The 68,015-nt window shown below is 48.4% G+C and overlaps 4 protein-coding genes across 6 annotated transcripts in view; 2 read left to right on the forward strand and 2 right to left on the reverse strand.

The window, feature by feature from the left end:
• Nucleotides 1-741: 741 nt before the first annotated feature.
• GSTZ1 (glutathione S-transferase zeta 1) lies at nt 742-10,059 on the reverse strand. Its single transcript, XM_065635283.1, has 9 exons — nt 9,908-10,059; nt 6,768-6,819; nt 6,029-6,096; nt 5,121-5,201; nt 4,523-4,648; nt 3,909-3,984; nt 3,036-3,088; nt 1,784-1,833; nt 742-1,142 (listed from the first exon to the last, which is right to left on the reverse strand). The coding sequence occupies exons 1-9, from the start codon at nt 9,926-9,928 to the stop codon at nt 1,016-1,018; spliced, it is 654 nt and encodes a 217-aa protein (XP_065491355.1). The 5' UTR covers nt 9,929-10,059; the 3' UTR covers nt 742-1,015.
• POMT2 (protein O-mannosyltransferase 2) lies at nt 10,050-39,307 on the forward strand. Of its 3 annotated transcripts, none has more exons than XM_065635275.1 (21): nt 10,050-10,306; nt 10,919-11,003; nt 11,822-11,926; nt 13,070-13,178; nt 14,031-14,139; nt 15,209-15,368; nt 17,971-18,077; nt 19,045-19,127; nt 20,230-20,339; nt 22,394-22,460; nt 23,332-23,404; nt 25,135-25,213; nt 26,057-26,208; nt 27,854-27,945; nt 29,012-29,088; nt 30,273-30,344; nt 30,559-30,618; nt 30,825-30,930; nt 32,821-32,961; nt 33,586-33,700; nt 34,284-39,307. In XM_065635275.1, exons 1-21 carry the CDS (start codon nt 10,092-10,094, stop codon nt 34,387-34,389), a joined length of 2,223 nt encoding a protein of 740 aa, XP_065491347.1. In that variant the 5' UTR covers nt 10,050-10,091; the 3' UTR covers nt 34,390-39,307. The 3 variants fall into 3 exon arrangements, with proteins under 3 accessions (XP_065491347.1, XP_065491348.1, XP_065491349.1); XM_065635276.1 differs by having other exon boundaries at nt 23,335-23,404; XM_065635277.1 differs by lacking the exon at nt 10,050-10,306 and adding an exon at nt 10,733-10,784.
• An 8,381-nt stretch (nt 39,308-47,688) lies between these two features.
• NGB (neuroglobin) lies at nt 47,689-52,290 on the forward strand. The gene is made up of 4 exons (XM_065636835.1): nt 47,689-47,795; nt 49,217-49,328; nt 50,884-51,003; nt 52,144-52,290. The coding sequence occupies exons 1-4, from the start codon at nt 47,689-47,691 to the stop codon at nt 52,288-52,290; spliced, it is 486 nt and encodes a 161-aa protein (XP_065492907.1).
• Nucleotides 52,291-56,842: 4,552 nt separating this feature from the next.
• Nucleotides 56,843-68,015, reverse strand: part of TMEM63C (transmembrane protein 63C) — a 13,389-nt gene continuing 2,216 nt past the window's right edge. Inside the window, exons 5-23 of the mRNA XM_065635653.1 lie at nt 66,185-66,222; nt 65,611-65,753; nt 65,251-65,302; nt 64,719-64,827; nt 64,210-64,283; nt 64,024-64,104; nt 63,772-63,892; nt 63,508-63,641; nt 63,156-63,278; nt 62,488-62,641; nt 61,818-61,924; nt 60,910-60,996; nt 60,337-60,402; nt 60,056-60,218; nt 59,737-59,842; nt 59,360-59,527; nt 58,970-59,085; nt 58,733-58,804; nt 56,843-58,652 (exon numbers count right to left, since the gene is read on the reverse strand). Of these exons, the coding sequence (XP_065491725.1) occupies nt 58,440-58,652; nt 58,733-58,804; nt 58,970-59,085; nt 59,360-59,527; nt 59,737-59,842; nt 60,056-60,218; nt 60,337-60,402; nt 60,910-60,996; nt 61,818-61,924; nt 62,488-62,641; nt 63,156-63,278; nt 63,508-63,641; nt 63,772-63,892; nt 64,024-64,104; nt 64,210-64,283; nt 64,719-64,827; nt 65,251-65,302; nt 65,611-65,753; nt 66,185-66,222 (2,127 nt within the window). The 3' untranslated portion in view covers nt 56,843-58,439. The remainder of the gene's footprint in view (nt 58,653-58,732; nt 58,805-58,969; nt 59,086-59,359; nt 59,528-59,736; nt 59,843-60,055; nt 60,219-60,336; nt 60,403-60,909; nt 60,997-61,817; nt 61,925-62,487; nt 62,642-63,155; nt 63,279-63,507; nt 63,642-63,771; nt 63,893-64,023; nt 64,105-64,209; nt 64,284-64,718; nt 64,828-65,250; nt 65,303-65,610; nt 65,754-66,184; nt 66,223-68,015) is intronic.

The raw sequence follows: 68,015 nt of genomic DNA on the forward strand, positions 1-68,015 counted from the left end.
TGCTCTACAGGTTTCTGGGCTGGAATTCCCAGGGTGCTTTCAGCTCTGAAGGTGACTCGGTTGTTGGGTTTCATTTGGGATGAGTGGAATGGGATTTACTCCTGCTGCTTGCAGGGTCCTCACAGTGAAAGTACAGGTGTCGTTCTGGTTTGGAAGGAATCTGGGGTGGGATCCTCTTGGGAAATAGTCTGCAGCTGAGGACTAGGAAAACACCTAGAGTGGTGACTGAAGATGGGAAAAGGAAGATAAACTGTTGTTTTCAGCATATGGGAGTAGGCTGCTTGTGTCTTGCTGACTCTGGTGCAACCACCTAGCTTTGCTTTAGAGAGACCTTTATTATAAATTCTGCAAGACTGCTGCTAGACATAAAGAAGAGGTACAACTCAGGTGTCCCAGGTAGTAATTCACTTGTCATTGCAAGGGATGGCAGAGTTGCTGACTGTTGGCTCTTGCAAAACCCATGAGACCAAACAAGGTTTGGGATAAAGCTGTCTTCTGTGAGAGACCAGCTCTCACTGTTTATATCCATGGCACTGATGATTACGCCATAGCTCTGAGGCAGCTACAAGGACAAGCAGGCCTGCCAGGTGAGTAACGCACTGTGTACACTGGTTCCCTGATGCTCTTTCTGTAGGTTGTAGAAAGAAGCAGCCCCTGTGTGGAGTCTAGAATTGGCTCAACGCCTCACAGTTGTTTGTGGCCACATTCCCCAACCCAAAGCCATACAAAGGGGACTTCTGATAATTATGGATGCTTCTGCTTTAATCTGCTTCATGGAGATACATCAGATAGAAAAAAAAAAAACAAAACAGAGTCAGAAGTAGCCGCAAGCTTTCCAGTGCAGGCATAGCTCCTCTAAGTCATCAAGGCTACTTCCAGGTCTTCTGTCCTTCTTCCCATCCAGATGACAGTGAGACATTACTAGGGCTTCCTGCTGGCACTGAGATCCTACTCAAGCTGTAGCTGTTGTCCTCTTTGACACTCTGTCTTACTCGATTTAATAAGTAGAAGGGCTTCAAGCTCGCAGCTCTGCGGGAGTATCTGGCTGCCGGGATGGGTGGCTTACTTTAAATGCCTCTAGCTCCAGGAGAGCTTTGTTTATTCTGGTTATTGTGGGATATGGACCCATGTCCACTTTGTATCTGCAAAAGGAAAATAATTTGTGAGGTACTCTTGAGTCAGCCAGCCAGTGCAGCAGTGAGGAGAAGGGCAGAGCAATGTGCTGTGTCTGCCCAGCATTGGAGAAACTCAGAGTCTGGGGTACTTCTGCATTAAGAGAAAAGGTTCATCCTTGTAGGTTTAAAAACAAATGCTAGAGGAAGGTTAGTTAGTTCTGTCTTCACTAGGCTTCCACATAGTGTGCAGCACAGGGTAAGAAGGCACTATGTTTTTTCCTGGGAATCCTCAGCCACTATTTGCATAAGCTTAAGGCTTTCAACAAATACAGTCAGATTAATCTTCACCCCAGTGTGCAGTGTAAATACATGGCAAACAGGGAGAGAGGATGTGGAGTATGGGCAGTCTTAGCTTTTCTAATGGCATAGATGAGGTTTCCTCCAGGGGCCTCTAAGAAGAAAGCCCAGCTCCTTATTTCCAAGAGCTTCCAAAAGAGACAGTATTTATGACGCAAGAAAATTCCTGCAGAGAAGAATCCATAACTGGATAGGGCAGGCAGGGTGGATGCTTTCCTAGCAGGCAGAAGGAGCAGCAGAAGGTAAACTCTGACAGCCCAGCATGAGGAGTAGGTGCCCTTAAGGAGCACCTCAAGCTTAGCTTTAATTACCTTTCAGCATTGGCAACTTGAGGCACCAAGCACAGATCAGCCATGGAAACCTGCAAATGTAGGAGAGAAAAGAGGTCAGAGCAACTTGGAGCCTGTTCCATCACGCTTCACTGTGGTGGCAGCCTTTGACAGTAGGACAGAAATTATTTTATCAGCCAGTACAGAGGAGTTGTCACAACAATCCCATTCTTTAATCCAGCATAAATAATATGACGACATTACAAGGAAATGAATTTAACAGGAGTCACTAGTAGAAGCCGTCAGCCTTTAGAGAGCTTCATATTTACCAGCTGAGCATCATGACCTCAAGGACATAGTGCTTCTATGGCAACTGCCTCTGAGCAAACAAAACTGCTGGCAAGCTGCAGAGGGAGGCAAAGGAGGGAGGGGGGGAGTTCGCATGGCTGGGAAAAGATGAGTAAATTTTGCTTGTTTGCATTGCAGGAGTATCAAGCCAATGTCAAGACCTGATTCGTGACAGGGCCTTTGCACATAGGCTCAGGGACAATGCAGCCAGCTGCCTATCTGCACAGAGGCAGCTGCCGCCACCCCACTCCTCAGGTCACAAAGCTCTGTGTGCCTTTCAGAGCACATGTTATTCTCCAGCATAAGATCTCGTAGCTAGCCTTTATGCACCCAGGGCTCCAGTTCCATTAGACAACCCTCAGCACCACAGGTTATTGCAGGAGCCTTCCTTTTTTGCCAGGCTTTTATAGGAGAGATCCAATTGCCTGCCAAAGAGGGCTACTAAATGCAAGAGGCCTGAGTGGCCTCTAGCTTGGGGTCAGAACAGCTTGTATGCAAGCTCTTTGAAATCTGTCCATGTTAAAATTGCATGAACAGAGCAGAAAAATACAATACAACTTGGTTAAGGGTTCTGCAGAGCTAGGAACTGAACCTGTGTCCTATGACAGGTTACTTTGAATGCCAAATCTCTTAAAAATGAAGTATATGTAATTGGTTTCCACATCCTCTAGTAACAGCCAGATCTTAGATACAGCTGCAGAATCTGGCCATCAGCAGCTCACAGGCAGGGACAAGTGAACATCTCCATAACTATTTGCAAGTCAGTAATGGCCTAAGTAGGATCCATGCAGCTGTTTTACTTATGGTGAAAGCACCGCATGTAACTCCAAGCACCAGATTGGGGTTGCGCTGTGTCTCCATAACTGATTTCCCTTCCTATAATATGTTATGAATTATACTGGGGTTTTCAGTTCTCCAGTGGTATACAACACTCTCAGATACTTACTTCATCCCCCACACAGTAGCGCCCAGCAGTGTGCTGCAGAATCTGCTCCAGTGCTGCCAAGAGAGGTGGTACACTGGAGTGAGGCATTGGAAACACATTTGAAAGGGACACCCAAGACCTTTTAGACTCGGAATTATGAACAAAGGCATTTTAACACTAAGCTGAGTATGAAAAAGGAGCATTTTGGGACAGAACCTAAGAAGGAACAGATATCTCACAACAGCACAGTTATAGGAGTCTTTAGGGTCCTTCAGCCTTTTGGGACCCAGGGTGACTTCAGCTGCTCCAGGCAATGCACTTGAAATATTAAGAGGACAACGTAGAGATATGCGTGAGTGGGAAGGGAAAAATGCAAGGGTTCAGTCAGTTTGTGTCTGTGCAGAAGTGAAGATGGGCCTGCCATTCCAGTGCATGGGGGAAAGGGTTTTGAAGAAACAAAAAGCACCTTATTTCTCCTAGGGAGGAAAAATACTCTGCTCCTTGCTAGAATCTGTGGGAGTTTTCCATCAGATATATTTTTGTCTGATGACAAAAGCATATCAATATAGACTGATAGAACTTTAAAGCAAAAGGCACTAGTTTGGCAGCAGCTGGGTGGGAAGGAGAAGTGCTGTCAGCCCTCATGCATGAGGATCCATCAGCTGCTGCAGTGTATGGGATGGCCTCAGGCTTTCCCTCTTCCATGCACAGCAGTGGAAGCACACTGGACAGTATCTTTCCTCTGAGACCCTGGAGTGCTACCAGCAGGGCAGGACCCCAAAACACCGGCCTAGGGAGATCTGTTGTTCTGCTTGAGGAGGAAAGTAGGACCCTAGCAGCGCAGAGTTTTGAAGGGTTATCTGAAGTGCTGATCATTTTGGATGTGGGACGCACCTTGGAAGCCAGACGCGATGCAGTTCTGAGCCCATTCCATTTTTTTCTCCCCTATTTTATTCAGGATGCTCAGGTTCTGTGAAGGCAAGTGCACTCCAAGTTAGACTGACTGCCGCTGGCTGGACCTTACACACTACCTCATCCAGTGGAGGAGAGGGGAGATGGGGAGGTGGCAAACCTGAACCCCAAGCTTAAGATCAGCCTGCTGGGTCAGCCCTTGACTTCGCCCTTGCCGAACCATGCACCCCGCTGTATCTCTCTCCTGGGGCTGTTCTCTACCAGCTGCCAGGGTATCCCTTTGCCTCTGCCTTTTGGGTTGCTCAGTTGTTGTCTTTCTAAAACATACTAGACCCTGCAGTGAAACTGCATGGGTTTGGCTGTTTTTGGAAAGAACCCTGGGGTGCGATAGGATTTTTTTTGTAGGAAATACTGTCTTGTTGCCATTGGCAGATCAGGAAGAGCCTAAGCAGAGATTTCATCTGCTAACACACAGGTCTTAAGGTTCGCCACTCTATTGGCTGGCAGCAATTTAAAGAGACAGAACTTTTCAGAGATAGAGACTCCTGGAAACCCATTCTGCTTTTCTCATTTGTATGAATATGATAAAGCAATACCTGGATTGGCTGTATGCCGGCAGCAATGTGATCCGCAATCATTCTGACTTGGGCTCTCTTCTTTGGATCTTGTGGCAGGAGCCGGGGGTTAGGACGGGTATCTTCGAGGTAATGAATTATAGCTAGCTGTAATGAACAAAGAGATATGGGGAAGTTATTGGAGGGCCAAGGAAAAGTTCACATCTGGAACACATGGGAAAGGGGAGCTGATACAAGAGAACATAACAGCTTTTACAGGAAGTTTGTTGCCAATCCAAGCAGCAGAATATTCCCCTCGATGTCTGCTTGGGATCTTCTTGTCATTTAGCCCAGCTGTAATTTCAGGTAAACCCTGGCACAGCCATCTAAATCAGACTACAAAGTTCTCAGTGAAAGGTGGAGTTACAAACCAAAGCTGAATTGAGCTTAAATCCTTGATAGCGGTTTCCCAGCAGAGGCTGTGTGCTATATCTGCCCCAAGTGGGATTGTTTATCAGAAATGCCATCTCTTTTCCAATGCACAGATGAGAGCTTGAGGCAAGAGATGAAGCAAAGCCATCCCTGCAGACTGGCAGTGAGATGGAGTGAATGGTTAACAGGGATGTGGCTAGTTACTCACCGACTGAGAAAGGGTGATGCCATCGATTTTCAAGACTGGGACTTGCTGCATTGGATTTGCTGCCTTGAATTCAGCAGAAAACTATGGAAAGAAACTGAGATTACTGTCACAAGAAATCCTTCTCCCTTGTTTTCTTTCCCTAGAACCCAATTGCCAATTTATTTATTTTTTTACGTGGCTTTTCATTCTACCTCGGTACTAATATTTGCACCAAGTTATGCTGTACTATTAGCCTACAGAAAGATATCAATAGGGCTCAGGGGTCACCACATCCAAGGCCACGCTGTTGTACTTCTTGATAAACCATCAACACAAAGGCCAGGATGGCAGGATGCAGCGGTGTCACTATCACAGTTCTAGTTCTTCAACTCCACCTTAGTCCATACTGGCACATTGAGACAGTGGTACTACTGGGTGCATGACTCCCAGTTAAGGCCCCCTAAATAAATTCTCAGTGAAGATGTCTTCTGACAGCCCACCCATTCCTTTGGCAGGCCCTTTGCGGCCCCTTGCTGTATCATTTAGCATCTTTTGGATACGCCTTCCCCACCACATTTACTTTGTGGTGTTAACTGCATGAGGTCCAGTCTGTGTTTAAACTGCAGTGCAGCTTCTCTGAAGTCTGTGTGCCAGGTATGTTCAGTTGTATCATACTAAGCAGAAGCAGATCTTTTGCCTTATGAAATTCACTCACAGATGTTTAAGAGAGGAGAAGACCTTTAGTCTCCTGCAGCCATCTCCCCCCATCCTGCTTGCCAGGGAATACTGGTTTAAAGCAACTATTAATTACAGAGAAGCAGTGAGGAATTCAGTGACTTTGCCCGTGAACTTTCTAGTGCTGACCCAATTCTCCTAATGATCCCCAAGTTCGGTACCCCTGGAGAGAGCAATGGCAGCTGTACCCTTACCTGCTGTCCCCCATCCTTCAGGAGGTTCACGGGTACCACATCATAGGCAATCCCTTTCAGAGCCAGGGCTAGGGAGAACAGAGTGCACAGCTTCAGACAGGCACACTGAGACCAGCGTCATTGGTAATGGGCTCAGGGAAGTGTTACTATCTCCATTTGGAAAAAGAGTGGCTTTAAAAGCAAAAAAGACCCAATACCTGAAGAACAGGCAGCCTGAGTCCACCAAGAAGATAGTCCTGGCAAAACCACTGCATTACTCAAACTAAGCTTTGCCACTCTTTGCAGCACAGCTGCTCCTGACAGGGCTTGTACAGGGCAGGGGGGCCTGTGCTCACAGGCACATCCTTGCTTAAGGCTGTCTCAGTCCAAGTAGGGACCATTCCCAGTCCTGCTTAGCTCTCAAGACCTGGGCAGACCAGAGACTAAGGCAGATTCAGTGTGAAAACAGAGTGTAGGGCCCTTCTAGATAATGTGGAAGAAATAGTCATCTGCATCATGTTAGCTTTACAGAAGGAGTAAATCCCTCTGACTAGCGGCAGACTGAGCGAAGCCCTTCTGTCTGTTCCTCTCCCTTCCCCCTGCTCCAGATAGGCTGTGGTATTCCCTTCCTTCCCACTGCTCCTGGATCAGGTTTGCTTATCTCTCTCTCTTAATAAGTGACTGATTAACTGGGTTAGCAAAGGGGAGGATAATGCAATAAAACCAAGACAATAAAACAGACATCAATAGTGGATCTTACCGATTCTCACTCTCCAAGAGCAGGAACTTCGGAAATAGCTATAAAGTATCGGCTGAGAAGAGAAAGACAGATAAAGTGGTTATATAGTGAAAACGCCAGAGTATTGTAAGGCGAACAGTGCACAAAGAGAAGGCACTTCAGGCACTGCAAGACTGCAGAGCGAGGTCTGGGGGAGAGCTGCTCCTTTCTGAAAGCGATTGTTCCTGGTTTGGATGTACAGGTAGTGTCCTTTTCATGCTGGCCCTCTGAATATTGAGTTTCACCTGATGCTTTCAGCAACGCACCAGTGCCCTTAAAGTTATCTCCTACAAAGCTTCCCTCTTTGTCTCTGTGAGATGTTGCTTTTAGCCCCTCTTCAATTTTTTAACCAAATTGCCCACTGATTATGCCAAGCAGCTGCTCTGGGTATTTGCGTGGCATGAAATGGCTTTTCCAGCCACGCAGGGCAGGGCAAAGCCTCTTTCCAAATAAGAACAGCTACTGCTGTTCCAGATGAATGCTGAGACAGCTGAACTGCAGCACTGAGGCAGCTTTTACAGACCCTTCCACCCTGTCCAAGCTCTCACCTTTTCAGATGCCATGGTCAGCGTGTGTAGTCTACTCCAGGAAATAAAAACAACCTCTTTGCTTTCCCTTTTAACTCAGCTGGGATGGGGGTAGGCTTGTCTCCTAAAGCCAATAAGGAAAGGACTATGTCCCCAAATCTGTGCCCAGGGCATGAAAACCAGCCACTCAGATTCAATCCTGAGCAACTGTTGTCAGCTGCATCCGCATCCCCGTGCCATGCAGCCTCAGCTAGATATCGGAACCATTAACCAGCTTTGAGGTTGGAAGCACATTTAGGAACCAGCCTTATTTCCTGAGCTTTTTGTCCAGAAATAAATATCTAGAGAGCCTGCCAGGCTCTCCGCAGTTGCCAGTGCAGAAAGATAGGTGGGGGGAACAAAACAAGGAAACTGAAGCCATGTGCAGAATTTCTGTTTCACTAGGGACTGACTGTCAGCTCCCTGAACAGGGGCTGCCTTTGCGGGGAGTCCCTCAGGGCACCCCTGTAGTCCTCTTCTCATCAGTACCGGCAAGTGCTGAGGGTTTGCTATGTTGCATGCCTGGGAGAGGCTGCTGCTTTGATCCCAGGCCAACTTTGTGCAAAACATGAAGCTCACCTTTTTGTATGTTATGGTCTTTCCATGCAGGAAACTGGTATTCATGCATGTCTCTAAATAAACCTGTAATCATGTCTCTCCTTTCCTCCATAGAACCCATGGCATGCCAGGGTTCTCTCTGTGCCTCCACCCTCCCAAAATGCATAGAAATTATACCAGAGACTGACAGCAGGACAGAAAAAGAAGGGATTTGCTCACTGATACACAATCTGTCGCCAGAAAAACAGAGAGACCCTGAGGATTTCTGTGCTCCAGTCCTTTGTAAACTCAATGCTTCTCTTACAGTTCAGATTGGTTCAAATAACTTTAAATGAGGCATGCATTTGATTAAATTACTCTAGTCAGATTTTACTCGAGAAATGGTTTCTATGTGAGGAAGTGATGGCAGTATTGACAACACTTCTGTGGACAGAGTATTTACTAATTTTCTTAAATTCTCTGCTTCTGGAACCAGGGCACTAGAAATCTCAGCTATGCTTTTTTTTCAGATGTCTAGCCTGCTGGGTTCCAAGGAAAAAACATAAACTATGACTATGACTACAGCATTTGTTACATACTATTTTTACTTGTTTTTCCTGGGGACCTTGCTGATGATTTTTTGGCTCAGATATTCATGTCCTTCACCACATCTGTTTTGGACTCTGGCCTCTCAGCTGGCAGACACATTTCTCCTGATCTTCTCTACAGTTGTTGTTTTTGCAGCCTGTACTATCACTTGTAATAAATTGTGCTAAGTTAATTGCTTTGCTCTATGATTTCAAGGCCTCGGGGGATTTTATGAAAATGAGCATGGAAAACAACCCATCTCTCAGCTGGGAACTGTGTCTCCAGAGGCTGGGTCTGGAATGATCCCTTAAGTTCATGCTGTTTTGCTCCCAGCAGCAGGACAGATCCCAGGCAAAACAATCAGCTAAGTAAAGCCTGGAGTCAGCAGGGGTGTTTTGTTCTCAGTGGACAGGTCCCAGAGTGATGTTATAGCTAGCTTTCCTTGGACTAAAAGCTGAGCATGGGCCAGGGGAGCAGCGGGGAAGAACTGCCTGCACTTAAAATCCCCATAAGCTGCAGGTTAGACCAGCAGCAGCTGGGAGGATAGCAGGGGGTCATTTTCCTCATGTCTACTGAGATTTCTGGTTTGGTTCTGTTTTCATTTTCAGCATGAGTGCCGCAGTCCGGAAAGTTTGGTCTTAAATCCCCATCTAGACTAAAAATCTGGAATATGCATTTCACTGTTTAGGAAGATGGAAGAGACACCCCAAACTTCATGTGTTGAGCTCTGAGGTTTCCAAGCCTGTCCGCTTCAGTATGGTCTCCTCTGGATACCACCTCCTGCCAGGCGACATTCAGGATGCACCCGGAAAGGCAAAGTCTTTTCACCTCTCTCCTGAGAGCCATCGCTCGCAGCAGCCTGCACACACAGACTCTTGCACAGCACGCGCCCATGTGGGGCACGAGAGGAACGTGCTCCTTGGAGGCTTGTACGGGGGAAACCTCGGTGTCCGAAAGGCACCGCTTGTTTTCTGCTGGCTTGAAACGTAAAGATACGAGCAGAAGGAACAGGCTTGCTCCTCAATGCTCACTGTCTCTGTAGTAGGCACTGGTGTTAACAGCTCACATGAACAAACTACCTTAAGTAACCACCACCGCTGCTTTGAAAGGCCTTAGTTTTATTTAGCACGGGGGCAAATTCCTTGCTCTCCACTGAGGCAGACGGGGCGCAGGCCGGGCAGCGGAGCTCTGTGTATGCCATGCTGTGCACGGGGGTGCCGTCCTCTCGGAAACCACCACCCCGGCCTTGCCGGGGGGTCCGGGGCACCAGAAGCTGATTTAGGCCGCGATCCCGGGCAGCTGCCGAGGCTGTAGCGAGGAGCCGCCGCCCCAGACCCCGCTCCCTGCAGTCCCGGCGCCGCCACCGCCCGCGCCCCCCTCCCGCCCGGCGGGGACGCTCCGCAGGGAGCGCGGGAAGCCAGCACCGCGTACCTTGGCCGCGGCAGAGCTCATCCCGCGCCGCGACCCTCCGCGGGGACCGCGCTGTCAGCGCCGACCCGGCCTCGGGCCGTCCCCTGGCCTCAGGGCTCCGGGCACGTGTGACGGCCGCGGCCCCGGCGGGCCTACATCTCCCGGCACGCCCCGCGCCCGCCCGCCCCGGACTCCGTCTCCCAGCATGCGGCGCGCCCGTCCCGGCGCTGGAGCCTCGCGGATGCCGGCGGCGGGGGGCGGCCGGGCCGAGCCGGGCCCGCTGCGGCAGCGGGAGTCCCGCCAGCGGCCGGGGCGCCCCGCCGCCCCTCCCGCTGCGGCTCGCCCGGCGGCGCTGGCTCTCGTCACCATCCTCAGCTTCGCCTCCCGCTTCCACCGCCTGGCGGAGCCGTCGCACGTCTGGTACGGGCCGGGGCGGGGCCTGTGCCCCGGCGGCAGGGCAGTGTCCCGGGGACGCCGGGCCCGGCCGTGGGTGGGTCTCTGCCCCTCCCGGAGGCGCCCCCGAAACAGCCGGAGCTCGGTCTCCGCGCCCAAACCCTCGCCTTCCCCCGTTCTGCAGCCCCCGCCCGCCCCTGCCCGGCCCTGCCCGGGCGGGGTCCGTGCTCACCGGCAGGTGCTGGGGCGGGATCCCGGCGGCGGGGTCACAGGGGCGGGCTGCGCTGGGTGCCCGGCCCCGCTGCCACCGCGGCTCCCGGGACACCGTGCCGAGGCGGGGTCGGGGCTTCGGGAACCCGTGGGTTGCGGGCTGGTTTTTAAACAAATCTAAGCTGAGCCTGGAATGAGAAGAGCAGACCAGAGGATTCGGAGTGCTGATATCAAACTCTTTAGGAAGGACCTCGCTTAGAACGGCTGAAGTACTCGCCGTGGTTTTCCAGTGAATGTAATGCATTGTTTCATACGGAATATACAGCAGTAACCCTCTTTGTGATGAAAAACATGAGTAAAAAGACCTTCCTGGAATTTTTTACTGTCTTCATCATTTTAACAGATTGTTTGGTGCTTTTGTTTTTCCAGTTGGGATGAAACTCATTTTGGGAAGATGGGAAGTTACTACATTAATCGGACCTTCTTCTTTGATGTCCACCCCCCTTTGGGGAAGGTAAACTGCTCTTCTGTTACATGTGTTAGGAGCCACCAGAGCAGGCCAACAAATGTTTTCTCTATCCTTCTGGCTGAAGGATGTGATGAACACCAAACCCTTTCTCAGCTGTTGTTGGCATCGTGGTAATTTGCATTCTCTGTCCAGAGCCTTCACTTGCATCTTTCCTTCTTTATGAAAATGCTTTGAATATAGGAAAACAAAACAGTATTGCATATTGGGTATTAGAAAGGCTGGACATTAAAAAATGAACATGGCACTTATGTGCTTTGGGGGGGCTATTTAATAGAAGCCTATGGTTCAAAGGAACCGAACAGTTCCTGATAGCCTGTGTGTAAATGAGACTTCTGCCACAAAGGACCCTGAAAGCCTTGACTTGCTGTTCTGTAACCGAGTAACTTGTTCTAGCAACAGTGTGCAGTATTGATGAAGGTGCACTCCTCCTGCCTCAGAAAGATTATCTTCCTTTCAGGCTAAGTTGCCTTAAACTATAGGAATAGGGAGCTATGGGAGAATCTACAGAGATAGAATTCTCTCTGCTAAATCCCATACCTGGTGTTTCTCTTGAACCTGCAGTCGTCCTTATAGTCACCAGCCAAAGTCCTTTTGACTCCTTATAGTTTTGCTTTTAGACAAAGTGCAATATGTATGCATATGAATTCTGTACATAAACTCTTGTTTGGATGATGTGTCTGAATTAAGTAGTTGTCCTGTGGATCAGACTTGGCTTCTATAAAAATCTTACCTGCTGCTGGCTTGGATACTCCTTCCTCCAATGCGATTTCCCTGACCATTTTTTTTTCACTTTTCCTCTTCAGATGCTGATTGGGCTTGCTGGCTACCTTAGTGGATATAATGGTACATTTCCTTTCCAAAAGCCAGGGGATAGATATGAGCAGCACAACTACATGGGAATGAGAGGGGTAAGGCTCTACAGGCTAATATCAAGCTGGTTAGGTCTCCTGTGCTTTTCAGTACAAAGTGTTATGTTGTAAGAACAGCTCTCCTGGATCAAATCAGAGGTCTGCTTAGCCTTATGCCTTGTCTTTAAGCTCCTTAGAAAAGTCTTAGTGATTGTATGGTGAATAAGTCTTAATGTCTGTGTGTGAGAGGCCAGGTAAGAAGGTAAGGTGCTGCTAATTAGTGGGACTGCACTTCTGAGTGGGACAGGTATCTTGCCTGTTCTGCAAAGGGAGCATTGCTGGGCTTAGGCTTCTGCTCATTCTGTTGTGCCTGGCTGCTCTGCTGGAGAGCCAAGGATGTCAAAAAGCCAGAACCATCCTCTGCTGCCTGCAGTTTGCCACCACCAGTGACACTGAGCTCAGTAAGCTGATGGAGCTAGGGGGGAGAGGCTGAAATTACTATTCAGAGTGGTATTCTATCTGAAACCCTGGCTGTACTGCTATCTAGGAAGACCGAGAGCCATAAAACTGACAGCAGATAACATAAACCAAAAAAAACCAAAAGCTGTGGCCAATTGCTAGTGCCTAGAAAAAAGGGTGAAAACTGGGAAGGCATACTTTCTTAGTTTACTTTCCCTGTCTCCAGCAATATGTGGTTCTAGATTTCCCTGAGCCAAAGGTGGGAGAAGTGTTAGAACCAGACACTGAAGAAAACAAATTTTACTGTGATGCTGCTTTCTTTTGTTTTGATTTCTGTTCTTCCTCCTCCAACCATCCTCAGTCTCATTTGTGTAGGGGAGGTGATACTGGTCTGCTAAAGATGTAAGGCACAGGTGTATTTTGTTCTTAGATTTTGTTGAGTATGGTGAATGTGTAGTGCACCTACTTGCTATATCTTTTTATGAATATCTGATGTAGTCTAGCAAGAGAACGACCGACTGTTGTTATTGACACCTCTAGAGACAGAACAGAGTAGGCAGCTCTCCTCCTCTGAACAGAATCTTTGTTCATTTGGCTTTTGTCTGATGTTCTTAGTGAGTCAGTTCAGCTGCTGCAACGCCTCCTGTTGTTGGTAGATGTGGAAGATGAAGGAAGGGAAAAGGTGTGGGTGCATGCTCACCTTGATGAGGTTATAATTCATCTCGTGTTCTTCTTCTCCTGCAGTTCTGTGCATTCCTTGGCTCCTGCCTGGTTCCCTTTGCCTACCTCACAGTGTTGGAACTGTCAAAGTCACTGCCAGCAGCCTTACTCACAGCTTTCATCCTTATTTTTGGTAGGTGTCCCTGCTACAGAAAAGTTAGAGCAAGTTAATTGTTCAGAGAATTTAATTGCTGGGTTATCGTATGTTACCTAGCCAGGGGATATTGGGGTTACTGAGAGAGGTTCCCAAAAGCAAAGTAATTCTGCTTTAAAAATATGAGGCTTTTTAATCGTTGGTCCCCTTGAGAATTTTACAGTCTCGTTTAGTTCACAGATACTTCTGTTATGTGCATAAGCACAGCATTGGGCTATATTTCACCTAAATTTTAGGAGTTTTTATAAGATGAATGATCAGGAATGATTTTGCCCACTAGTGAAATATTGATGTCTCCCATATGAATTATAGAGGCATTGAATAGCTTACTGGAAGAGTTCACAGTAAGAAATTTTAAAAGTTCCTTGTTGAATTGAGCCAAGTGGAGAAATTAACATTGCAAATGGAGTTACCGAGATTGGGGTTCTGTAAGGACACACACAGACATTGAGGCATGAAGACTTAAAATATCCAAGTCATATGCATTTTTTGTAGGTAGCATCTGAAAGATGTCTTCTCCTGTAGCATCCTCTGGCACCATGCTGGTGCCTTAGTAGGAAGATCATTGCTGCTTGTAATGTTGTCCATCTGAATATGTCAGCAGCACCTCCAAATGGCGTTTCACAGATACTGTTGTACTGCCTGTTGTTTGTGATTTTTTTTTTTTTTAGTTTGTTATCCAAGTAGAAGTTGAAATATTCTCGTCTGCTCCTGTTTCTAAAATTTCCTGTGTTCCCCTTGTCTTGACTACACTGAGGAAACTGACTTCCTGCAATCTTAGATTCATGTTGGGACTGCAAGCCTTTGACATTGTTGTGTGTCTGTTTGTAGATACGGGCTGTATTACTTTGTCTCAGTATATTCTGCTGGACCCCATTCTGATGTTCTTCCTCATGGGAGCTGTTCTGAGTATGGTGAAATGTAACAGCTGTGCAGATAGGTAAGATAAAGGTGATAATTTTATTAAACTATAGGTACTCAGCTTTCACACAGATAAAATACTAAAACACGTCTGCCTCTTGGTAGTCTGGGTGAATGGTTGAGATGAGATTGTTTCAGGAAATTTGAAGGTGAAAGTGACTCATGACAGGGGAGAGAAATTTTTAGTATGAGGGTTTGTGAAACTAGGGAGACAATATCGTGGCTGGGGTAAACCAGGAGAGAGACTTAAATAGATTATTTTAGCATGAAAGGAAATTTCAGCAGAAATAGTATTTATGAAACTGCAAATCTTGAAAATGAAGGTTAAAGCTTTTTAAAACTGGACAGGAAAAAAGGTGGAGGGTGTTGTACATCAGAGAAGAAGGAATAAAGGACAGTTAGAACCTGTTCAAGGCTTTGCTCTGTAATGGCAAAATTAAAAGCCAGCGCTAGCTGTCGTGTTATTTAGCAGGTCACGGGGATTTTTTTCTAGCCAAAATAGAAGCGTCAAGCCATCAGGAGTCGGTAAAAGGGTTTTAAATTCTGCTATCATATTTTCTCGTCTTTTCTCTGTGGTTCAGTTTTAGTTTAGATTGTAATATGTTTGGGTTTTTTTCTGCAGCTTTTGTTTGTGCTTTGGGTAGATGTTTTCCACTATGGACTTTCTGCTTTGGGAAAAGTAGCTGTTCTTTTTTTCCTGTTCTCCCCCATGTCCTTAGCTTTCTGAGAGATGTAAGTTTGCACTCTATGGAGCAAAAGTCCTGTTTCTATTTTCAGACCTTCCTTGTGTCAGGCTTTCTTCACACTAGTGTTTTAGCTTATGCCTGGTATCTATGTTCCCTTCTCTAAAGGGGACATCTAGGGTTGCCCAGGCTTAAGCGTTCGGCCTTTCTGAAGCTTTTATCAGGGGTGTCCTTACATAATTCTAAAATTAATGAAAAAATTATCTTTTTATTCCTCATGGGCTCCTGAGATGAAGATGAAATGTAATTTTGTAGAGTAACCAAACTGCCGTTTGTTTTCCTGACCACAGATGCCCATTCAAGTAGCCATCATTTGTTTACCGATCTGCTCTATCTCTCCTGCAGGCCATTTTCTGCTTCCTGGTGGTTCTGGCTGAGTCTGACTGGCATGAACCTTGCCGGAGCAATGGGGGTAAAGTTTGTTGGCCTTTTTGTAGTCCTCTTTGTTGGCCTGAATACAATCTCTGACCTATGGGACTTGCTGGGGGACCTCAGCCTGTCACTGGTGAGTGTCAAAACCTTTTCTTTACGTTAAGGGTTTCTTTGTTTTGTTTTGCTTTCCTTTGCCTTTGTAATTCTCCTAGTTATTGACAACCATGGAGGTAGCCAAGCAGTGATACTCTATCTGCAGCAGACAGGAGCATGTGAGGTGGATAATGATGATTAAAGATGAAGGTTACAATGGAAAAACTATTGCCATATGTTTAAGAAACCCCACATATGTCAGCAGGATATAATGTCATAAGAGCACAGCTAAAAGGCTGTTCCTTTTTCTCAAGAGAAATGATTACCTTCCAGTTGGATGAATTTTATTGAGTCTAGGTTAAAAAATGCTCATTGGGAATTGCTGTGCAATGGCCCAAAGCAAGATGTTGTCCAACAGTTGCCTGACCTTCTGAGGTGTAGGTTGCACCTGGCAGACAGGCACATCTTGCAGCACCCAGTTTGCATAAGCAGCACAAGCTCAAGTGCTGCTTCATGAGAGCAGAGGGGCACAGGCCGTGTAGCAGTAGTGTCTGTCATGAGTCACAGGCATGCTCTGCAGCTTGCAGTCTCGTAGCCAGTCCTGAGGATGAAGGCAGCCATAGTCTGCTCAATTTCACAAACATTTAGTTCTTACAAGCTCTAAGAAATTTGCTAACGTGTTTGGGTTCCTTGTTCTAATATATTGCATTTTATATTTGGGCACTGTGAAATCTAACATTTGGGAAAATACCTTGATGTACCATTTGCCGTCTTGCAGTCAGGGAAACAAATTCTTCAGGCACATATTTTAAAAGGTGTTCAGTTCTCCTTTTGTCTCAGCCTCTTCTGAAGCTTGACATTTCTGTATCTTACTGGTTTTGTCCTGTTTGTCTCATAAACAGAGGAATTTTTGGGAAACTTTTTCTATTCCCGCTGTGTGATTTGTTTTCTTTGATTAATGTGAATCAATGTGGGCTGCAAAGATGCAGTGTTCCAGCTCTGGAGAAGCACTCCTTGAGCAAAGTCAGTTAATTGCATTTGAAATGGAACAAATCCATCATGTCTAAGCTTTCTGCCAGCAGACGACTGCACAGTGATTTCATTTATGCTGCTGGCAGCAAAGGCAGCAAGCCCCTGAATATGTAAAGAAATTTACTCCAGAAGGTAGATGCTTTCTGAATGACTATTTGGCAACCTTGGTGCTTGAGGAGGAGGAAAAAAAAAAAAATGGAGAGAGGATTAAACCCCTGAAAACCTGAATAACTTACCTCTGCATTTGTTAGGAAACAACTCATGATTATTTTACATGCAAGGTTTTTGAGACTAATTTGATTTCTAGAATTCTCAGCTTATCTTGGTCCACCGTTCTGGTTTGCTTGATGCTGTCCTTCATGTACATTTTCTTTTGTGACTTTACATTGAAGTCTGTAGTTAAAGAAAACCTTTTCACAAAGATTGAAGCATATCGTGGTCATTTTGAGCAGGGAACTGGAGATGAGTTCATATGCCTCTCTGCTGCATAATTTTGGTTATGTACCCTCAATCAGCATTTTTCCAGATGCCCAGTGGTTATTAAGTGTTCTGCTCAAGCACTTGAGCTGGGCAACTATTTCCTTTGACTTCAGTAGGCTTTTTGTTTTGTAATGTATTCAGATTTTTCCATTACTTCTGAAACCTTTGCATCTGTTATTAAGGGGTGGAGGATGATGAGCTTAATGATTGAACGATAGGTACCATTTAAAAAAAAAAAAGGAAGATGGCAAGTATATATGTCTTCGTCAACTTCGAAGTTAGATGTGGACATTTAGCAAACAGCTCTTGCTGTTTAGGGTGTTTTCTTATCCCACAGCTGTTTATTACCCTCTCTGTATTTTAGATTACTTACTCTGCTACCAGCAGTGTCAGTAGGATGTGAATATGTAATTGCATCTTGGGCATCTGTGTACAAGCCACCTTTACACGGGATTTAAATATAATGCTCTGCTTTTGTGTTGAGGCAGCTAGAAACACTCTCATGTTTTGCTGCTGCCTCTTCTGTAACTTCTGGCTGAGGACCAGCAACAGCAGTTGCAGTGTCAGAGCATCCGTGCTAAGTGAGCTGGTTTCTGTGAACACAGCATATCTAGGGCCCCAAGAAGTCCTTATTGCAGTCAGACTTGTTGGGAGAATTGTATCTAGCGGCTTGTGCCTTCATCTTTTCACTTTCCCTTTTGCTTGGCTTTCACAGTTGCTATTCTGGAAGCCATCTCCTTGCTGTGATTCTGTGTCAAGATGTGTACTGCACTGATAAAAAAGTTAACATCCTTGTTTTCAAAGTGTTGTCAATGGGAGCTGCCCAACCTCCTTTGCCAAAGTTAGGCATGCCTAGAATTTTTGAAGTTAAACTCTCCTATTGCCTGTTTTTGTGTTCCTCCTAAGACCCTGAAATTTAAAGGTACCGCAGCTCCAGTTTTCAGAGATGCACAGCAAGTTCTGCCTAAGTTTTTATTGCTTCCTAGGCCTTTCTGAGGTAGTTTTGCAGCCTGCTGGGCTTGCTTGCGTGGTGGGCTTCTGCTGTAGGACCGCTGCTCAGAGTCCTGTGAGATACAGAGTGGAGTTGTTCCTGCAGCTGCACTGTTTGATTCAGGTTGTGTTTGTTACAGGTCATGTTTGGGAAGCATTTACTGGCTCGTGTACTCTGCCTCATCCTGCTCCCACTTGCCTTCTACGTGACTATGTTTGCTGTTCATTTTACAGTATTAAATAAAAGGTATTTCACAACATTTTCTCCAGTAGAATCATGTGTCTTTGCTTTGAATTAAAGGCTATTGATTATGGATTTCTCCACTTTCAGTGTCAGAAGCACAGCCATAAGCTGTGTGTTTGTTTAATTGCCTTCCCAGACACTTGCATTGTTTTTAGAGAAAGGCTCTGGCCAAGCTGGCAGTGAAACTGGGTTTGAGCTTGAGACTTTCTGAAATGCCAAGCAAGTACCCTAACCAAACTCTCTGTCTCCTTTTTTTCCCGTCCTCTCTTTCCTGGACCTGGAAATGTCTCAACTCCATTCTTTTTATTTTTGTTTTTATAATTTAAAAAAAAAAAAAAAGGTAATTGCGTTCCTGAAAAAGGCTTTGGCTGTGATTAAAAAAAAAAAAAAAAAATCTTGAGTGTGCCCAAAGGGAGGACTCTTCTCTGAATACCTGCAACCGAGGAATGCTTTGTATGTGGAAAGAACACAACAGCAAGTAAGGTTAAGTAATATTTTTCCATATGCTAGCATTGAGAGATGAGGTGAATAAACATTTCACCATAAAAAAAACCCTGTTAGTTTTTCAGTTTAAGTCAATTGGTCTTACCACTACCCTCTTAGCAGAAATGAGGCTTAAGGAGCCACAGAGAAAGGCTTTGTTATTATCTAAGCTGACAGTGGGTCAGTTGATTTGCCATAAGAACACCTCCAAAGACAGTCGATGGTTATTTAAGCAGTGTTAGTATGTACATTTTTATGACCTCAAGTCCTTGCAGCTCTGGACAATTTCCTGCAAGACTGTCTCTATCTGCTATGATTCACAGCATAAGAGGTGTGTGCATCCAAGGGAACTGCAGTCTATCTTCTCCTAATACTATGTCTGTTTTTGTCTTTTTCCTTCTGTAAAAACCATTTGGTAATGTATGATAGAGCTGTGTATGCCTGTTTTGCCAAACTTTGAATCGTCACATTCTTTGCTTTTTTGAAGTGGTCCTGGGGATGGTTTCTTCAGTTCAGCATTTCAGTCTCAGCTGATCGGGAACAATCTTCATAACATCTCCATTCCAGAGCGTGAGTGTCCAAAGGAATAAACTGCTTTGAGTGTTGTCAATGTATGTGGGGGTTTAAATAAAAACAGCGTCTCCTGTAAGTCAGGGCAAGACAGTGCAGATTATGCCTTTGTGGTCATGGTCAGATCTGTGCTGTTCCTCTGTGCAGTTTTATATATTGGCAGAAAAGAAAAAGACTGAAAGTAACACCATGTTTAGTGCAAGGTCACTACCTGTTTCATCATATTCCTTCTAGAGGGAAAGATGCCGTTTTGTGAGATTTGACACTTTCGTGTGCATGCATCTTTGTATTTTTTGGCCTTTGTGTTGCACAAGACAACAAAAAGTGATTTGTCCTGTTCACCTTGGGTTTGTAAGTGTCTGAATGTATGATTTGTTTCCAAAATATTTGTAAGTGAAAAATATCTACTCATTTGTGACACAGCATGCCCCTGGTTCGGCTGTGTTGTATTCAAGCATGCATATGAATTTTGGGGAAAAATGGCTCTGTGGTCATTCCCTAATCATCAGGCTGGCTGGGGACTACTGAGCCTTTAATATGGTTTAGCTTTCCAATTGCTTCAGCTTTTCTCTGGCTGTTCCCTGCTCCAGAACGCTACTGGGAGAGCATCAGGTCCGTTCTCCAATACTGTTGGGAGGCTGTGAAGCCAGAGTATCGGCTCCACAAGCTGCTAGCTGAGCTTGCCTCCCTTCCCTCTTGTGCTGCTCCAGGGACTGGGTGATGGAGTGCTTCAAAGTACTCACATGCTTTTCAAACTTGATAATATTTTAATTTGACCATATACTCTTATGGAAAGCTATGTCAAACCTCTCATTATTGAAATTACATACAAAGGAATTGGCACGTGTGTTTCTGTTAAAACTAGGTGGGAGAATTTTAAATGTTTCAGCCAAACATTACATAACAGTTTTACTGAATTGTGGTTGGGGATGGAGCACAAACTTGCGAAGAGCTGTGCAGAGGAACATGTCAAGCAGGAAAGAAGCTTTCATCAGAACAAAGCGTGAGAATGCATGCTTCATCAGAGCACTGCAGACTAGTTGGGGGAGATAGTTACAGGAGAGCTGCCTGATACTTTTTGTCCTCCTTCCTTCCCACGCAGACTTGGCATACGGGTCCGTGGTCACAATGAAGAACCTTCGGATGGCAGGGGGATACCTTCACTCCCACTGGCACCTCTACCCGGAGGGCGTTGGAGCTCGCCAGCAGCAGGTTCGTGTGCTGCGGTTGTGCTGCCTCTGGCTACAACCATCAACTTGCTCCCACTGCACGTAGCGTTAGGTGCTGTTGTAACAGGAGCTATGTGTTTACTCAGCATCTGTTGCTCTCTCAGTGCCACAACTGTGCACTTGGCTTGGAAGTCTGAGGAAAAAGGGTGCTTGAAGAGAGCTTACCACATTGCAGCAATGGTAATTCACAGTAACAGGGCTTCACTGTCATAGCAAGACTACCCTCCATAGATGGAGGCCAAGAGGACTTAAAAAAAATCTTCCATAATGAAAGTGCTGTTATTACCTCAAGAAAGGCTGTAAAACTTACATTTAAAACAAATACGTTATCTTATAGGCTTAATTGCTGTGTTTTAAAAGCAACAGAATAGGACTGCTGTGTGGTGTTTTCACTGGCCTCTGTGACCTTACATGAATTACTCTCCTTTGGTGCTTTACTTTCCTTATGTTTCACCGAAGAATTTGTAAGGTTTTGCTCATTTAAATTAGATATCTGTACATTCATAAGCCAGCCATAATTAAACTATCTGAACTTTCTAAGGGCTTCTGATTAAATGATTAAGCAATAAATCAAAGTAAAAATCAGAAACCATGTAACTATCACTAGTTAAGTAGTACAAAAATTAAGTTAATTTCTTGGTTTTGTCCATCATCATCAAGCTTCACAAGCCTTACGGCTTCTGCAGCTTTCCCAAGACGTATTTTGCAGTTTGCCTGTTAGTATCTAAAAATTGTTCTGAGCTTCTTGAAAGAAAGTTGCCAGAGAAAAGCAAGTGTTTGGTTTTTAACTCCCTTCAGTGTCTGTGATGAGGAAGAAGTTTTCAGAAATGAAAACTTTGCCTCAATCTCCTTTTCCTGCTGTTCTTCCCAACCAAAAATTCTGATGCTATCATGTGACACTGATTTTTATTACCATAGGTGGAGATATCATACCAAAACTGGCTCAAGGATAGGCAAAATTGAAGTGCAGAGCATGTCTTATGACACTAAAAGCAGGGAAAGGGGATTTGTTGAGAATGCCGATGGCAGCTTCCTTGAGGCTGAGTGGGAAAGGGTGGAGATTCCCCCCTGTGCTCCCTGCCCTGGAGGCAGGACAAGGGTAAGGGGGCTGGGACAGTTTGGGGGCTGTGGAGAGGGGAAGGGAGCTCAGAACTTGGAGGAGAATTAGGGAGGAAAATATGGGAGCAGTGATCTCTCTGCCTCTTCCTTTCCCTCCTCTCCTGATGATATAACCTCAAGCTATGAGGTTCCAGCTCTCCCTTTTTCCCCCACCCTCAGACACTCTGTTCTGCTACCCACGGGGCCATCTGCTCGCAACTGAGTGGGAGGCACAGGTCTGGAACTGGTCTAGGGTCCCACAGAGCAGGGTTGGTGCTGCTGGAAGAGAGTCAGCAAAGTGGGCGCAGTTCCTCGTGCTGCTCGGGAAGGTCGCAGCACCCAAGGGCCAGAGGGTGTCCCCTGCCCGTGGTGCCCGGAGCAGTGATGGTGTGTGAGTCTGAGCAGGCTGGTAATGATTAGCTGGGTCGCAGGTGCGGCTTGAACAGTTGATCCCTGAATCCTTCTTACCTTGCCTGGATCTTTTGGCAGAAGTATTATGGTTGTCACAGGCAGCCTCTTGTCATAAATCTCTACCAGTGATGCCTGTCTGTAAAGGCAACGCTGTTTGCATCTCCCAGTTCTGGTACTGGTCAGTGATTATTCAAAAGTTCGGGTTTGGCTATCCTGTTGTTGTACAAGGAGCCTCTAAAGTAGGGTGAGAAGAGGTCGAGCTGTGTGGTTGGAGGCTGTTACTCACGATGCATGTGAACTGCCATTAAGCGTAGTGCTCCTGAGTACGTGGGCTACACTGAATAAAAAGTGTGATCTGGGTGAAGGAGTGGCGAGCAACTGACTTTCTAAGGGGCACTATCATAAAAGTCATCCCAGGGTTTCTGTGTTATTAGTGCATTCATTTGGGACTTCAGTTTGCTGGCAAATGTGTGTCTGCTATCACCAGCTTTTTTCTTGTTTGGTAAAATAATTTATCTGTGCTTTCAGGTCACTGCCTACTTACATAAAGATTTGAATAACCTGTGGATAATAAAGAAACGTTATTCGGATACAGGTAACAAATAGCAATAAAATGCCTTTTATAACTGCTGCTTCAGTTTTTCACTTAAATATTCTGGGTTCCCTCCAGGGCAAAGTATCCTTCAGGGATATGAGGGAGAGAGGAGGAACAAGGGGAATCTGGCTCCATCTTGATTAATGCTGTTTGTGTCTACTGTAGTTTTGGTTTCTCTCTGGATTGTACAGCTGATGTAAAAAGGTTTTCTCAGCTGAAGGTTGCACTGACATCTTTTCAGCTAGGTAGGACTGCAGATAACAGAGAGGAAATTAATCTGAACTCAGTTAATATTTTGTGGAACGTATTATTGTGACTGTGGGTCCTGGAGAAGTTGAGTCCTGGTACATTCTGATACATTGTGTTCAACTGATTTCCATGGATGCTTACCTGGGACAAGATAGTTTGTACATAGATCTGTTCTTTTATAATGTCATATAGAGTAGCTGAGGCGTGTTTGGTCTGGTAGAGTTTCTTTTCTTCACGTGCAGCATGTATATGTAAAAATTAGCAGGAACTTTCCAAACAACAAAAAATGCAAATAACTTAGCTATAACAAAACTATAATTAGTGTTGCAAGACTCGTTTTCTAGTTCATGAGAAACAAACATATACCTATAGTTTTGGTGTTCAGTGAGTCTGACCAGGCATACTCTTTAGTTAAGGGCAGTATGTGCTGCCTGGGGCCATGTTCCTTGGAGCAGCCCTCAGGGCTGGTCTTTAAACTGGAGCAGTGGTTTACACCAGGCTTAGTCAACACAATTTAGTTTGCCTTATGTTGTCTGCTTGAGGCATGAGTGTTCCCAAGTAATTTTCTAAGACCTTGATATGTTTATCAGTGTGTTGATATGATTAGTTCACCTTCCTTCAGCAGATCTGTCAGACCCCTCGAGCCCTGTGGAGTTTGTGAGGCATGGAGATATTATTCGTCTGGAACATAAAGAGTAAGGATGATTTCTGGGATTCAAACAGATCATGTGATTGAATAAAATTGCTGGAGACTACATGGTTAGGCTGGCACAAGCAGGCTGTGTGACAGAGGTGTCCCTATATCTGCATTTCCAGTGTGGGGTTTGTGGAGTTTTTCTTCTATGATTTATGTTTAGAAGGGTGTCTGTTAAATGGGAAACTTTTAACAGAACTACACAACTTCATTAGAATACCTACCTAAGCAGCAGAGGTGTTTGTTCAGCTGTGTGAGGTGCAGTATTAAGGGTAACTCTTCTGCAAAGAAGCAACTTCAAAACCCTCGTTCTGTTGCTTGTCCCCACTCTGAGTTTTCTAGGCAAATAGTGTGGTTTTTTGTCAGTGTACTGCAAGTGTCCTGTTCCTATGTGCATAGGCAGTATCCACCCGCTGAAGTTCTCAATAGCACTGAGATCACAGTAGTGAAATGCTCTTAAGAAAAATGTTGGCTGGTGCCTTCCCTCTCTGTAGGGAATACCTGAGAGGAAGCAGGGGAACCCTAGTGACTTGATGTTTGATCTTCATCTAGTCCAATGTCACTGTGCCACAATGCTCTGAGCTGTTGCAGCTTTGATTTCTTAACAGAACCTCTAAACTTGTGAGCCTGGAAATTATCTCGTATTGCATTCAATATTGTGTGTTCACAAATTGTTGCTTAGGTTTCCAAAATGATTTTAAGATTTTAAAAAAAATGCCTTGAATTTTGAGTTTTATGACCCAGTGTATAATAATGAAGGTGATAACATCTTGATTAGGCAACAATGGTTAGGTGTTCATAGGCTCTCTGGAATGGGAGGTGACACTGCAGTGCTGCAGAAGAGATCGGCAGGTGGCTCCCGTCTCCTTGCGAATGAACCTCATCCAGCCTGGGCAGGATTTGGCAAGTTTTTTCTGGTTGCCCCTGTTAGCAGTCCCTGTTAGGATGGGAGGCTGTTTGTCTGTGTACAGCTCGTGCTAATGAGGGCCACTGATCTCCCCCTCAGTAAATCTATGCCTGACTAAGTAGTACAATATTTCTCCTCAAAAGTAAAACTGATAGTCAAGAGAGGTCAGGATCTTGCTTTGCTTTTTGCAAGAGCAGGACTGTTAGTCTCACCTTACGTTTCATTTAAAACCAAAACAACGAAGTCTCTTTGACTTGGAGGTGGTGGATTGTAGCTTGAGGGTCAGATTTATTCATGAAACAGGGAGAAGAGGGGACTTTGAAAAGATGAATAGGACAAAGGGTGTGGTTTTAAACTAAAAGAGGGTAGATTTAGACTTAGGTATAGCAAATAAATTTTTTTACAGTGATGTTGGTGAAACACTGGCACATGTTGCCCGGAGAGGTGGTAGGTGCCCTATCCCTGGAAACACTCAAGGCCAGGCTGGATGGGGCTCTGAGCAACCTGATCTAGTTGAAGATGTCCCTGCTTATTGCAGGGGGGGTGGACTAGATGACCTTTGAAGGTCCCTTCCAACCCAAACTTTTTTATGACTCTATACTATCCTCCCTTTCCAGAACTGCCCAGTGTGGCAGGAGCTCAGCGTCGTGTGGTGGGAAGCAGCAGTGTCACTCTGTGGCCCAAGGCTGCATCCTGCCCTCCCTCAGCTGGAACTCTGTGGTTAAAGTGCTGACAACTCTGGGAATGGCTCAAACAAAATTTCTTATCACAAATTGACTGAGACATAAAAACAAAACAAGATTTGACTTTTAATTTCATTTCAGAACTTCTAGAAACCTTCACAGTCACCGGCATGAGGCTCCACTGACAAAGAAGCATTTTCAGGTCACTGGCTATGGAATAGTAAGTGAATGGCAAGATTGGGGAAAAAAAAAAAAAAAAAGCTCCTCCTTTTGGGGAGAGTTCATACCATGCCAAGGGGATTTATTCTTGCTTTTTTAGTTTGTTAGCCAAGATGACAGATATGCATCTACCATACTGGAGGAAAAATTGATTTAGTATGAAATCACCTGTCTCATATTTAAGGTCTATTTAGTGTGAACACAGACAAGAAAATAACTTAAGCTTTTACTGCCAGTCTAACTTTGGCAACGTTCAACTCCATAAATGCCAAACTAAGCAACCTTGAAGTTGCTCTGACAAGTATTATTTTATGTATTTGGCCTTGTCACATAGACGAGTGCCTTTTTTGACAGAATTTTGAATCACGAAAATGAAATCTGCTTTGAGGGCTGAATTTCCAAATGCAAGGGGCCGTTGCCTAAACCCCTTTTGTGAAGCAGCCAAGTTACCCGTTTAAAATGTAATTCTGAGCCATAGTCAAGTATAAGCTGCAAACAAAAAAAATTTAAGGTTGGCAAGATAAAAATGTATTTTTTAAGTAGTTGTTCATGTCTAGAATAATCTCTTCCTGATGGAAAAATCTCTTCTGTGAAGGCTGCTTCATTTAGCTTTGCCACCATTAGAGTTTCAGATGTTCCTATTTGCAGTGCTCCAATCCTGTATGTCCTCTAGTTGGTAGTTTGGTTGGGTTTTGGTGGGGTTTTTTGGGTTTGTTTGTTTGGTGTTTTTGCTGCTGTTGTGGATTTTTTGGGGAGGGGGTGTGGTTTTTTAGTAGTGGGGATTTTTGGTTGTTTTGCTTTGTTTTGTTTTCTCTTCTCCTCCTATGGTATGTTTGCATGATAGAATGGAACAGGAGACTCTAATGATTTCTGGCGGATTGAAGTGATGGGCAGAAAGGCTGAGAAGCTCATCAAAGTCCTACGGAGTCAGGTCCAGCTAACCCATGTGGCCACAGGGTGCATATTGGGCTCTTCTGGAAAGACTCTGCCAAAATGGTAAATAGCTTGTAATCCCCCTCCACCCCTGCAAGGCCTTGAGCTGACATGCTCCTTTGCTCAATGGTACTTTTAAACTATGCAATAACGACGTTTCTTCCATTTCTTTATCTTTAAAAAAATAAAAAAGTAAGTAGAGTTACTAAAAATATAACCAGAGGACAAGATCTGGGTTAGTGTTGTGCAGTCTGTTACAGTGAAGGTATACAGCTCTGAAAAATAATATCCTGTACTAAGAGATCCAAGAGTGGCATGGGTGTAGATCTTGTCATCTGGTAGGTCCAGGCGGGGATGACAGATGTGTTCTTCAGGGCCCATTTTATCCTTGGGATTCACAAAAATTACTAGAAACTGGGGCAGTTCATACTGTTCCATGCTGTAATCCTCCAAATTTCTTTTTATTGATATTAATTTCTTTTGTGGTTGGAAGACCTTCTGCCATTTTCGCATGCAGCATCTGAAGTGAGGGCAACGGTAACAAGCTGCTTTTTGCAGGGGCTGTGATTCAATATATCCTTGGATTATATATCTTCATCATTAAAGTGAGATACGTGCAGAGCAGTGCCAGGCAAGCTGCTGTCTCTGCAGAGCTGCTGTGCTGTGTGGGATGCTCACACGGATCCTGAAGCAGGCGGCTGTGCGGTCATGTCGCTTCTGTTTCCAGAGCAGCCGCCGTTACTGCCAGCTGAGGTTTCCCTTCACTGTGTTATGGTAAAAACAGCCTCTGAGGGATCCTGGGGATGCTGAATCATAGTGAGCACAGGCTGGTGGCTGCCTGCTTGGGAATGCAAGTGCCATTTAGACATTGACCAGTAAAACTGGGCTCATAAGTAAATAATGTAATTGGTTTAAAAAAATATCACTGCCTCTGTCAACAGCATTCAAGAAAGGGGGTGTGGTTTTTTTACCCTAAAACAAAGTTACCTTGTGAATGGAAGTTATTGCCACAAAATATTGATAACATTAAGAGCTGAGGGCAAGAATACTTAACTGCAAATAAGGATGGTTAATTGGCTTTTTTAATATTTTTTTAGGAATTTAAAGGGGAATAATCACCATCCTTCAGAGAATTAAGTGGTGATTAATTAATGGAATTAATTAATTAGTGGAGTTAAGCCTGCTAAGTGGTGACTGATAGAAAATTCCTTATTAATCTGTCACATCTGATGCACTTTCTCCCACAGCGTTTGATGTGACCTGCTAGAAACAGGGTGACAGACTAAATGGATGGTTGGTGGGATCCTCTAAAGTCACTCTTTTATTGCTGTAGTACAGTTTTTAACTATGGTGATTTTCTTCTAGAGAGACTGCAAAGGTTGACTTGAAGTAGTTTCTATATGCCAATGTGTATCATCTTCAAAAATCCTGCTGCCTGTTTATGGTTTTTTATTTTTGATGCCCAAAGTTAGAAACATAGTTCAAGTATTCAGTAGAATTTTGATGTTGGCTACCTTGTAAATCTGTTTTGGTTTCTACATGGTGCTTAGGGCATGTAAGAGTGTGCAAGAGTGCAGCTGCTGGGGTAGAGTAGTATAGTAAATATTATGGGAGAGTATGAAGCTAAATGGGGACAAAATCTGATGTGAACTGGAAATACTGAATAATCTTTTGTGGGGTGGTGACTAAGTGTTCTGCTGTTCCTCAGGGGTTGGGAACAAGTGGAAGTCACCTGCACACCATACTTGAAGAGGAGTCCCAATTCCCTCTGGAACTTTGAAGATCATATCAACCCTAAGTGTAAGGCATTTATTTCCCTTTCCTTTGCGGGTGCATCTTGGCTTGCTGTTAAAGGATGGGATGAGCTCTCAGATGGCAAGAACCAGCCTTCAGTGTTTGGGATTTGTGTGTTTTTCCCAGCTCAAGTACAAACTTGCTGAACTTGGGCCAGTTGTTCAGAGATGCCTGGCCTTTTTTTGCTTCACTGTTTGTACTGTAAACTGTTCAAGTGTAGTGGAAGTATAAAGACTTTTTAAAAGATTTTGAAGTCTTCATGGATAACAAAAGCAATAAATTTTGTAGGCACTGCAGTACAGGCTGTGAGACATACTGTTTGAGCATGTTGTATAGATTTTAATGTTTTTTTAAAAAAAAAGTTAGGATCTGCCTTGTTCTGGTGTATATTCTCTGTTGGAGCCATGCTAAATAATGATTTTGCAGTACCTTCAAGTAATGGATAGTAGAAGTGTGAGAGAGGCTGGGAAAAGAACTAAGTTTGCCAATAATGACAGATGGGCCTTGCAGTCTCATCCAGGAGTTAAATATCTGTCACAGCCTCATTTGGCCTGAATTATTCAATATAATTTTCATCCTATGAATTGCACATGACTTGGGCTGGGTTCTGAGTTATTAAAAAAAGCCAGTGCTCCTCATCCTTTCAGAGTGACTGTGCAAACCAAAGGGAAGGAGTCCTGGGCTGTTGACTTGGTAGAATTTCCCCTTCTGTTGTAATGTGTTTTACATTCCACACTCATGGCTCATTTAGAGATAAGCAGCAGGCTATGAACAGTATATCTCTAATTTCAGCTCAAAATATCAATCTGTTTATTTCATGCTCTTTTATCTATTTCTCTTGCTTCTGGAAGTAAAGGAGGAAATCTAGGAGTACATCAGTTGTGAAATTCATTGAGGGCACTTTTGCCTGCAAGCCTCTGTGTTTAGAATATGAATGAATTCTGTAGGGACTTAAAAGAAGTGCTAGAAGCAGATTTGTTGCAGGAGTAGAGAGTTTAGTTTATTATGAAAGAGGCAAATGAAAGTAAAGCATACAGACTTCTAATCTATTTTTCTCTCTTTTTTTTTAAAGTGCCCAATATCAGCCTGGATGTTTTGAAGCCTTCTTTTGTGGAAATTCTGCTAGAATCCCACATGGTTATGATCCGGGTAGGATATCATTAATTCTAAATTATAATTTTCTTCCTCCTTTCTCTTGCATCAAAAAGAAACAGCATTTTCTGAGATATCTGGATGATTGCTGCAAGCTAGGGCAGAATTTACATGCCCGAGCAGCCTACTTGAATTTATATTTGGAAAAAGGGGTGGTCTTGCAGCTGAATCTTCCAAAAATTTGGAAGCCTTAGGCTTGATGCCTGGCTCTGCTGTTGGTGTGATCTTGCTACAGCCTACTTGTGTAATCCCTCCACTGCTGAAATTTGGTTCTGTAAAGGAGAATTGGAAATTTTCCCCTACTTTCCTGGAAGGTTTTAAAGTTAAATTAATATTTGTGAGGCAGGAGGATATTATTGTGGTCAGAGACAGGAAAATTAACTAAACAGAATCTTGGGAGAAAAATAAATGTTTGGATTGAAAATGGAAAACTTCTAATTTTTTTAAAGTTCATTGAGGTGCTGTGTTTTCTGTTTTCCTCTTCCCTATTTAACCCTGAATTTAAATAAATAAATAAATAAATAAAAAGGAACTGGAGTTAATATTTTTTACGGTGGACTGCTCTTGTGGTCCTTCCCCATGATTGTTCTTTGTGGTCTTGGCCACAGCCCTTCTGCTTCAAGCTCCTCAATCCTTTGTCTGAAGAATGAGAAGTTACTGTTTTGAGAAAGGATTCTAAGATTTTATTTGCTGCTGTTTGTAAAGCTCTTTTCAGATTCTTAAAAGAAAGAAGGCAGTCAAGAAAATTATTGTTAATGCTAAACATTTCCATAGCAACCAGTGATAATGCTGTCTCAGGTAAGGAAGCACCTCCAGGAGTTTCCATGGAAATAATCTTTCTGAGGCTTTTATTTCAGAGTACAGGGAAACCTGTTGAAGTAGTCTCTTAATGAACAAAAGGTCTTGCTTATGCAAGATGTGTCCTCAGTGACAGAAAAGCTGGAGAAATGAGAGACTAGTGCATCTAATGGCACCCAAATAACATTTTCACTTGCAGAGTAATATTAAAACATTCATTTTCCTCATTGTGGCCACCTCTAGAAGGCGATGTGTTTATGTAGTGAGAAAACAGCCTTTACTCGAGAAGAGTATTCATGTGTGTTTGTGTACCCAGACATTTCTGTGCAGGCTTTGCAGCATAACTGCCTGCTCACTCACATTTTATCTTGACTTTTCTGTAGGGAAACAGCGGCCTCAAACCGAAGGACAATGAAGTTACATCCAAACCTTGGCACTGGCCCGTCAACTACCAGGTATATTGATCAATCCACCTTCCTTCCTGTTTTCAAGTGCTTTTGCGGTGCTTCTTTAAGTGTAGCACCTCTTCAGTGGCATTGGAGATGATGTCAGCTTTATTTTGTAGCACTTGAGCTGCATGGATGGGAATTTGTCTCACCTTTGACACTGTGCAAATATAAACTGGATTGATGCAAACCCATTTTACTCCCTTATGGTCTGTTTCCTCAGGGCCTGCGTTTTTCTGGTGTCAATGAGACCGATTATCGGGTTTATTTGCTGGGAAACCCGGTAAGTTGGAGTGGGAGGTTCCAAGCCAATGTCTTTAGCAAACTTTAGCTGACTCTTGCTTCTGCCAGTGACAATTATTCTCTTCCTCCTCCTTCTTTTGGGCTGCCTCTCTCATTGTACTCTTACGTTTGCATGTGGCTTTTCTCTTCTCTTCACGTGTGCATGTCAAGCCTGAAGTCCCAAATCTTTCTTTTTTTCCTATGTAGGTGATTTGGTGGCTAAATCTGGTAACTATTGGGCTATATCTTCTGATAGCAGTTTCCACTGCAGTGGCCTTGAAGAGAGGTGTCCAACTGACTTCTGAACTCAAAGGTGAGGTCAGTCTTCCTATCCTGCCTGCACTATAGAATCACAGTTATCCGGGTTTCCTGATACAAGAAAGCTCATCCTGAGACTCCTCTATTAAAAAAAAACATTTTTTTTATATTGTATTAGAACCTTGGGGATTGAACAAAATACACTCAAGGCAACTCTGTTTACAAAACACTAAGCTATGTGGTGCTTTGAAACTGTAGCACCGAACGATGTGACTGTTAACAAAGGGTTCCATACTAGAAATAATTGCTCTGATGAACAAGTATCGCTTTTTGCATGGCAGGCTATTCTTAATGGGTTGCTAAATTTCTTAAGCCTGTAAGACTTGATCAGGAATCCTCAAGTCAGCAAAGGCCCCGAGACACCTACTTGGACAAAGAAAAGAGCTCTGGACATGACTCAGAGGCAGGAGATGTGATCAGTGGCCCATCAAAAGTCTTGCCACTCCTCTGCTGGAGATTACAGAGCTGTCCTGGGTATAAGCTGGCATCTTAAGGTGACCCCAAGATATGAGTCTCAGTAGGTTTTGCTACCTTGTTTTCTTGCAGGAGAGAAGGGCTTGGATTAGTCAGTAGCTCACATGCCAGCCTTGCTTTGCACGTCATCCCCCAGCCTAGCATGGGAGTTGCTTATGAACTGCTCAAGGACTAAGATGGTGGCCACAAGTGCTCTCAGTTACATTGAGTACTGCAGCTCAGAAATGATCAGCTGTGTATCTGTTGGGAAGTCTATATTTTATCTGGACATATCAGTAAGAAAAGGTGATAAAATGTATGTCAGGGAAACCTTCCTGATACAGAGATCTACTGGTCCCATGGTTTTTGGCTTATTCTGCTTTGCAGGCTTCCAAGATGTTTTTTCTAGTAAAGATACTTTCCCCACATAGGTTACCGATAATAGACTTCGTTTTCAAAAATACATTTTGCAGACACCTTAAAAGGGTGTGCATGGCAAGACTTTGTGTGCCAAGGATAGTAAACCACTGAGCTTGGGTTATTGAGCAGTGTCCACAAGGAGAAGAGTAGGAGCTTCATATCTGAAATAGTTTAATAATGAACAGGACAGGTCTTCAAAAAAGTACTGCAAGGGGCTACCTGTTTTCGCTGTAAGGGAGACAGACCAGTTGGATCAACGCTCTGCTGTCAGGCTCTGCATGTGCTCTGTACTGCTGTAGTAAACATGGTGTTTTGAAATTAGAAATGTTTCCTGATATTTATGCAAAGCAAATGACAAATATAAGAGATTCAATGATCCTTTATTATGTCCAATGCCAATGATATAGAGCTTTTCACAAACCCTAGTAAGTCATACTTTGACCATTCCAGTTTACATCAGTGTTCCTTCATTTTGTGGATCTCTCTGTGGGAACTGAATTCTAAAATATTATGTAAAACTATGAAATTACACAATAAGTTATTGGCTAAGCTGCATGTGGACACCAGAGCTCTCAGTCCCTTCTCCGGGTTCGGAAAGCTAGGCAGCATTTCTTTCCAGGAAAGGCTGGCAAAGCGATGATCTGGATGGCTTGCAGTCTCATTACAGAGAGAATAAAAACCATCAGAAACTGGAATGACCTAATTAGTCTGATGTGCATCCTGAGAAACTGCAAGGTCAGTCTTAACATAGAGCGTATTCAACCTCCTGCCAGTCCCTTGAGACTTATGTCTTTGTACATCTTCTCTGATAACTGTTCTCCTGAAAAGTGTTTGTATGTTCATAAAGAATGCAGCTAGGATGTTGCAGAGGCTTGGCGCAGTTTCAGACCAGTACATGACTTCCTGCAAAGATCAGTCCTGTTGAGTTTACTTACTGGGATGAGGCTTGCAAATAGGAACTGTAGTTGATTTTTTTTTTTTCTCTGCTGAAGTCTGTTTATTTGTGTTCCAGAACTGTCCAGAGTTGTGCTACATGGTGGAGCGCAGATGATGCTGGGCTGGCTCCTTCATTATCTCCCTTTTTTTATGATGGGCCGAGTTCTCTACTTTCACCACTACTTTCCTGCCATGCTTTTTTCTAGCATGTTGACAGGTAAATTCTAGAGCTGGGAAAAGACAAGGCAGAGTAACACAGAAATTCTGTTAAATGGAATGTTTTCAGACTAAACAGTATAATTTTTTATTAGGTTTTCTGCTTGCTTGTGCAAAGTGCTTGAAAACATTGACTAATTCAAAATGTCTTTCACAAAGCAGCTTGCAGTGCAAAATTTTTTTTTTTTTTTTTTACCACCCTGAAGAGGTAGTCATGCCTAGTGCTTGGGGCATTTGAATTTTTGTGAAACTATTCCTGTTCTCTGCTGTGTCACTGCTCTTGTATATGCTTTTATACAAGTTACTTCCCTTTTGTTTGCTGCCCTCACTTTTCTGTCATGTCTGTTTATAATTCAGTCTTGGTGTTTTTTCCTGCGATTTTGTACCGACTTAGTTAGCGTGCTGGGGGTATGCATTTATTCAGATGGAAAAGTAGAAAAAAGCACCTTCTACTAATACAAAATGATCCCTATAGTTCTGAAGGTTACCTGGGTAAATGAATTTTAAAATTGACAAGGTCTTCTGGTGTAAACAGAGCTTTGTCAGCCCAGTGTATGACTGAACATAGCAGCTCTGTTCTTTGGCCTCTCCATTGCTTCTGACTTCTACCTCTTCCTTCTCCTAGGAATCACCTGGGACACACTACTGAAGTTCTGTGCTGGGCTCTTATCACCCAGCACTACAGCTAGAAAACTATATGGAGGGGGGTTCCTGGCACTGTTCTTGCTCATCGTGTACAGGTGAGTGCTGAAAGCTGAGCTTTCCCTGAGTGTGTGACAGTCACTGTCTCAGTGGAAACCTTACTGCCTGTTAATTATCCTTAGCCTTCATCTCTGCCTCTCTTCTCTGCTGAACTTGTCAGACACCATCAAGCACAATCCTAAACCCTCGAATTTTATTAGATTCAGCATCTATGTCCCAGTAATGCATTATAAAACATCTTTCCATTGCAGGGAATCTTTCTTTTATCCCAGCACTCTGTGTGAACACTCTATTCTCCTCCAAACCCACAGTTCAGTGGTTTCTGATTCTAGTCTCTGCACTAGATGGTGCCAGATCCCTCAAATGCAGGCAAAATTTTTAATTGCTGTAGGTTTTATCAGCTGGCTTTTCTCCAAAGCTGCTGCTTTCTAAGAGAAAATACCACCAGTACTAAAGCTGTCTACTATACTGTCTTCAGCAGAGATTAGAAGGTCCCCAGTGGAGCTTAGAGCAGCCCAAAAACAAAGGTCCCATAGAACATCTGTATGGCCTAATCTGCTGCAATGTTCTTGAGACAGAAAATCATACAGTCCCTGACGGGCATTTGCGTTCTTTCCACAGCTTCTACCTCTTCCATCCTCTGTCCTACGGGATGATAGGACCCATGGCCTCCGACCCTAGCAGCCCCATGGCAGGGCTCCGGTGGATGGACTCCTGGGAGTTCTAGAGCCAGCAAAGGGAGCCTGGGAACAGCGGATGAGAAGCATGAGATCTGCTGCATTTCAGGCTGATTCTGGGGCTTTGGAGACAAGTGACAGTAAAATGCCCTCTCTGGAGAACTCCGTGTATAGTAGCTCAGTTGCTTTGACATTCGTTTGCACTGGCTGCATTGGAAGATGCAGAGGATGACTGACAATGAGAAGGTTCTCTTAAAAAGGCTTATGTCCTGAATCCTTAGGTTATATTCCTGGACAACTGGCTGCTTAAATCTCAATTCTTTTGAGCAATATATATCAGTCAAACAGCAGTGGCATTCGAGCAGTCAGACCAGTACAAGTTGGAGGCTGTGTGTAGCCGCATGTTCCTCTGTGTGTGTTTTCCTTCTTGTAATCTAAGCAGTTTGAGAGCCACACAGCCTCTGAGACATTATGAGTTTTATCACGATTAACCACCTCTCTTATCGTGAGGTTTTTGAAAGCTTCATGTAAGCATCTGGGGACCTCCATTTTACCCCGCCCTGGCTGTCTGTGGTTTATTTTGTTCTGACCCTTGAAATCTTGTGAGCCACTGTGCCTTGCCTGTCTCCCAGGCCCTCTGCAGACAGTTGAGATGGAGATTGTTATCCCTCTATACTGCCTTGCTTTCTGGTTACCTTTAATCACTTACAACAATCACCTAGCCAGCCTGTGCTCAGAGCCACGCTGTTCCAGCTCAGCACTTTGTAGCTTCTATGCAGTTCTGTTTGAAACTGCTAAGGAAATTACAGTGGAAATAGCAGGTGATTTATTTTCTGCCCCAGTGTGCTGTGAAGACCAGCTTCTTGGAGGGATACTAGAGACTGAAATGATAGCTTGGAAATTGTGCAGACAGCTGTCATTGGTATTTTGATCCCAGCTATTCCAGTGCTAGTACCCCTGCTTTCAGGGGGAACGCTTCATCTTGATGAATGTGGCATCTGCTCACTGGTTGTCAGTGCCACAGTATCTGCACACTGTATTGCAATATTGAGCAAGTTCCCTCTCGTAGATGGCTGACCATCAAATTATTGTATTGAAGGAAATGTGAGGCCGGGCAAAAATTCTTTGTCTGTGAAGTGTCAAGGGCCACTGGCTGTTGAATCCACCCCTTCGAAGGAAGCAGAATTCTGTTTATCAGGTGCCTTTCTTTGTGTTAGGTCTATTTTTGTAAATGTTCTTTTTCTTCCAATTTCAATTTCTTGTCACAGTTCAAGATTGGCACCTTGTAGCATCCAATGTGACTGACATTTAGACCCCAGCTGTGTTCCTGTCTCAAGAAGTGATATTTGTGAAACACTTTTGCATATATTTCAAGGAACTCAAGCATTTCATTTCAGAATTCTTGCTCTGCTTCTCAGCCTTGCATCAAAATTACAGGTACAGGGAGAGCAGCAGGTGAGTGTGTCTGTCTTTAAACATGAAATGTGCATTCATTTATCTTACCAATCCTTGAATTCTAATGTATTTCCTACAACATAGAAGGGCTGCATTAGCATAGCTGTTCTGTGGGATGCACTGAGACCCCAGTCAGGCTTGCTTTCGTTCCCCTGTAACAGAGATCCACAGCGTTGCTAGGTGGGGCAGCTGCTTGCTAGTGTGAGGCTTTGGCTTGGTATGTCACGTCTCTCTCCAGAAGCTGCCTCCTATAGACGCTAACTCAGATGGTACGGACCTATGCTTTTGATTCTAAAGGTTTTGAGTTAATCACCTGCTGGTAGTACATGGTGGGAAGTCATGGCACTAATTATCTACTGGCTTTGATGATTTTTTTTCCCACTTGCTATTGCAGGAAGCACCCCCACCTGCATGAGCCAGCGTTCACAGAGGTGATACACAGGCAAGAAGGATGAGGGAGAAGGCTGCAAACTTCTTCAGATCCTGCTTGATCTGACAGTAGCTGCAAACTCTTGGCAACATGGCAGACAGCGCAGTGCTGCCGTTGTAGCAATGTGATTCAATATCTTCTACTCTTGGTGAGATTATCAGCTTAATGCCTTGCTGTCCTGAATATGAATGTTCCCTAAGGTGGTCCCATTGCCATGGGGAGGAATTACCAGAAGAGCAGATAAAAGACATGATTTAAAGTGCAGAGTTTTTCCCAGCACATACTATCACACACTTGCCCTTAACACTAACAACAACAACCGAAGAAACTTGGGAGTGCTTGGAATGACACTTTGTAACACTCTTTATTCATCAACTTAAATCTGTAGGAAAGCAAAAATCAACTCAGTAACCTTGGATACTTCAGTTATTATAAAGGGCTCAGCTTTGTAGGAACTGCCTCAAGAAAATAAGCCAGTGTGTTCCTTGGCCAGGGTCCCTCTGTCCTTTGCTGCTAATAATCTTTTGGGTGAGGGTTGGTGGCTGAGTTTGGGGATTGGCCAGCTGAAGGTAGCAAATGTCATGCTCTCATTCCACCTTCTTATGCACAAGCCCAGCTTCTGTTTCAATACAGACAAAGGTTTCTTTTTCTTTAGGACTGCCATTTCAGAAATCCTCTGAGAGCACTCAATTGGCATTGGGACTAATCTATTTCTTGGGCCTTGGATGCTGTGTAGGGGATGGAGGCATACAGTGAAAAAAAAAAATCCAGCAATTCCACAAGAGGGAGCAACTTCGAGCAGAATCTTTTTTTTTTTTTTTAATGATTTTTATTCTGAAGTTAAAAGTAGTAAAAGGTCTACATTTGAAGACTAGAGGGCAGACATTTCATCTGCACCCTCTGGACTCTAAGGGTTGGGTTTTCAAGTAAATGTAAATTGATGTTGCTCTGTTTTCTTGTAGTAGAAAAATACTGGAAAATTATTTTAGTTAGAATTTGACCTTCAATATTTGCTTCTCAAAACAAAACCTGTTGGGACATAGCTGAAAGATAACAGTAACCAATATTTTGTGAGGTCAATAAAATATAATAATTAAGAATCCCATACTGACTGTGACTTAAAATGTCTGAGTGGTGCAGATGTGAGGCAATGGGTGCAGGGCACTTTCTGCTTTCGGACTGGAATTTGGGCTGCTTCAGTTCAGTTTTCCTAGTTGTGCATGTGGAATGAGTTCAGGTTCATTTTGAGGACTGCTTATTAGTCCTCTTCCCCAGTCATGTGGAAGACAGCTCACGGTGCTTTCTGAGGCCAGAAGATGCTGTTCTCTGGAGCAGCTGCTTTCTTTGAACTTGGCTTGACAGGGCTTCTTTTATCACTGGCAAAGTATTTCATCAACCTGTATCTGTGGATTCAAATCACAAAAAGCTGCAGGCTGCCAGATTCTCTGTTTCAAATTCTGTTTTATGTGTAGACTCTCTTCTCACCTCTTCAGTCTTTTGATTGATAGAAGGCCTCTAGGCTCATCTAGCTTCATCCTAGACAGTCCTTCCCTCTTAAAAGGTTTCAGTAACAGTCGCTTCAGGCCACCTCACGCCTATTCCAGCAGCAGGGATTGGCCTGTTTCCCGGAACCGGACTACTCGTGCTATGAGACACAGCTGTGACTGTGAGGAGGATTTGAATGGAGGTTCCTGTGCCGGGGCTGCTTTTGGTCCAGGTGGGTGACTTTGTGTGGCGCACTGCTTACCAGCACTATTCACAGCTATGTAGCTGGGAGGACCACCGCCATTCTCTTGTCTGCAGGGAGTTTTCTTTTTGTGTCTTGATTGGAAGGGCTTGTTGATGCACTGATAAGATCTGCCTTTTTAGATCCCTCTCCACCCTTCTGCTTCTTCATGTGTGCCCAAAGTACAGGACACATCTTTGCATCTCTTCCACTTTTTAGGCTGTACATCCATTTCTTCCAGGTGCCTGAACAAGAGGGTAGGACAGGACACCTCATAGTATCCCAAGAGAATGAACACCTGTCACATGTACTGAGAGCAAAACCAGAACCTTATTATGGAAAGGTAAACAAATGTGTTATTTTACAGTTCCTTCCTGTATCTCTCTGAGAATCTTCTTCAAAGAACTTGAGAGTGAACCAGCTGTCAATGTGGAAACACAGGCATTTACCTGAAATTCTCCATTGCCATGCTTAGCAGCTTTCCTTCCAGAGGCCGTGCCTGTGTGACTGACCCTCTGGGTTGGCACTCTGTGCACAAGGACCATTCTAACACTTTTTCCTCCTCTCGGGATCCTGTTGGCAATATGAAAATTTCTTTAGCGGTGCCCTGTGTCTCCACCAGCACCTACCTCCAATATAGGTAAGGGTTTGGGGTTTTTTCCCCCTTTACATCAAGTGACCTCACACATTGGCAAGTGTGTGTCACGAAAGCAAAAATGTATGGACTGTTAGAACGTCATAAGGCTCTTTCCTGCTGGGAAAGGAAGGCTGAAGATAAGAACACCACCTCCATAGCACACTTGCTCTCTTCAGGGGGCTGTGGGCTGCAAGCAGTCAGGACTGACAATTGTCTCTGTCTTCTTTAAAGTACCAAGACCCTGGTTGCATGGTTGGTTGTGGGTTGTTTTACTTTTTAATCTCCCTTATGTCAAGAGCTATGATTGTCACGAGTAATATCTGAGGTAGGGGACATGGTAGCACAGAAACCACTCCTACTGAATTTGTAACTGGTCCTAAAACTTTGCCAAGTGAGTTTATTGTATATAACGAGCTGCTGTTTAGAACCATCCTTGGAGAACTTGCCCTTGACTGAGCAAAAGTTTGGAGCAACAGTGAGCGGGGTTCTTTTGTAATTCTGTCCTATTTTCTGAACCTTTCTTACTAGTGCTGTGCGTGGATGTATGCGTGTGGATCAGCCCATGAATTGAATGTTTTCTAACGAAGGTGTACTGCAGTACTGCACCACATAGTGTGGATGGGAGAATGTTCCCTTGAGCTATACATGTATTTTGTACAGGAGATCATGGAAAATGAAGTAGAATTTGGAATTTAATTTTGTAATAAAGATCTCTTATTTCAAGGATTCTCTTTGCGTCACACTTGATGAGTAGCAACAGGAACTTTAAACAGACCCACTGGAGAGTTTGACAGTGGTGATTTACATCAGCTTTTAGCACACAAATATTGCTGGACTGCAGTTCTAGGAGGTTAGGTTGTACTGCAGTCCCAACAATGTGCTGATAAGCACAGCAGGAAGTGAAACTGGTACATTTGCATGAGAATAAAGTACTGTCTGTTGAAATGGGTTTATTTCTTCATGTTAAAGACATGCTAAATTTTAAATATATATAGTATGTCAAGTTTAATGGCTATATTAATCAAGCTTCTGGTAGGTTGCCTATGAACACTTCATTTGACAGATCAAGCACTTTATTCAGGTACCCAGCATTTTTCTGTAAGTCATCCTTATGTTGAGTGTGTGGTGTCTATAACATCAGACTGATGCACAATTGTGCACAAATAAGGCCCTTGCTGTGAACTAAATGCGAGAATCTAATAAAGCTGGGATGCCTTAAATCAGACTCTGGCTCTATGCCAGGCAGTAGTGACAGGGCAATGTGTACTTTTGAGTACAGGGTGACAAGGGGTTGCCAGCCTTGGGGTGGAACTAGATGGGCAAAACCAAAACACAGCCTTCTTGTTTGGGGCTACACATTGATGCCCAGGTCGGTGCTGGAGGAGAGCCAACCTGTCCGTGGAGACGTGTTCCAACTAAAGCCAGGACAGCTAGAAACTGGACAATGCCCTCTGCATGGTGATACAACTGGCTAATAGATGGTTTCTGAAAAGCCTGTTGATGTCATGTATTGCTTCACAAAGTGCAAACTGGTCATTGGATATTGTCTGATCAGGGCTATCGTTGTGGAAGGAAGGATTGCTGATACAGAAGCTGTGCCAGACTGTAGGGAAACAACTGTGTTATTTGGAAAATGCTGATAATACCAGAAGTAAAACTTTACTTCTCAGTGTCCTCTAGAGGAAGAATGGCTTCTTTCTGCAGGTAAGTGATCTCATGTGGGTGGACACTGGTGACTGATTTCCATTTGCATTTGATTTGAACCTGCCAGGTTTCTATGCTTCTAAATACCAGCCATCATCCAGCTACATGTTCCTCAACAAGAATGAGGCTTTTTTATAACCTGGTGTTTTAATATAGATTTTGTGCACTGTCTTCAATCTGCTGCTTAATCTTCTTTTTGCTAACCAAACGGAAACTTTCAATGCAAGTTGCTTTCTCTAGCCCTTGATCTCCTGTGCCTTGTATTTTATTTTCTTTGGTTTACCCACATGGTTTCCCAAACTGGACACTCTTTCAACATTGGTCTCCCCAATTCCATATGCTGAAATAAATCTTCATTGCTCCTACCACTGCTTCCTGTTTACATCCAAGGATCGTGGTTGTCTTACACTTCAGAGTTGTTATCTAATGCCATCTCTAGCTCTGGCACATGTAACGCATGGTGTGGAGATAGCAAGTTTCTGGCTATCTGAAAGTCTACCAAGTGTTATGATTGCTGTGAATTGCATTGTCCATATTTAGCATTCTCATAGTCATTGTTTTAACTCCAGATTTTATCCAAAGCTAGTCATCCTGCTGTCTTGCAGCTGACAGAAGATAGTTTTCAGGCTTCATTCATCTGACTTTTTTTTTTCACCATGTATTTTAGGATGAGGTAGTTCTGGAGTACCTGGGTTTCTCCATTGACCAGAAAGGGAGTTTGGGTTACTTGCCCACATAAAGGCACCTGTGTTGGGTCAGCTGAGTCCCACCCTGGCAGTGTGCTAAGCCCTTGGGATGCTTTCAGAACAATAACTATTTCTTTACCAGGTAGAGAAGGAAACTAGCCGAGAAGTGGGGAGGATTGGTTGAGATGAGGATATGAATATGCATAAGATGGTGCATCTTAAGATTTATGAACTGTGTGAGAATAGCCAAATAAAGCCAGTGCAGCTGAAGAATGTGAGTTTAAACAATTCGATAACTTCCAGGCAAAATCCCATTAGAAGTGAGTCTGGGGAGCAGTATTTAGAGCACAAGCACCAACTATCCCAGTGCAAAGCAAAGCCAGGAAGAACCAAAGAAGCCAAAGATGAGAAGCTGAGTAAAAAGTTATTGAAGCATCCAGAAAATGAGAACTCAAATTATTCAGAGGTGCTATGAAAGAGTCATGCGGAGGGGGGAAGCAAAAAGGCTGCTTCACAAAATAAAGACATAATGAGGAATAACAAAGTTAATGAAAAACTATCAGGACACGGGTAGTCAGAGGTGGATCAAGAATCAGATCACTACTTGGCAGGGACAGAAAGGCCTGAACTGATGGATCACTCTGAAAAGTTGAACACTCATCTTCAAACACTTTTATATTAAACTCACTACTGGGTTTTTCCTTATTTTCTCTATGCTATGTTTTTATCAGGCTAGTTAGTTTCTTCCTTACTTATGCAACCTATTTGGCCTTTTCGAGTATTGCCAAATTTTATACTCTATAAGTCTGCTGAAACTTCTTTGTTGCAAGCATTATTAAAAAAAAAGAACAACTATAAGTAGGTTGGAGATACCCTCAGGCAGCTCTTGTAGGACTCGTGGGTGCAAGCTATCAATGCCTGCTGGTTTTAAGTCTTTATTGCTAACAGTTGGTGTTTAACATTCTATTTAGTTACTAATGAATTGGAAAGTGCTTTATGATGTGGCATAACTACATCATTCTCCTCAAGACAAAGCCACAATATTTCTTCAACGCATAGGCATTTTTGACTCTGGAGTTTGCAGGTGCAAAATTTCTCACTGAACTGGATAATTGTTTTTGACAGAGCCCCAGAACTGGAGTGGCTTAGATAGGTGAGGAGGAAAACACCTCAAGCAGGAGAGGTTGCCATACAGAGAAGCAGTAACACATGGGGTTTGCTCCAAGAGCAGATGTCTGAGTGCAAAGCTGACAGGTGGTGATGCTCACACAGCCCTATCATGAAGGAATAGGTGCAATGAAATGCAAAATCTTTGTTTTAATAAATCACATCAAAAATGCTATTCTCAGAGACAACAGTTGTTGCAGGTCAAATGATTATAGGAGATGCCCTGATCAATAGTGTCAATTGAAATTGCAAGGAGGAGGGAAAGAACAGATGGAGTTGAGATCAGAGAGAAGACAATCAATGACCACTTCGGAGATCAGCACCAGCAATGCTTCTGAAACAAGACAAATCCAGTGGGGAAAACACAGAGGAGGCACCACAGGAGTGAAGCATCCTTTCCCCAAGCCTTTGCCATGATGTTTTGGCAGCTGAAGGATGATCCAGTCCAGATGTATGAAGGGCAACTGGAGGAAGATCCAAGCCTATGTGCACTATCCCCAGGTAGGACAGAAGCCAGGTAACTGTGCTGACACAGTTCTTGCTAGGTTGCCAGGCACATTAGCTAGAGCACCATGTTGGGCTCATGAGGCTGGAGAGCTGCTTGCATCCCACCAGCCTGGAGTGCACACACCGCTGTAGTTGCGTTTTGTGATCCAGTTCAGCTTGTATGTCAAGACTGACACAATAGATAGACTTCTTGAACTCACGTTGGTAAAGTGACTTACCAAAGGCAGAGGAAGAACACAGCCTGGTGATAGGAGTAGCAACTGGTGGATTGTTGCTGTGCTAGAGAGCACAAAGGGAAGAACAACTGAGGTAAGGTCTGAGCATCTGTAAGTGACAAACCCGGTCCAACAGCCTCGTAAGCCAGAAATACTCAGGCTAGCAGCTCTCTGTGTGGTCCCCTTTGGCTTCTCTCCCCACTTCATGCCTTCTCAGCCTTGGATGGTTTTCTATCTGCCCATACGAACTTTCCCCAGCTGACCTTGGGAGATCCAAGATGAACCCAGGGATGTCTAGTAGCAAATTGAAGTCAAAGACATGTTTCCATTTTACTCTGCTGTTGAATCCTCTCCCACACATTGTTCCTCCTCCCTCTGCCTATCCCTCTCCCCTCAGGCCAAATCCTCGAGTGCTGCCCTGCTCTCCCTGCAGGCGCTGCAGCAGCCAGCAGGCTCTGCAGCTGCTGCCTTCATCGTTTTATGGGCAAGATTATTCACTCCTGCATCACTTTTGCTTCTAGTTATGCAACTGTATTTTGCGATTTGCTTTGCTGTTGAGCTTGAGAAAACTGCTGGGAATGTGTCATGACTTTTGCTCCCGCCTGAGGATGGGATGAGAGTCTGGAGAAAAGAGGAGCTGTCATGGTCTGTGGTTTTGAGACTGGAGGCAGGGGGAAAGCAAGGGGATTAGCCAAGCCCAGGAGTCCATAGCCGAGGTGAGCAGGGAGCCTGAAGCAGCTAGATCAGAGTGGCATTATTCATGAAGACTCACAGATGTAGAACTGGAAATGAGCAGGAGCCCGAAGGGGAATTTGGGTTTGTTGGTACAGCAGCTGGGATGAACACTGAGAGTGCCACAGCAGCAGGTGCAAAGTAGCTGTCCCTGGGCCAGGCTGACTGGGGCCTCTGGGGACGGAGCTCTGTTCTCCAGGCACGCTGAACATAGGGTTGGGGACTGACATTTGTGAGCTTATTCCCAGTTCTGTCACACTGTCTTATGAGATTGGCAATGTTCTTTCCCTGTGGGTAAACTGAGGCACCGAACAAGTAAAGCTGACACTAGGCAAGGGGAGTTACGAGTGTTGGTACTGTAATTTGAAGGGGCTGTAGATTACAATCATGAGACCAACTGCAAATTGAAAATATTATAAATTTGTGTTCTTCCAATACACAAAAGAGCTTTATTGACCTCTTTGCAGGTCAGTGAGTTTCTCCAGAAATCTGCCTCCCCTTTTCCCAAGTGGCGTATAGGTGGTTTTGGAGCAGTCCGTGCTGATGACCTGGTGGTTCTTAGCTCACAAGAGCTCCAGGGACAGTCTTGTAGAAGTCAAACATCTCAGGAAAGAGCTAGCCAGGCTAGGTACATGAAGCCAAGGGAGCTGGGGACCATCGCAGAAAACCCTCAGACCATGGAAACATTTGCAGTGCTCAACTTCTGGATGCATCCTGGAGCTTTCTCATGCTTGAAGGCTCACAACACACTTGAATAAGAAGGGAGGTTTGCTTGTTTCTTTTCCTTGTACTTTGAATCCCCTCTGGACTCCACTTGTGCTGTCAGCACCTCAGGAGGAACAACACTGACAGCCACGTAGCTGTGAGGGAGAGGCTGCTTTGCACACAGGGAAGAGCATCATGTCACCTGAGCCCTCACTCTTGAGTCACGCGAATGGTGGTTTGGATGTTTCTTACCCCTGAGCTCTCCCTGTCTCCACCTCAAGTCCCTCCTTACAGCTCACTCCTTCTGTTCTGGAAGATCTATCCTCTCACAACATGCTGGTTTTATTAAAGGAGAGGGCATGTACCAGTGCCAGAAGGCAGCAAAGGGATGGATTCACTGTTCAGAGGGGCAGGGATGATGGGGAAACTGCTCCTGAATGTGCCCATACCCTGGCCAGAAGGAGCTGATGCCTGGGGGTCAGGTAAGGAATTATCCCTCTTTGGCTCTTAGACTCTGCTGAGCATAGTATCTGTGTGCGGTTTGGGTGTTAACAGGTGGGCAGAGGTATGGCCAGCCTATTACCCCTTTTGTCAGCTGGAGCACCCATATATTCCATGGAAGAAGACACGTCATGCTCTGCACTCTTGTTGCTGCCATTATGTCTGGCTTGTTCTGACACTTGTGCCTTGTCTCCAAGTGCTCAGCGTGCAGCCACCATCTGCAGCACAGAGGGAAGGTGCTGGGGGGAGGACTTTGGACAAGAGCCACCATTTTCCCTTGCCATCATGGCTTCACTGCTATTGTCTGAGATACCCCTGCCATCAGGAACAACAGCTGAACCTGCATTTTGTTGTTGCCATGGGATATGATAGTTGGTATGGTGCCTGCACGAACCCAAGGAAAGGTGTCCCACATCCTAATGAAGCTTTAGGAGCTGATCACTCTTAACTACAACTTGCTTTTGTGGTGGTTCTCTTCCTCCTCTACCAGCCAGCTCTGAATATATTCAAAATGTTGCTAGGCAAATATTCAGCTGCTCTGACTGCACATATGTGCTTCAACTCTGCTCCTCAGGATCCTGTGGCCTAAGGAGGACCCTCTGCTCTCCTTCCCAGCGCCCTGGCAGCACAGCGCTGCCTGCCCGTTCTGCTTCCCCTGCCTGTTCTGCTCCCCCTTCTTGTCAGCAGGGTCAGCCTGAACTGTCCAGCCAGGCTCTGGTGAAGCTCCACGGCCGTGTGGTTGTGACAACAGGCTGAAATGTCAGAGTAGTTTATGCAGATGTAGGATCACACTTCATGCTCTTTGCTGGTGCACTTGATCAGCTGCAAGATAGCTAAAGGTTAATGTTTGCCTCAGCACTACTGGGTTTGTGTGAGCCACCCCACTCAGATTAACCCGGTATTTCTCCCTGCTCTCCTAGCTGCTCTTTCAGGCTCCTCGCAGCTTTAGCAGTTATCATCACTCTGATTTATCATCAGTCCTCAGTGTGAATATTTCCTTTGCAATCACACAGCTAAGATGCTGGTTTTAGCGGGAGCTTGTTGTGGTGACCAACAGCAGGAAGCACTGTGGGCTGGCAGGTTGCATGTTCTGACGCCCAGTCAAGAGATGGCCCTGCAGCTCGTGACTTTTCTTTATTATTGAATGCTTTCTATTCATCCCCTGTTCTCTAAGAATATAGATGTGTAGATATCATAAGCTTTTCGGGCTTTTCTTAGCTATCCTGAAAGTTAAAATGTTGTGTTTTTAACAGAAGCCATGATTTAACAGAATCCATTTGTATCTTTCCAGGACCTGGGACCTTTGACATTAATTAAATCTTTTTCTAGCAATGGCATTCAAAACACAGCAAACCTGGAACATCGTTTGTTTTCTGGCTCAGTAGCCAGAGATCAGAAGCATTTCTAAGACTCCCTAGTTCCATCTGACAGTTTAATTTCTTTGTGAGTTTGAACTCTTCAAGAGGATAAGGTTCTCCAGCTTCCCCTAATGGATGTGGAGTTTTTCCTATACAGCCTCTTGTCTGGTCTGTGGTGAGAATGTGTGGTCTCAAAAGCCTGAGAAAACAGGTAATTTATTCTGACACTTGCAGAGATGTCTCGGGTGGCTTCCCGCTGTCACCGCAGTCAGTGCTGTCACTTGGGCTCTTTAGGAGAAAGGCTCCAGGGAGAAAAGCTGGGGCTGTGACTGAGGATGTAGCATTGTGTCTTTGAACTTGTCTCTTCCCGTGGATTATTTTCAGTACTGCAACAAGAAGAGCCTCCTTTCTGCCTACACAGAGTCAATGTGCTCCTGGGTTGGGTCAGAGGCTGCTGTCTTTTCTCCTGATTACAACAAATGTCTGATGTATAGACACAGAACTTGTAATAATATCAGCACAATTGTTATTTCAGAGCAGACTGTGGTGGTTTCAGTAATATTTGTGCTTTTGTGGTGCTTGCATCCTTCTGCAAAACCTTTACTTGCACGACCGCTCTGGCTTTCCTGGCTTCTGTTGTGCTGCTTGAGACCTTGCATGCCCCTTCTCGCTTTGTTTCCTCCATGCTACCAAAATCCTGGGGCCAAATTAAAAGCAATGTTTCCCTTTGTTTGAACGATAAAGAGAAGCTGGGTGTCCTGAACATGTTTGACAAAGATGACAGGTCTTCTGATCTGTTATGAAAAACTTTGCCTGGCTGAGCTGACTTAATTAGCCTTAAATGAAACATGTATCTTGCAGCGTCTAGACTGCATCTGCCCATGGACATAGCAGGTGGCTATGGGGCATCCTGAGTCTCAGTGGAAGTGGCCAAGGCTAAGAGGATGCTGTAGTGTTGGAGCATCGCTGTGAACCTCCACAGCGAAGTTACGCTCGGAGGGAGCTGTGCTGCACGGCGAGTGAGAAGGGCTGGGTCCGGACCCCTCGCTAGCACCGCTCCGCTGTGCTGCTTCCTTTGCAAAATGGGGCGGATTGGAAAATGTCAGCCGTGAATGAGATAAAACTTTCTACTCTGCCCTGCGGCTGCGAGCCCGGGGGGTGGTTGGAGACGTTAATATTTTTTTTTTCTTTCTTCCTTTCCCTGAGTGGAAAATAGAACGTGAGCTCTTCCTTACCAGCGCCGCCGTCGGGGAAGCCCCGGGTGGAGGAGAGGGGCACTGGGGGGCTGCGGTGCGGGCTGCCCGCCGCGGGCAGAGCGAGGCCGGGGGGCGGAGCGCGGATGCCCAGCGCCGCGGCGGGGGCCGGGACCCCCAGGTGAGCGCGGCACCGCCCGCCCGGGGGTGCGAGGAGGCGGCGGCGCCCACGAGGGTGCGAGGGGCGGGCGGCTGCCGCTCGGCGGCCCCTGTGCCCGTTCGGAGCCAGCGCCTCGCCTCGGGCGGCGAGGGGCAGGTCCCCCCGCCCCCGCCATGGAGAGCGGGATGCTGCTGTCTGGCAGGCAGCGAGCGCTGATCCGGGAGAGCTGGCAGCGGGTGAGCGGCAGCCCCGTGCAGCACGGCCTCGTCCTCTTCACTAGGTAAGCGGGGCGGCGGGGACGGGATGCGGCCACCGCTACCCCCAACCCCGGCCGCCCGCCGGACAGACCCGCGGCGGGGGGGAGGGACAGGCTCCGCTTCTTGGGGTGAAACGCTTCCCTTGCCTTGGCGATGGCTCCCGGCCGGCTCCCTTACCCCGCCCTCTCTCCCCTCCCCGGCTCTGGCGGCCCGAAGGGAGCAGCGTGGGGCTGAAGCCCCTCGGCCGCGGCTGCCGTGGGGCAGCGGCGTGGGGCCGGCCGGCCGCTCCGTGCTGTTTCCCGGCCCTTCCCACCCTACACCAGCCACAACTTTGTTACGGGGAGATGGGATGGAGGGTGAGGGGGAGAGTCAGCGGGCAGGTTTTGTGCGTGTCTGCCCGCTGATCCCCTGCCTTTTCCCGTTATTTCTGTTCTTTGAAGAGATGCGTGTCCGCCCAACTCTGCGGAGTGTGTGGAAGGGACCGTCTAATTGTCCCTGACACGGCGCTCTGCAGCCCCGGGCACAGACCTGGCCGCGGGGGAGGGATTCAGTCTCAGGGCAGAGGAAATGGTGTGCCGGGGGGAACGCTGAAACCTGACTCCTTGCCTCTCCTAAGCAGATTATTGTCTCGAGTATGGGTAGAGAAAAAGGAAAAATCTATAAAAAGTATTTTAAAAAGGACAATCGGAGAGTTTCTGACCAGCTTTCAAAGCAGGGTGTAGCAGGCAGGAGCCAAACCTTGCACAGCAGAGCTGTGAGGAATGATAGGAACATTTGGGGGTTTTAGCAGAGGGACGAGGGATGAAGTAGTTTAATGCAGGACACGGAGAAGAGGGACCATCTTGCCTGAATTGCTTGTGGCCTCCATGGACAGCATCAGCCCATTACGTCTGCCTGGGTGGCTGCTACTAAAACTCACATATGCCTGGCAAACAGTGGCAGGGAGGACAAAGGGGGCAAAATGGCAGCTGGTGATGGTGTGGGAGAGTGAGGCGTTAAATGAGTCTGTACGTACCCCCCTTGCTCAACTAGGAAGCTGGAGCTCACATGCCTTCTGCAGATTTGAGAGCTTTGAGGCTCAAGGGGATCATGAAAAAGGAATGGGAAGAGTCAAGACAACAACCAAAACTTTGGGGAGAAGCTCCAGGCTGGGAGGAACTCCAGCGACCTGGGACTGGTCCTCAGGTGCCTTAAACGTGTGTCTGAGAGCTGGGGCTGTGGGCTAGGGAAGCAGACTTCTTTGACTATAGGTAACCTGTATTGCCCCAAACTAAGACTTTTCAGAACTTCCGGGTACTTTACAGCCAGGGAGGGATCAGTAGGTGGGAAGGGAGGCAGAGGAGGGCTGGAGGTGTGCTGCTAACATGGTTGTTCCTGGGGTGAGCAGGACTCTAACAAAAGTTGAGGCAATGAGAAGATGGGGCTTTCTCTCTTGCTGTTGCAGGTTATTTGACCTGGACCCTGACCTATTGCCCCTTTTCCAGTACAACTGCAAGCAGTTTGCCAGCGCTCAGGAGTGCCTCTCCGCCCCCGAGTTCCTGGATCACATCAGGAAGGTGAGAGAGGGGCCATGGCACGGCTGGAGTGCAGCCTCCCTGGAGGAGGAAGCCCTTGGACAATGGCTTGGGACTGTGGTGTGTCTGAGTGGGGAACACATGGGAAGACTTCTCCCAGGTGGTAACTGCAGGGTGTTACCAGGAGATGCTATTGCCAGGACAAAGTGCCTACAACAGTGGGGAGGGGATGAGGATGTGGATTTAGGTGGGTAAGAAGCACCATTCTGATTCCCACGCCCTCACCTGATAGTGGATTGCCTCTTGTGAAAGCTGGAAGCCCCTTCCTTCTACTGCAGAAGTGCCTCAGTGAGCTCGCTTCTGTCCAGACGAGGACTGAAGCCCTCTACTTGGCCACATGCTGACCAGGAGGTGACACAGAGCTGGGCAGTGGACCGGGCTCCGTGTACCCACTACTGGTGGAGAGACAGTTGGTGCAGCTGCAGAGCCAGAAGGCCTGTGGCATCGCTTGGCTGGCCTCTGGGGGAGTGCTGGCAATATGCATCTGCCTCCTCCCGAAACAGGGAGAGGAGCAATGCTGATCGTCATCTGGAGGAACTCATGCATGGACAGAATTACACCCGGTGCAGCACAGACCTTGTGCTGAGCCCTGAGGAGCAGCCACGCTGGGGCAGAGCACAGCCTTGGCTTGCAGATGCCTTCATAAACTGTCTGGCTCCTTCTTTAAATCAGTTTCATGCCTCATTTGCCTGTCTTTAATCCTCATAAGAGGCTGTTTCAGGACTGTGCTCCTTCGATAGCTGCAAGCTTTTTGTTATTTTCCAGCCTCTGTTTATCGGCAAAGTTAAGTCCATTTTTACTTCTGCTATTATTGCCTTGAGCTGAAATAGCTCTTTGCTCTTGTTGGAGATAATTTCCCTGTTGAAATTATAGAGTACAATTCTATCACTTCTTGGCTTTGCCAAGCTAACCGTGCCCTGGTTTTAATCTCTTCTTCTAATTCGATGTGTCTGTAGCCTTCATCCCTCATTAACCCTTCTCTGACCTGTTTCTGTTTGACTCTTCATGCTGCTGGGAGACCGCGGTAGTACATGCTTTACTAGACCAGATCTCTTGGCTGTACTGTTCACCCCATCTCCTCAAAATACCTTGGCTGATCTTAGAATTGAAGTTGCCTTATTCACAAGTGCACCATCTTGGCAACTTCTAGTTGGCAGCTCTATTCCTGGCAACTTCCAGGGCTCCCTCGCAGTTGTCCTGGGATCCTAAGAGCTATGATGTCTTCATCAGCATTAGATCTTAGTCTGTACCTGCTCTGCTACAGGGCTGTCCCTCTGGGGCAGGGAGGTCAGCAGTGCTGCTTGCTGTGGCACCTCTGGCAGTGTCCCATGGGATGATGTGGTGTGTGCAGCTGCCGGGATGCATCACTTGCGTGACACGTGGTTTGCAGGAGAGCAAAGGAAAGCTCAGAGGGCATCTGCTAGTCTAGGAGGTGGTCGGGCTGAGAAGGGCAAAGCAGAGGAGTCAGACTCTTTGCTCCTCCAGGAGGGCAGCAGAGCCTTGCTGTTAATGCCGTTCTACCTCTGTGCTCCTGCAGGTGATGCTGGTGATCGATGCTGCTGTGAGCCACCTGGAGAACTTGTCCTGCCTGGAAGAGTATCTCTGCAACCTTGGCAAGAAGCACCAGGCAGTCGGTGTGAAGGTCGAGTCTTTTTCGGTGAGGTGTCTTCTCTTGTCCTGCTGCAGCCCTGCCTTCAGCCCTCAGCTGTCCACATCCCCCTGCACCCACCTGCTGGGTTCAGCTGGATGGAGAGAAAGCTGGTGGCACAGGGCAGCCCCCGAGCTGCCAATACCTGTGGGATGATGTTGGCTGGATCAGGAAAATCCTTGAGTTCCCCTCATTTCCTGCCCTCCTCCAGTAAACCCAGGGAAAGAGGACAGAGGGGAGCAAGGCATTTCCCCTGTTTGAGGAGGTCGATGGTTTAGGGCATCACAGTTCCCTGTGACATCTGCAGGCTCAGCCTTTGCCCTGGGCCCTGGATCTCCGCATCAAATGCTCTGGGCAAACCTCACTGCATCAGGGAAAGGGAGCATCCACCTTTTTCTGTGCCTGCACTGGGATGGGGTTGCTGCACCTCAGCCCCTGCTTCCTCCATGGCAGTAAGACAGGAACATCCTCCATATGAAACCCTTGCTTACTCCTCTCCTGTCATCAAGCATGGACAAAAATGCTGGACAATGTAGTGGGGAAGGGCAGGTTGAAAGAAAGGATTCTAACCAACGCATGGCTCCCTCCTGATACTGCTAGTTTTGGTCCTCTTCAGAGGGAGCAGAGTCCCCTTTGCTTGGGGTGGTGATCCCACCAGCCCTGCGCTCAGCATGTGGGTGCTCCTGGATGGGGCTGCTTGCAGCTCTGTGAGGAGCAGTGCCCCATGGAGGGGCCCAAGAGGAAGCGAGGCAGTCCCTGAGCACCCAGCCTGGGGTCTGACCCCCTCTGCTGATCAGCTCTGCAGATCCACTGCTATGCCAGGGCATGGTGCTGGCTACCAGCACCTGGGAGCCATGGAGGATGGATGTGTACCTTTCCCCTGGTGCGCAGTGTCAGCCCTTGCTCCCTGCCTGCTCTCCCCACACACCCAGGGCGTGGGGTGCAGTGTTAGGGCCAGCATAGGCCAGGGGACAGGGATGGCATGGGCTGGCTCTGGATCTCCTTGGAACATCCAGGGATGGGTGTGGCCTGGCCCCACTGGCAGAGGAGCAGCTGCCCTGAAAATGTCCAAAAAGGCGGTGAAGCAAGAGAAGCGGCTGCATGTCATCCCCCATTGCTGAGCTTGACGCCTCCCTGTTTGGTTTGCAGACTGTCGGTGAGTCCTTGCTGTACATGCTGGAGAAATGCCTTGGCACCGCCTTCAGCCCCGACGTGCGGGAGGCTTGGAGCAAACTCTATGGTGCTGTGGTGAAAGCCATGGAACGGGGCTGGGAGGCCCTCCCAGAAGGGGACTAGATCCTGCCAGCCTTCCCCATCCCTGACCACACAGCGGTCCTGGGCAGGAGAAACGCTCATGCCATGCTCTCTGCCTCTTTCCACCTCTGTCTTTCTCTGTGCACCAGCCTATCGCTGTCTCCTCTAGTCACACGTGCTTCAGGGCTCTCCCAGCAATTCTGCCTTGCTTTGACATGACCACGTCTCTGCCTTTGCTAAGGGCTGGCAGGGTATGTCTCTGCAGCAAAGCCCAGGAGTGCTGCAGCACAGGTACGCCACCCTGCCCCACGTTCCTTCGGGCTAGCTGGAGCATCAACACCCATGTACCTACTCGGTTTTTTAGCTGGCTTGTCTTCTCACCTCTTGCTACCCACCCCAGTTAGAGGACAGCTAGTGTAGGCTGCTCAGGTTTATTTGCCAGGGATCCTCTTTGTCGTGCTTGAGACCTGCTGAGTCTGTCACCACTGGCTCCTCACTGTGCCTGGCTCAGCCGTGTAGGCGACGGCAGGGCAGGGGCAGCCATGCAGCCATCCTTCCCAAACCTTGTGGGGAGCTTTTCCCTCTCTCCCTTCACCAACACATCACTACCAGATGGTTAATCCTGGTGCTTTCTTCTGCCTTGCCTCTCCCCTGGGTGGGATCCAAGGCTTTTCCTCGTATCAGGTTGGCCACAGCTCCATGTGTTTCCTAGGGATGCTTCAGGCAGTGGGGTCACATTATTTCTGAGGTGAGGCTGCTTTTAGCAGGTCTGGACTGCCAGCTGAAAGGCTTTGTGTTGGTTTGGCTGGTTGATTTAACCTCAGAGCCAGCTGAAATGCAGCAGCAGTGGTGGGTCTTTACTGCTTTGTGTTAAGGAGAATAAAGTAAATACAAGGAAAACATGCCTTAAAATAAAAATGAAGGTTGCAATCAAGTCATGGCAACAGCTTCCAGAAATCATTCTGGCTCTTGGCCAGTGGAAGCATAGCTGGAATTACTCTGCTGATGCTGTCACGACCTGGAACGCTTCCCAGCTGCACACAGTGCCTATCTGCAGAGCTCCTCCACCTTTTAGTAGTCTCTTCCAGCCATACTTGAGACACAACCGCTTCAGAGCAGAGCAAGGCACCCAGTTAGATGTGTGCAGCAGTGCTGTGCCAGGACAGGAGTGAGAAGACAACATCTGCCAGGAAAAATCCCAGCACTTTGAATAAGAGTTCACCTTTATGGGGAAGTTGCTGTGCAACAGTCAGAACCAGCAGAACAGCCATCACTAGCCCCAGGGCAAGGACATGCAGGAAGTATTCAGTTACAGGCAACACCTTTCTTTGCTGCTCCTTCAGGGCAGGAGGGGCCTGGCATTGGGGGCTGAGATAGGACTGTTCTAGAGACAAATTCCTCCCACACCCAGATGTCCTCCACTCTGGGCAGAAGAGGGCTGCCCACGCCTCACACCTGTAGCTGAGGACTCCCAGCCCCATGCCATGGAGGAGATGATGAGGTGTCCTGTGAGATGGGCTCTGCTTCCCTGCCACCAGGCCTGGCGTTATCCATGGGCTTCCAGGAAGCAAGGGGCCCTCCATCTGTGTTTGAGAGGTGAGCTGAGAGATGTTTTTGGAACAGGCATTGAACATCCCTATCTAAGATGCTTGCTGTCCTCCCCGTGGTAACAGGTTCCACTCCTGCAGTCTTGCAGCGTGGTGTTGTGCATCCTGGCCCATGGCTCTCTCCATCGGCTGGGTCAGATGAAGTCCTTCCCATTCTCATGCCAGGCAGTGAGGGGTGGAGGAGCCAGGGCTGGGGGTAGGTGCTGGCTGTGATGGCGTAGTAAAGGGCAGGAGAGTTTGGGAATGGGGGCATCCTCTTTGCAACCCCGTTCTGGGACATCAGCCTTCAGTGTCCCAGGGGGGAACCTTCTGGCTCTGTGTGACAAGCAGGCAGCTGTGCGATGGGTGGGGTGTGGGTGTTACTGCCCCAGACAATCCCCTCTCCCTCTAGCTTTCCCAGCTCCTTGACTTCTCCTCTTCTGTACCACGTTTTGTGTAACTCCTAAAAGAACTTAACTAGTCTGTGTCCCTCTTATACCCAGCTCTACTGTTTAATAAAGAACAACAGTGAGTCTCGGCTGTTTCGGCTGCCTTATGTTTATCTTAATATAAAAGGCGCAAGCAAGCCAAAAAACCAAGGATGACAGAGAGGGGTTTACTGGTTTCTTGCTGTCTCTAGCTTTGGAGATACTGGTCACAGGGAGTGCTTGTGTAGTCCAGCTTGACTGTCATGAGAAGGCATCCAGCACCAAATGTCTGTTGGGAGCTTTTGTGCACTGTAATTGAATGGGTGAGCAGCAGAGGGGCTAGCAAAGGCATCCTGCCGCTGATTGCTCATTACCTTTGAAGTTTAACAGTCTCTCATCGAACTGGAGTTTTAAGCAATCAGCCTAAAACATCCTTTTTTGGTTATTCAGCTGCTGCTTTTGTTCTGTGAGATGGTATCAGCTCACCTGCTGCTGGTCACCCCTTGCTGGTGGCCTGCAGCAGTGGGCACAGCTTTGCAGTGAAGTCCAGCCCAGCTCCATGCGGCTTCCACCCTGCCAGCCGCCCCGGCAGCCCTGCCCTGGGGAGCAACTGGTGGGGATGCAGGAGGTCCTGTCTCCCCCTGCCCAGGGCATGTTCTACATTTGACATGGTGGGTTTCCAGCCTTGGGACAGCACTGAAGGAGGATGGTCCCTAGATGGAGGAGAGGGGGGGAAGCCAGCCTGGGGTCTGTAATGTCACCTGAGGGCTGGAAATCCTGACCCTGCCACAGGAGAGCACGGTGAGAATCCTGGGAAAGCTGCGCTGCCCTGCCTGGGGCAGCATTTAGGATGGGGCTTGTTCTGCAGGGCAACATGTGATGGGCTGCGAATGGTGAGGAGAGCAGCAGAGGTCTGACCGCAAAGAAACCCTCCCTGTGGTTCATTGGTAAAATAAACTTTACAGCTCTTCCTGGCCCAGAGCACAGCTGCCAGCCTCAGGGATGGTGGTGGGAGCCCAACCCCAGCACTGCAGGTAAAGGCCAGTGTGGAACCCCGAGCAGCACCCCCGTCTTCAGCTCCCTGTGCCCGCGGGAGGTTTGCCACAGCTCCTACAATCCGCCCCCTTGCCTTGGCCGCTGCCCGGCAGGGACGCTGCTGGCACTGCCCGCCACAGGCTGGCACAGCAGGAGGTGCCATGCAATTGCTTGTCCTCAGCTGCGAGGGACCTCCGTGTGCACAGGCTGAAATCACACAGGCGGGTTTCTGAGGGCTGGAGTGGTGGATGCCCAGTGTGGTGGGGTTACACAACCTTGTTAGGCTGCGATGAGCTTTCCTGGTGCGAGGGTCAGGAGAGCTGCGAGCTGGCCGGGCAACTATGGGCCTTCCTCTGAGCCAGGGCTCCTGCCTCGGCTCCGTGGAGCTGGCAGGGCCCTGCATTTAGCCCTGTTTGCTGCTAATTATGAACTGGGCCGGGGGGTGGGGGGGGGGCTCTCTGTGGGGGGCGTGTGATGAGGGGAGTGGGGTTTTAAATTTTGCAGCTTTTCACCCAAAGGGAAGCCCTCCATGTGCCGTAAACCAGGTTTGTCAGCCAAGGCTCACCTCACAGGAACCATGGAAGGACCCAATGAAACCAGAGGGAAATAATTCAAGTAGGAATTTGGGTAGAAAGAGTGTTCTCTGGGAAGGGAGCAAAAGAATGCTCTCTGCTCAAAACCTAAAGACTTCCAAAATGGTGTTCAATCCCTTCCCAGGGACTTGCTGGTGGGAAAGCTTTGGGAAGATCTGCTGCATCTCCAGATGGGTGGGTTTCCCTCACCATCCCCAGTCCTTGCTGTGGTCCCAGAGGAGCTCCAGGCCGCTCTCCTGCTGCCATCCCCCGCAGTGTGTGCCCCTTTGGTGGTATCCCGAGCCAGTCCTGCCTATGGGGTGAGTGTTGGCAGGGGAGAGACACTCCTGTCGCATGGCTGCACCCCATCCCCACTGCCAGGGATGGTGCCAAGGGCTGTGCCGGCCTTTTCAAGGGGACACAGCAGGGTTGTCCCCTGCTCCTGCGGCTTTGCTACTTCTGCCCACTTGTTTGGGTTTGCTTTCATGGGGACTACGTGGGCAGCAAGGTGGCTGGAGGTAGGGGGGTGTTCCAGTGGTCTCCTCACCTCTGGAGCTTCTGCAGGACATGCCCAGAAAGAGCTAAAAGCAGCCTGCAAGTGGGGAAAGGGGCTGGGGTATTTTTTCATGTTCCAGCAGCAAGGGTCACCCCTCTCCTGGCACCAGGCAGGACACACAGGAGTGATGACATCAGGCAGCAGCTGGGTGAAGTCATTTTATTCAAGGCACAGTCATAGCAATAAACCACAAGAAGGTACAGACCTCTGGCACATTCCTACAGCAGGTCAGCCGAGGGCAACTGGACCAGCAGCCTGTGCTTCCGAGGATGCGGTGCCGCTCGCAGGCACTTGCTTCCACCCAAAAAGAGGCCATCAGCATCCCACCCGCTCCGGCCAGGGCTGCCCCTGGAGCAGGCAGCGAGGGCAGCGGTTTAGCTGTGGGCAGCTCCAGGACACCTGGGTGGGGAGCTATGAGCCCCCTCCTCAGGGTGCTTTTTGGGGCTGGGAGGGAGCAGCTGAGCTCAAGGTCCCCCCACAGCAACTGCTCACTAACTAGCATGCTGCAGCCATTGCCCCAGCAGGCAGGAGCGTGGGTGGGACAGGGTCTGCAGGGCTGTCAGCTGGCCAAGCTGAGACCCACCAGCCCCCACGGGGAAGTCCCAGAGCCCACACCAATCCAACAAAGACCTACAGCTCGCTGCTAGGCTGCCTTTTAACACCACCCCCTGACTGGCACACCACACCCTCCCCTCCTAGTGGTGCCAGTAACACTGAGTAGTGCCATGGCTGAGCATCTGCCTTCGCACAGCAGCACTCCCTACGCCAGCAACCCATGTGCCAGCAGGGCTATGTCATCGTCCCTTCTCTCTCTGTACAGCCCTGGGGTGGCAGCTGGAATTGCTCTGAAGCCAGCAGGAAAATCAGGAGCAGGAAAATCAACCCCAAGGCCAAAGTGGGGCTGAGCGAGGAGGCAGCATGCCCAGGTGGGCTAGCCTGGTGAGAGAGGAGCTGGGCAGGGCAAGGATCTGCCCTTGACCCCAGGGGCCTCTGCAGCAGCTGCAGCTGAGCTGGAAAACCCTGGGGATACTGCTCACAGCAGGTCTCACACTCCTGAGGAGGGGCAGCTGCTGGGGGAGCATCCCACAGCTGTGGCTTGTGGGTGAGGGCAGGGTATGGTGGACCAGGACCCAGACGCCAGGGTCTCACCAGCACCCCCTGCCATTTATTTTGTAATGGGATGGAGCCATGCAGGGTCCCACGGCCAGCCCTAGGGAGTGTGAGCATGCGGACGCTGCTGCCGGGGGGGCGTGGGACAATGGGGAGCTGCTGCCACAGCCATTAAACACACTCATCCCTTGACCTCCCACTCCTCCCCAAGGATCCCCAAGTATAGGCATGGTGCAGCAGCAGTGGATGGACAGGGTGGGAGAGCAGGCAAGAGCCGGGCTTGCACCCATGTCTGGCTTGAGAAGGGGCCGCTGGTGCTCAGGAAGACGTGAGAGCAGCCCTGGGCACTCACCTCCTCCACAAACACGCATGGGTCTCAGCAGTCCCTGCTTTAATGGGCAAAGCCTTGGGGGTGGCAGTGGGGGTGAGCGGGAGCCTGCATGGAGGCAGTGGGTGGGCAGGGTGGGAAGCAACGGTTAGGGGGGGCCATCCCCCACCACTGAGGACCTGCAGGACAGCATGGCAGCAGGCACATTCGTCTAAGCTGTCTGGGCTGGTTCCCCCTCATGGAGGGGCCAGGGCCTTCCTCCTGCCCCCAGAGCATGGCCTCTCAGAGAGACCCTCTCCCCACAACACTGCATCCTGTCTTCCCCACAATGGGCTGGAAGAGGCAGGTGGGGATAAGGGGGGCACAGGGAGTGCTGAGCCAGTCCAGGCAGCATGAGGGACCAGCAGAGCCTCCCAGCACCTCCCATGCAATGGGGTCTCACCCTCACATCAGTCCTCTCGTCCCCCTGCCCCCTCAGCAAGATGGCCCCTACCAGTTCTGGGAAGGGTCCTTCCTGTCCCCTGGCATGTCCTCTACTCTTGGCATGGCCGGTCCTTGTCCCGGTGACGGGGATGCTCACTGGTAGCGGGCCTGGCTCTCCATCACGGGGCCGCTCCTGTACTCGCCCTCCACCGTCTCCAGCTCTGTCTCGAAGCTCTGCAGCCTCTCATCCTCCCCATCCTCCGCCGGCTCCAGGTGGTTGCCCATGGTGCCATAGGACTGGTGTGCCGGGGAGGCTGCCGGTGTCAGGCTCAGCTCGGGCTCCTGCAGGACGGTGGCCACAAAGAGCTGCCCAGGGGGCAGTGCGGGGTCAGGGCCCACGGGAGAGAGGTGGGGAGGCTGCAGTGGGGCTGGGGAGGGATACTCACGTTGGAGTTGGGGGTGGAGGAGACGCTGCTCCGCTCCACATCGTTGAAGGCGCCCTCAGACTGGTCAGACATCTGTGGAGAGGGAGGTCAGGAAGAAATGACTGTTTAGGGGTTCCCCGCTGAAGCGAGGGGGCAGCCAGGCACTGCCTCAGACTTCCCATGGCAAACACACCCCAGAAGGGCGAGGAGGGAATGAAGCGATGTGAGGAAACAGGACAGGCGTCTGCCTGTGCTCACCTGGTAGCTGGAGGGCTTCCGCGGCTGCAGCTTCTTCAGGCAGAGGCCAAAGAAGGAGAAGACAATGCAGGAGAGGAGGACCACGAAGGTGAAGAGGGTGACAGGGCGGGTGGGACCTAGAGCACAGAGACACTGGGGCAGCACATGAGCCTCCAAGGACCTGCTGCACCTCCAGCTGAGACCCAAGCTGGTGCCTGCTTTGGGTCTAACAAGCACTCAACACTTCCCAAAACACCAGCTGACCCTCTCCTCTGCCAGGTCTCCACCACACCTTCCCCCTTCCCACCCTCCGTGCTATGCTTAACTCAGGGGTGACAGCAGCGGCTCATCCCCCCAGGCAGCAGATGTGACCCTCAGCAGCAGTAGGCGGCAGCCCCGAGCTCTCCCTACCAAGGCGCAGGATGGAGAAGAAGAGCAGCCAGAACATGCAGAGGATGGGGGCCACCACCACCTGGCTGATGGCGGCGACATGGAGGCGCTGGTTCAGCTTGGTGGGGATGTACACGTAGTAGATGTTGTACCGATCAACCATGTGCTTGAGCAGCATGTAGAGCAAACCTAGTGGGAGGACAGGGGCCATTTGGAGGGAGGACAATGGAGACAGTCAGGTCACAGGGACACCAGGGCAGGCCCAGGAGATGATGCCCAAGGGTGCTCTCCTGTACCATGCGGGAAGCTCATGCTCCCACACCACTGCTGGTGGCTGAGACAGGCTGTTCTTGGCAGAGCCGGGGGCAGTGGAACCAGGGGCATGGGATCGTACTCACCGAAGGGGACAATGATGGGACAGGTGATGCTGTAGGTCATGACGACGGAGAAGATGCAGCAGGTCCAGGCGTACTCCAGCCCAAATTGAAACTGGTAGGCTTGGCTCTGGGGCACAACCAACAGCATCATTACTGCCTCTGCCACTGCAAAGACTGCCCAGCACTGTTAGTCCCATGGGGCCAAGGCCAGCAGCATCCCTTGCATGGTGGCTTGTCCACACAAGCCTCCCCATAGGACGAGGACAGCCTGAGTTTCCAGCAAGCACATCCCTGCCATGAGAGGGGTCGCATAGGTTTAGAGGTGACCAGAGCCACATACCCGCTTGACGTGGAGCCGCTCTGGCTCGGACTTGGCGAAGCAGAGGCGAGCAGTATAGACGAGGAGGCCCGGGATGCGCAGCAGCTCCATGGCCGTCCCAATCAGGCTGGAGGTGACTACGTAGTTGACGAAGAAAGCGCCATTGTCTGGGAGGAAAACGCACCTGCCCCAGGGACAGGGAGGGTGAGAGGATGCTCAGGCAGGTGGCCAGGAGAGCCACCAGGAGCTGGCACTGGGGACTCCCACTCATCCAGGAGGTTTGGGAGCTCCCTGATACTCACTGGAACTTGATATCAGCCTCGTCCAGAAAGTGGGTGTCGAAGAGCCAACGGAAAAAAAGGTCCAGGCTGGAGGTGGGAGAGGAGGAGCAGCTCAGAAAGAGAAGCAATGTGTGGGGCACTCAGTGGGCATGTACTTTCCCCTGCTCAGGGCGGACGAGATCCTCTGACCCTACACGGCCAGAGCAGCCCTTTCTGCTGGATGGAACCACTCTGGCATGGGCGATTAACCCCATGGCCACTCAGGCTTGCTGGAGCCAGGACTATGAAGATACCTGACCTGGTCCTTCCAGGATCTGCTAAAAGGCTGACCCCAAGCAAGGCAAACTTGTGTCCTCTGCGGCAGCCTGGCAAGCTGCACTGCTTCCCTCCTCCTCCATAGGGAAGGAGGGACCATAACCATCTGGGAGCAGCTTGGAAGGACTAAATAGCAAGTGTTTCCCTCCCCAGAGAGCCTGGTTTCAGTGGCAGTGGGGGGCCTTAGCCCTTTGGGGCTGAATTGCAGGAGGTGAGGGGCCTGGGTGCAATCGTGGCTGCTGGGGAGCCGGGAGAACAGCACTGCAGGGAGGTCCATACCTGCTCAGCCCCAATGAGGGCAGGATGATGACCATGAACACCAGGAAGAAGAAGCACTTGTGCATGGTGAGCTGATTTTCACTTGACCTGGGGAGAGGGGAGGCAAGAGAAGAACATTATACTTTTCCAAAGTAGAGCAGCTGCTGGGGTTGGAGAGGCTGGGCTGGGTCTCACTCTTCAACAGAGAACTACTCCCAGCCCCAGGAAACCACATGTATTTGGTCTGTGCATCTACTGGGGCTTTGCAAAGCCTCTCCCAGGCTGGGAGTTGTCACCATGAGGAAATCTGCTGCAGTGAAAGCTCTTGTCCTTCCAGCCTCCCACCTCTTGTATCCCTGCCCTCTCCTACACCTGCTGGTGTAGACACCCAACAAGAAGCAGCTGGCTGTCTATAATGGGTTCAGGAGTCCCCATTTCTCCCAAGAGAAGGAAGGGAGGTGGTGACAAAGCTCCTGCAAGGCCTCAGCAGACAAGGCATGGGGGCTGGGGCTCGTCAAGAGTCAAGACAGAGTGAGCATATTGTAGGAGCTGGGCAAAGCTTCCTCTGCTAGGAGACTTTAAGCATCCTGAACCTCTACCTCTGCCTTGGAGGGCTGGGAGCACAGCTGGGATGGCCCTGCTGCTGCCAGTCCACCATCACACCATCCCTTTCACAAACTTCTTCAGACCCACCCTAAAACCAGCTCCACCTGCTTTTGTCAGCAGCCTGGAAGCATTCAGGGCTATGGCAAGGAAATGGCTCCTTCGGGCATAGACATGGGCCTCTTCCCAGGGAGAGCGACACCCGTGGGGCTCTGGGGGGCCTGTCACCCCACTGCCTGCCTCCCTGCAGGTCAGGTCCCACAAGTGCTACTGAGATTCCTCCCACCCACTGCAGCCCTGGGGGAGCACGGAGGCCACCCCGGTACCTCGTCCAGTGCGACTCGAAGAACGCTGAGTAGTAGACGAGGAAGGGCAGGAAGACGGAGAAGACCCAGAGCAGCAGTGTGGGGAAGAACTGGGTGATGATGGGGTTCTGCAGGAGAGATGCCAGACACCCCCTCAGGAGACAGCTTGAGCTCAGTCATGCTGTAGGCAGCTCTCTGGGCCTCCTGGCACATGATGGTGTGTGCAACTAGCAGGCTGGGGCATTCCCTCCCTGAGCAGGGGCATTTGTTTCTGGAGTTAAGCAGCTTGAGACCAGCCAAAGACACCACAGGCACGCTCTGAGCCCCAATGCCTGCCCAATAGCTCACACGGCAATGAGCAGGAAGGAGATGTACTGCTGGTAGCCCCTAACATCTCCTGAAGCTCTTCCCACCCCTCTCCTCTTGCATAGACATCAACCTGCCCTCCCCCATGGACAGCAGGACCACAGCTCAGGTTTGCACAAGTGCCCCAGGGCTCTGCCACTTGAAGCACACCAAGAAGGGGATGGATGGCAAGCAGGGCATGACCTCTCCTTGCCTCTCATCAATGTTCATCTCAGTGATGGCTCATCTTTTTGGGCCAGTGTAGAGCTGGTGCCCTCCCACTGTCACGGACAAGCCTGAAAACAGAGACCCTTTGGGGAAGGTGGTATGGGGCCCCAGGGACTACCTTGAGGTTCTCCACAGGCTGCGTAACATTGAACATGTCCATGGTGTTGACAATGATGGCTGGTGTGGTGAGGAAGAAGAGGAGGACGAAGAGGCAGATATTAAGGAGGATGAATCTCACCCACCAAGATGTGCCACGGACTGACAAATTCTCCCTGTGAGAGGAAAGCACAACTCAGACATGGTGCCGAGTAAAAAAACACGTCCTGGGTCTCCTAGGCTGGCTCCCCGAAGCTCTGCCTCCCACTGCCCATACCGACCATCCTGGCAGTCCCTGCTTTGAGTTCAACCTGTCCCCCATCCTGTGCTGCTGCAGTGATACCTGCAGAGCCCCAGGACCACAGTGTGGCTGCAGTGGGGAGTCTGTGCCACCAGGAAGCTTTGGAGTCTGGCTGCAGAAATCAGAGCCTGGCTATCAGCCCAAACCTTGCCTGGCCAAGCCCTGCCACCCACAGGGTGATAACCCCGGTCACCCTGGTGACTTCTGCTATGGCCACAGGAGGGATTGTCAGGCCCTGCCACCCTGAGAAGACAACTTACAGGTACGGGCACAGGTTCCCTACAGCTATATGGATTTCCTATAACTATGGGTATGGGCTCCCTATAGCTATGGGTATGGGTTCCCCCCAGCTGCTCGCCCTCCCTCCCTCTCCCACCACGAGGGTTCACCAGATGATATCGCTGGGTGCAGGAGCATAGCGAACGCCCCAGTGGTGTGACTTGACCACGGTGGTGACAGAGGACTGCTGGGGATGCTTGCGGCAGTGGATGTGGCTGTAGTCCTTCAAAATCCTGCAGAAGGAGAGAGCCAGGGGTTGGGTCCTGACCGAAGGCTCAGAACCCCCTACCCTTCTCATGAGGCCCTTCCAGCAGCCTCGAGAGAGCAGCCATCTCTTCAGGTGGCAGAGGCACGGTGGAGACGTTGCCTGACTTTGGCCAGAGGAGCCAGCAAGGTGCCCCGGTGGCGGTGGCCACCAGGCTGAGGGATGTGCCTGTGCTGGCACGTCCAAGGGGCACTCACACAGCTGTCATCCGCTCGTCCTGGAAGGTGACGAAGGCCATGTCGAGCCGCTTGAGCATGACGCGGTTGCGCTCTGCATTGAACTCATCCGTGAGTTTCTCCTCCAACTCCCCATAGTACTGCTCGGCGTCCACCTGCGGGAGCAGCCAGGGCTCTGCTGCACTCGCCGGGCTGTGGCATGGGCAAGCTGCTGTGCTCTGCCCTGCTCACAGCGCAGAAGTGCTGCCTGCAGCCCTGCCCACAGCTCCGCCCGCACCCATCTACCTGCTCAAAGCCACAGAAGCGGCAGCAGAAGATGCGGGCGCAGGGGTGGGTTTTGATCATGATCTTCCCCTCTTTCTGTGCCTTGGTGGTGAAGTAAAGCCGTCCCTTCATTGCCTTGCGCCTGCCGGGAAGCCAATAGAGACAAAGGTCATTTGGGCAGCAGCAGACAAACAGACAGACTGGGTCCCTTGACATGCTGGGCAGGAGCAGAACACCCACCCGCACAGGCAAGGGGGACCTGCATGCACTCACCTCTCCGCATCCAGCTTCATCAGCTTGCGCACATCGAAGCAGAACTGGACATTGGTCACGGTGCAGCTGGGATAAGCCTCACTGCAGGCACAGGGACATGGTGGCACCAGAAGCCAGGGGACGGGGACAGCCCCTGCCACCTGCCTGCCAGCCGCCCTGGCGAGGTTGCGGTACACCACTACTCACTGAAAATGCTTGATGATAAGGGAAGGGTCTGTGATCTCCTTGGGGATGTGGGTAACCATCAGTGTCCGGGCAACCTAGGGAAGGAAAAGGGGCAGACAGGGTGGGTGGGTGGGGGCCTGAAGGCCATTTCACTGCCACCCTGCTCACCCAGCCACCGGGAAGGCAGAGGCACGCGAAGGCACCGACTGCCACCTGGGAGGCCGGTCAGCACAGACATCTTCACCACTCACTTCCACACCCGAGGGCACAGCCAGAAATTGCCACCACTCAGACAGACAGACACAGCAGAGCTTCAATCTCAAAAGACAGGGCAGCAGGAGAGAGAGGTTTGCCTCTGAGCTGCCAGGCTTTCTCCAGAAGCTGGAGAAAATCAGCCTTATCCTTGCCTGCCCGCCCAGTTCCAGGCTGTTTCTAAAGCTCTCCCTGCATATTGAGACCACCCTTTCTGCAAAATACAGTTATCCATTAGTGTTGAACAAGGCAGGGCTGGAAGAAGAATGGTTGCTCACCTTCTCGTTCTCTCTGTATTCAAGGTGGACGGAGTGGTGAGCCATGCAGAGGACAGTGAGGATGAAATAGATGAGGGCAAAGATGCTGTGCAGCCACAGGAGACGGTCTCTGGGGGAGCAGAAGAGGGCATCAGCAAGTCTGTGGTGAGCACGTGGCATGTGGACCAGTCTGGTGCTTAGTGCCTCACCACAGCCACCCCCAACACCCAGTGGGACCTCCCCAAACCAGCTGCTGGGGACTCCCACCCCAGAGATGAGAGGGGCAGCGTCCAGAGTGTTGGCTGAAATGAGGCTGCCCAGAGTCCCCCAGAGCCCCGCTTTCAGCAGCGGGGCGCAGTGAGCAGTGCCAGCAGGCTGCTCACCGCAGCAGTGCTTGTGCACGGTGTGGATACTGGGCTACCACAAGGAGGATGCTGCTCATTTGGACCCATCCCTGTTCTGAGACTGCAATGAGCACCGTGTCTGGGCACTCCCAGCAGCATCCGCCACAGCAGCAGCACCCACAGCCCCCCCAGACATGGGAACCACGTACTGCGTTGGGATATTGGCAATGGTTGTCCGGCCAAAGTGGGTGGGATTGTGTCCTGCAGGGGAAGAGAAGCGGGAGGTTATGGGAACCCAGTGCAGTGTGTGTCCCTGCTTGCAGGCTGAGTAGCTCTGGTCTTTGCTCCCTTCTTTTCCATCTCCCAGTTCCCTGCCAAGCCCCCATGACCCCGATGCTCCCTGCCTCTTGCACTCTTCTGTCCCACAGCTGATGATGGGTTCCTGCTCACATGAGGGCTCCTGATGGAGGGGTCCTTCTGCCCTCTGTCCCCAGGGCAGGGTGCTTGGCACAAGGATGAGGAAGCTTGTGCCATGCTCCTGAGACATCCACAACTGGGGAAACACCTACCCAGGAGGTCTCCTGAGAAGTTGACAGGCAGGATGACAGCCACAGAGAGCACACAGACCAGCATCAGCAGGACCAGGAGGTGCCGCTGGAAGGAGAGGTAGGTGGTGGCATCGATCCCACACTTGCTCTGAATCTCCTCGTCCCTGGGGGAGAGGCAGGTGGGGTGAGCACTGGTGGTACCTCCCCACCACCTCCTGCCCTGGGGACACTGGCTGCTCTGGCCTCACACAACCCATGCTAACTCATGGTATCCTGCCTGTGGCACATAGGATTTGGGCAAGGAGGGAATTGTGGACACAAGCAACCCTCAGGCTCCCACTCCATTACAGGACCAGCTCCTCCCAGAAGAGGTTAAAGCCTGGTTAAAGCCTTTTCCTTTGGGACAGGAGTCAGGGGCCAGGAGGAAATGCAGAGGTGAACCTTCTGCTCTCTTTCCCAGGGGGATGTTTTAGGAGGGTTCTTCTCATCCATCGGTCCCAGCAGCTCTGGGTGATGCATGCCCACCTATGGGCACTGCCTCCCCAGGGGCGGGCAGCAATGGGGCACAGCTGCAATGCTGAGGCCACACACTTACTTCATCTGGTAGATAGAAATAAGCCAGGAGCAGAATCCCTGGAAGGAAAGAGAGTCAGGATAAGCTGGAGGCAACCACTCCCACCTCCCTGGCGAGAAGCAGGGGCATGGCCCATGCTGAGGATGTGTGTGGAGGTGGTGCAGTGCCCAGGGCCGACAGGCTGAGCAAACAAGGCAGCACCGGGAGTCGCGTGCCCAGGATGCCCAGCCCAGTGGCCTGTCTGCAGCGGTAGCCAAAGGCAGCTGCCTTGGGAGGGCTGGGAAACACTGAGTATTTCTGTAACACAGGCTCCCACCTACCAGCAGCTCCCTCCTCTGTGCCTTCCCTGACAGTCTCTAACATGCAATGTGCTTTTTTGACCACCACCGAGCGCTGAGCCAGCGCTGCCTTATAGAGATATAGGACAATGCCAAGATCTTGTGTAATAGCTCATTCCCTGTCACTATACATGCAATATTAGAGTTTTTCTCCCCTATGTGTTAGGTTATGTTTTACCAGTGCTGGAGTTCATTCAAGTTCAAAGTCTCTCTGCAGTTTTCCCTGTCATGACTGCACTGAGTAATACTTGGCCAGTGGACCCCTCGTCTTTTCCCCCTTCCTGGAGGGTTTATGCTGATCTTGGATGGAAGGGACCCCAGTCAAGCCCCTGAGGGATTCCCTTACCCTGCCCTGGGAGAGCTGGCAGCTTCTTCCTCCTCTCCATTCCCCTACTTTACCCAAGCCAGGCCCTTCCCTCTCACCCCACAGCCCAGCTTTGTCTGATCGATCACAGTGGGAGGCTTTGGAGGTGCAAGTGTCCCCACACACCCGACAGCTCCACAGGGGCCAGACACCCCCTTAGCACAGCTGGGCTGACTCCCCTCCTATGCCCCATTCCAAGGCTCTGCTCTGGAGGATCACGTCTGGGAGGTTGTCAGTGCAGACAACAACAGTGCAGACCCCAAGCTCCCTGGGCTGTAATTTCTTGGGTTTTCCATAAACCCTCCTGAAAGAACAGCATTTATTAGCTGATTCCCAGCTCTCTAGGATGCTCACATGCAGGAAAGAGGTCGCATGCTGCAGACAATGGCTTGGCTATTTGTTTTGGGATGAGTGAGAAGCCCCATGCCTGCTCCTGGGAATTTGTGATGGCAACAGGAATTAGTCAGGTTGCTTTTATTGCAACATCCTCCTCCCACTCCACCACTGGAAGGGTGCTCCGATGCTTCCCTGCAGAGGACTCTCAGGCAGGAATTTGGTCAAGCTCTTCCTCACTGAATACAGGCACTAAAATCTTATTTAGCTCTCCTGCCACATTCTCGCTTTCTCCAGCAAGTGTTTTCTATTTTCAACATCTATCAGTGCTGCAAATCCTCTGACAGGTTTCCTGTTCCTCATGTGTGAAGAAAAACCTCGTACTTGTTTCTATGCTCTCTACAAATTTCTCCTCAAACTCCTCCTCCCTCCCTCTTTAGTATATTTTACATCTAACTTGGCAGCGTTTAGATTTTCCTCATTTGGGAACAGCTTGACTTTTAAAAGAATGTCTTCTTACTTCTAATAGTCTCCCTTAATCTGGTCTTTAGATGTGCTGGCATTCCCTGTGGTCTTTCTCACTTATTTTTTGATAAGCAATATACATTTCCCCAGAGCATCCAATACCAAGCCTTTAAACAAGCCCCCTACCACCTGCAAGAATTTTGCTTCTTTACCTTTCCTGCCTAGTATTTTCTTCAATAAATTCTGACATTTTTTCATAGTCACACCAGTGACTGATTTTTGAACTTTTGTTGCCAAAAGAGAGAAAGAAATAAACAGCAAAATGTGTTGGTCCATGCCTGTTTCCAGTGAA

The sequence above is a fragment of the Caloenas nicobarica genome, chromosome 5 (genome assembly GCF_036013445.1).
Source record: "Caloenas nicobarica isolate bCalNic1 chromosome 5, bCalNic1.hap1, whole genome shotgun sequence".
Classification (NCBI taxonomy): domain Eukaryota; kingdom Metazoa; phylum Chordata; class Aves; order Columbiformes; family Columbidae; genus Caloenas; species Caloenas nicobarica.

Bases quoted from the DNA above. Each gene is read 5' to 3' on its own strand.
- GSTZ1 (XM_065635283.1), bottom strand. From the start codon at position 9,928: ATGAGCTCTGCCGCGGCCAAG. The intron at 5,202-6,028 runs GTAAGGGTACAG...TTCTTTCCATAG, and splicing joins TGAAGGATGGGGGACAGCAG to TTTTCTGCTGAATTCAAGGC. The intron at 4,649-5,120 runs GTGAGTAACTAG...TGTTCATTACAG, and splicing joins GCATCACCCTTTCTCAGTCG to CTAGCTATAATTCATTACCT.
- POMT2 (XM_065635275.1), top strand. From the start codon at position 10,092: ATGCGGCGCGCCCGTCCCGGCGCTGGAGCCTCGCGGATGCCGGCGGCG. The intron at 11,004-11,821 runs GTAAACTGCTCT...TTTCCTCTTCAG, and splicing joins TCCACCCCCCTTTGGGGAAG to ATGCTGATTGGGCTTGCTGG. The intron at 19,128-20,229 runs GTGAGTGTCCAA...CTTCCCACGCAG, and splicing joins TAACATCTCCATTCCAGAGC to ACTTGGCATACGGGTCCGTG.
- NGB (XM_065636835.1), top strand. From the start codon at position 47,689: ATGGAGAGCGGGATGCTGCTGTCTGGCAGGCAGCGAGCGCTGATCCGG. The intron at 49,329-50,883 runs GTGAGAGAGGGG...GTGCTCCTGCAG, and splicing joins TCCTGGATCACATCAGGAAG to GTGATGCTGGTGATCGATGC. The intron at 51,004-52,143 runs GTGAGGTGTCTT...TTTGGTTTGCAG, and splicing joins TGAAGGTCGAGTCTTTTTCG to ACTGTCGGTGAGTCCTTGCT.